General features: G+C 47.2%; 1 protein-coding gene across 3 annotated transcripts; it reads left to right on the top strand.

Annotated features, from left to right (window-relative positions):
* Window positions 1-24,957: 24,957 nt before the first annotated feature.
* On the top strand, window positions 24,958-69,814 carry LOC8041780 (synaptic vesicle membrane protein VAT-1 homolog-like). 3 transcript variants are annotated; one of them, XM_029991428.4, is made up of 10 exons: window positions 24,958-25,416; window positions 55,350-55,479; window positions 56,132-56,347; window positions 57,848-57,990; window positions 59,484-59,587; window positions 59,859-59,914; window positions 61,066-61,260; window positions 63,301-63,399; window positions 65,477-65,573; window positions 68,893-69,814. In XM_029991428.4, exons 1-10 carry the CDS (start codon window positions 25,196-25,198, stop codon window positions 68,901-68,903), a joined length of 1,272 nt encoding a protein of 423 aa, XP_029847288.1. In that variant the 5' UTR covers window positions 24,958-25,195; the 3' UTR covers window positions 68,904-69,814. The 3 variants fall into 3 exon arrangements, with proteins under 3 accessions (XP_029847288.1, XP_002415000.2, XP_029847289.1); XM_002414955.5 differs by having other exon boundaries at window positions 63,301-63,441; XM_029991429.4 differs by lacking the exon at window positions 24,958-25,416 and adding an exon at window positions 49,809-49,872 and having other exon boundaries at window positions 63,301-63,441.
* The last annotated feature ends 1,452 nt before the right edge of the window (window positions 69,815-71,266 follow it).

The raw sequence follows: 71,266 nt of genomic DNA, 5'->3' as shown, positions 1-71,266 counted from the left end.
TTTTCGGGAGCCGATCATGGAAATTCACCACGGGCACTCACTACTCATCTCCAACTCCTCAATGTACAAAACAACTCATCTTGGAGTACAGAACAACGAGCGGAACAAACATAACTGCAAAATAATCGCACGGCGAGCAGTTTCCCCGCACGCGCCATCGCACGCCCGCATGTCGTGTCGTCTGCTACCGGAGAGGAGAAAAAAAAAAACGCACGGTCTGGTGTAGCCACGTGACTTCCGCCCACTCGCTCTCTTCTCTCCACTTCTCCGACCTCCGTCGGGTTTTCGGTTTCGGTTTTGAGCAGTGTTGCGTCTTTTTTGGCTTTATTAAAAAAATACGCTACTCTGTTGCAAAATATTAATTGGGAAGTCCTCCGACACCGTAATGAAGCGCCTGGCAAAATATAAAAAAATATATTTTTGGGGGGGTGTCAGTGTCCCTTTAAATCAAACGTTTCGTCTCCCATGCAGGAAACATCGTCAGTGAAACCTACAAGCAGGAAGGGAGGGGGCCGCGGTTCGAGTTGCAAGCAAAACTTCTAAACCTAAAGATTACACCCCCCCAGCTAGTCCCAGTGCGGTGTTGGTTGTATAAAGTGAATTGTCTAGACTGTGACGCCATCCTACATTGGGGGAGGAACAGGCCGGGAAGCGCTTGCACTCGCCTTAAAGCAACACAAAAGGGGACGTGGCGAAGGCCACGCATGCGACAAGAGCGAAGACGGAACTCGTAGACCATTGTTGGAATACGGGTCACTGTTTCGACTTTGAGAATGCGTCCACTCTGGCGCGCGAACAAAGGTGGAATCCACGCAGGTTCGTGGAATCATGGTTCATCCGAAGTGACTCATCAGCTTGCAATACCAACCGCGGCCCCCTCCCCGATGTGTACGCGGACTTGCTTAAATAGGACTGTTGAAGTTTTTTCCCTCATTCCTGCTTGTAGGTTTCACTGACGATGTTTCCTGCATGGGAGACGAAACGTTTGATTAAATTGTTAAATCTTGTTGAGTAAAGTCGGAGCAGTGTTTTTTTATCATTATGATTCCCGGCTTTTTGGAATATTTTTACTACATCTTTCTAGTATGCGCCGCCTTTTCCACTGCTTGGTGGCGGGTATGTCGACGGCAGGCACGTAGACAAAAAAAAGGGGGGGGGGGGGGGGCGGACCTTCCTTCCCCGAAATCTTCCATTTTGCTGGAACCTCCTCTCCCCCCTCCCCCTCATACAGCATTTTGTCATGGGCGGGCCTCCCTGAAACAAAATCCGCGCTTCGTGCCTTGGTCGACGGGTCATTTTCTTGTTTCCGTACTTTCTAAAGGCATTTGTTTCTTTTCTTATCTAAATATTGAGAGAAAAAAAAAATCTACCTTTAAAAATAACTGAAACGGTTCTCGGCACTTATATTTTGTATTTCGACTAAAAAGAAGCTTTTGGCGGCTCTGACCAGTGGTATGTTCAGGACCTACGACATCACATATCGCACGCTTTCGGCACCGCGGGTCGCCCCGTAGGTGGAGGAGCTTTCCGCGTCGTCCGGGTGGACGTGTGGTAACCGCAAAAAAAAAAGGTAGACGCTTAAATATGACTGCAGGGCCTCTTTAAGCACCAAGTATTTCTATACTCGTTGCCACCTCGAAGAAAGAAAAAGGCATAATTTATACGATGCGCGAAGCAGTGCAAGAGATTTGGTTTACCTGAGAAGAAATTGCACCTTTCACGTTTCCAATGTGAACGTAATTTTATATAATGCGTCACTACCTTGGGGGGGGGGGGAGGGGGGGGGAGGGGGGGGGGGGGGGGGGCTTACGGCGTGACGGGTCACGATGGGACACCACCCCGGGTGCCGCTGACCCTATGACCGTACCACACAGATATTTCGATGCACCACATAAGGGGAGGAAATTAGTTACACTGCAAGGAGCCAAACCTCTTCAGTTTTCGGGGTGAAAACGAGTAGGGTCACATGACACATTCTCTCTGTGGTTCAGAGCTTTAACTGTTACAAAAACAACCTCTCCTTTCTCTAAAACACAAGTTGCATGGCCCAAACTGGAAACCAAAATAATATGGCTTTTGTCGTGACCCGAATGTGCAATGACTTGTTGCCCTGAATCAACCGTGACGAGATAAGCGGTAAGACCCCTTTTGACAACGGTCCGAGATTTGAAAGGTAATTATGGTGGCATTTTTTCCTGCGCTAATCATATTGTAAAGGCTGTATCTACAGTTGCCGTCCGAAAGAGGAGTCGGACGGCGCGTGTATCACTGGGGAGCTCGTTTAAGAAACCCCCCGCCTGCATCCACGCCGCTTCGCGGCAACAGTATGCGGCTGCTAATTAACAAAACTATTGACCCATTTGGCTCCGTCGTACACGCCGCTTCGCGGCGTCCAGCCGGCAAACCAAGCCCCGCTGAACCCCATGCACCTCCGGAAACGAAGTCGCATACCCCTACAACGTTCTTTTTTTTTTTTTTTTTTTTAGTGTGATTCGTGAGAAAGAAATGTAAATATCGCCAAATGCGACGACAAAACAAAAATGGTCGAAAAAAAAAAAAAAAAAAGTAAGCCTGCACTGGGGATTGAACCCGTGACCGCTCGCTTAGGGGCAGACATCTTTCAGTTTCGAAAATCCCGTTTTGAGAACTCGTTTTATACGAGACTTTCGGACGGCACTTGAACGCTCTGCAAGAGTGCCGTCAGACGGTACTCTAAACACTAGGTATTGTAAAAAGAAAAAAAAAACAATAATAATAATAAAAGTCTTACGCTTTTTTTTTTCTTTTTTTTTTCGGAGGGGGGGGGTGGGGGGGGGGGGGGGGTGACAAAAAAATCTTTCATTGGCACATAAGAAATTTGGAGTTTATCGGAATAAATCGGAATTGACCAAAATTTTACCGGCGGGTGTTTTTTCGGATTTATCCGGGAGAAACAGGAATTCTAAGCATAAATAGGGTTCCGTGTTTTCGGAGTTAATATTTTTTACGAAGATTCGGAGTCTATATTTGTTTGATTCCCAATGCTTCGAAACTCGGGAGTTTAATTTCGCACTGTTTCTTATTAAAAATAAATATATCAATAATAACCGGATGTAAGCATATGACACGATAAAAAAAAAAATAAAAAGCACATTTATCAATTCAAAATTTTTTAGTTAGAATCTGGGCTGGTTGTGCCATTGCCATTGGCAATACTAATTTGTCCCACGACAAAGTTCGCATACATGTGTTTGCTTCGATGAAGGTAGTCGCTAGGGCAGCTCGTAATCATCCCCTCCTGTTCCATTAATCTAGCCCTTGGCCGCGCGAGGGGGAGGGGAGTAATAGAGAAGTTTCAACTGCCGCTCTTCCCTATTTTGTAGGGAAGAGGGGCATTTTCCTCAAAACCTTTCTTTTATTTTTTTTTTTGCAGAGGGGAGGCAGGGGAGGGTGGGGGGGGGGGGGGGAGGGGGGCATTGGCACGTAAACATTCAGAGTTTATCGCGATAAATCCGAATTAACCAAATTTTACCGGCGGGTGGTTTTTGGGAGTTTTTCGGGAAAACACGGAACCCTTATCATAAAACCACCCCCCTTTCCCGGGGTTTCAGCTTCTCCGCAGTGTTTTTTTATGGTACCGATCGACCAAAATGGGTCCCGTGAGTACTCACGAGATTCTATCCGCAAAGTTTTCTTCGCCGATTTAAATCACATCGGGTTTACAATGATGATTTAAATCAAACCGTTCCCGGCAGAAATAATCCTTAAAATACTTTCTATTTACTTTATATCCATCATTTGATACCTTTCTATGTGCACTTGTTTTGTATTTAAATAAAAAATCATCTGACAAAAAATTTTTATAGCAGAGGTTGAACACTAACAACTCTCCATGAGCAAATCAGAGCATTGAGATTTCTTTCCGATGTTCCACTTTGCCAGTTACGTAATGCGCTACTGCAAGCAAATCAATAGCGCAAAGAAAAAAAACAGCAAAAGTAATGCCAGAACAAACATATCTGAACGTGAAAAAAAACAGCTTTTTTATTAACTAAAAATGAGCTGATTTTGTTCTAGTATGGCGGGTTTTACGCCAATAAAAAGTTTTTAATTAAACTGTTCTTTAAAAGTTTAAAAGTACAGTAATCAAACAGATTGTTCAATCAATCTGCCGTGTTTAAAAATCTAAAAAAAAAATGATGAACAATGACTTTTCTAGCTACAGTAATTTAAATCAAACGAACCTAATTTAAATAAAATTAATTTTATTTATTTGTTGTTGTTATTTCGTCATGGTTGTTTTTTACTCTTCATGCCTGCAGGACATATCTGCGCGTGGCACGGCCCGCTTAGGTTTGAGAAGGTCGGGGTGGCGTTAGTTGGGTCATGAAGCTCTCACGCTGGTGCCTGGTGGGCGTTGTGCTTGCCCTGCTGAAAACTGGAAGCTCATTCACAATCAGAAACATGATCAGGCTCAGTGTCGTTCAGTGTGAAGTGTAGCACTAGTAGCACCAACGTGCAGAACTTAGCGCTTGCTCCTTGATGCTCTTAGGAACACTGCAGAGAAGCTGCAATCTGGGAAGACAGGCAGATTATCGTAGCGAAGCTAACTTTGGGAGATAGTAACAATTATGAGCACCAACGTACAGGATAACACCTACTTGTACAGTTGCAATCTTGCTAATTTGTGCCATTAGAAATACTGCAAAGATGCTGAAACCCGGGAAAGGGGTTTCAGCATGTGAAGCCAACTCTAGGGAGATCTCAAGCAGTGTCCGACTTGGAAAAGTACTCGTATTATGGCACTTTGTGCTTAAAATGTGCACATTTAGATCAGTTTAATATGAAGTTACCGAGGAATGTGATTTAAATCGTTGGAGAAAAACACGGGTTTGCAAAACTTCTTTTTTTTTCAGTTCAATCTGGAAGTTCATTAAAAAGCACATATTAAGCTATGCTTATTCAGTACTTTGAACAAGCTGAGTGGCCAGCGTGAACAATGGCACTAGTAGATATCAAGCAAAAACGTCATATGCAATATCTTGTGCTTAGCGAATTGCAACTGTTATTTTTTTTGTTGCTGATTGGTGTTTATTGCAAGTTGATCAAGATAAACATAACGGCATATTCATTCATTTATTCATTCCTTCGTGTGTTCTCTCATTTGTAAATATTGAATTTGACAGAAAAATACACCTAACGTCTGGCTCACTCGACTTGGGATTTCTGGCAAAATTTCACATTGAAGTTCCATTGAATGACCAACACCCCGGGTGTTTGAGCGAAGACTCAAAAATTAAAAAAGATAGGGTGGTTGAGAAAAAAATCTATTTCGGGAAAAAACTGCCAGCCACGGCATACGACAGCATGGCAAAAACTAAACTAAAACTCTACTAATTAATTTTTAATTTGTGATAATAAACATACAACTCCAAAAATAAAGTTGCTAAGCAACACCGAAAACCAGTAAATCAACTCGTTTTTTAGACTATAAGGCACGTAGAAAATTTTAGGGCGTTCCGAAGCCGTGAGATGCTGTATGTGCTTTATATTTTTCTAAAAGGAGTTTGGTTTTCGATTTTCACGCATTAAAATGTGAAAACAAATTTTAGGTAACCATAGTTAATTAGTATGTTTTGCCACCGCTGACGTCCACCGTTGCTAGCAGTTCCTGTAAAACAAATATATATATATATATATATATATATATATATATATATATATGGGTGGTTTCATTTGAAATCGAACACGCTTGTCGGGGTGGGTCTTTTGATTTTTTTTTTAAATATATGTGATTGCCCCATTTCTGGAAAGAACAAAACCGCTTTCCAAAATTTTTTCTCAAAAATATTTCGCTTCACAAAAAATTATTGAGTGGAGCAGGGTGAAAATCTGTTTTTTACTCTGTGATTTTTCTACCCAGTTCTGTACGCTGGTATGAATATGAGAAGCATACAAAACTCACAGTAATTTTTTGTGCTCTTGTATGTTATTTGGACTATTTTTTAGTTTAAAGAAAAATACTTTTGCAGTTTTGTTTATTGAGGTAAAAAATGCCAAACATCGTCTCTTTGACGATCCGGTGGCATCTTCAGAGCCTTGTACCTCATGAGTTATTATATTTGTCACTTACTAAATACTATGCGGGTGTAGCCCTATACATGGGCTATCGACGGGAATAAGTTTTGTTTATTTTATCTTCACTGAATTTTTTATATAAAAAAATTTGAAATATCGTCGAAAATGAAATTAACCGATATTTTGAACTCACTTTATCAAAAAAGGCCATTTTTTATTTCGTTCAATTTTTTTTATTATTGCTGCCGATCACATAAAATTTCAATTGGCTTGATGTGATTTCCCCCTTTTTTGTTGTATCTTCTCTAGAAGTGATCGAACTCGCTCCCACGAGACAATGCGGTGACAACTTCAGAGCCTTGTAACTCATGAGTTGTTATATTTGTCGCTTACCAAACACCATGCGGGTGTAACCACATGGAATATCGACGGGCATAAGTTTAGTTTATTTCATTTTCACTTAAATTTTTTTTTTATAAAATTTGAAATATCGTCGAAAATGAAATTGACCGATATTTTGAACCCATTTCATCGAAAAAGGCCATTTAATATTTCGTTAATTTTTTTTTTTTTTTTTTTATTGCTGCCGATCATATGAAATTTCAATTTGCTTGATGCGATTTCCCCCTTTTTTTGTTTTATCTTCTGTAAAAATGATCGAAATCGCTCCCACGTTCTCAGAACAGCCAAACGCAGTTTCCGCAGGTCGCCTTCGCTGCAAAGACTACACTGCTTATTTGTGTGTTCAAATGCAGCGGGTAAATTCATTTTGATTGAGAACACTCGTTTTTGGCTACATTGTATTTTATTAATTTTTAATGATGGCAATTGACATTCCTTAGTCTAATATTTAACGGTGCAGCGGATGTTCCATTATCCGATGTTTAAAGCCAGGGCACAAAGGGCGAAGAAAACGGAGCGAGCTCTTCATGTAGCCAGACCGGGGTCATATATCTGTTTGTGCTATACACAGCTTGTAAGGCACGTACAGCACGCCCGGCCCTTCGCGCTATAGGCCCATCTTCGTTACACCCGGGAAGCAACCGGCACGGGCGCCAATTTATGATGTGTCTTGTCGCGTGCGATCAAATAACCATGTAATCGCCTGTTCTTTATTGTCAGCGTGTATATCAAAATATGTAATATCACATGACCCTCTTTAAGAAGGAAAAGCTGTTTGCAGAAAAAAAGTGAGGAAAACGGACTGAGTTTACTTGAAGCGAAGACAATTTTTTACAGAACACGAACACCAATTGGCATAAATAGTCACTTTTATTAATTAACGCTAATATATTTAGGATTCACTTGTAAAACAATATGTTGTTGTGCTTTAAATAGTCCAGTTTACTAGCAACGCAATATTGGAACTTTTTGACAACGGCATTGGCTTGCCTGTGGAGACGATCGAGTGTGGGGGCGTGCTGAACTTTGTACCGCAGTGGTCGGATGCACCCGAGAAGTTCAAGAGCGTGGTAAGTCGAGACGGCCAGAACGAAAACTGGAGCCAAAGCGAGAACCTGAGGCGGTGGCCCTTCTGTTTAAACGAGTGTGTGCAGTTAAAAATAAAAGTGTTGGGTTTTGTTCAAGACTGATCGATATCTCTGATGCCAAGAAGCAAGGATTCCCGCATGCACAGAAGGCAGCGAAAGCAGTCGATGTCTCTGTAGACTTTTAGTTTCTCCACTTTGTCGCACCGAGCTTAATACAAAGATTGTACAGGTATATGACCCCGGTCTGGCTACCTGAAGAGCTCGTTCCGTTTTCTCCGGTCTTTGTGCCCTGGCTTTTAACATCGGATAATGGAACATCCGCTGCACCGCTAAATATCAGACTAAGGAATGTCAAATGGCATCATTAAAAATTAATAAAATACAATGAGGCCAGGCACGAGTGTTCTCAATCGAAATGAATTTACCCGCTACATTTGAACACACAAATAAGCAGTATAGTCTTTGGAACGAAGCCGACCTGCGGAAACTGCGTTTGGCCGTTCAGAGAACGTGGGAGCGATTTCGATCACTTCTTGAGAAGATACAACAAAATAAGGGGGAAATCGCATCAAGTTAATTGAAAGTTCATATTATCTGCAGCAATAATAAAAAAAAAAATTGAATGAAATAATAAAAGGCCTTTTTGGACAAAGTGGGTTGAAAATATCAATTTCATTTTCGACGATATTTCAAATTTTATATAAAAAATTAAGTGAAAATAAAATAAACTAAACTTATGCCCGTCGATATTCCATGTATAGGCTTACACCCGCATAGTATTTGGTAAACGACAAATATAATAACTCATGAGTTACGAGGCTCTGAAGTTGTCACCGCATTGTCACGTAGGAGCGATTTCAATCACTTCTAGTGAAGATACAGCAAAAAAAGGGGAAAATCGCATCAAGCCAATTGAAATTTCATATGATCGGCAGCAATAATAAAAAAATTGAACGAAATAAAAAATGGCCTTTTTTGATAAAGTGAGTTTAAAATACCGGTTAATTTCATTTTCGACGATATTTCAAATTTTATATAAAAATTCAATGAAAATAAAATAAACAAAACTTATGCCCGTCGATAGCCGATGTAGAGGGCTACACCTGCATAGTATTTAATAAGTGACAAATATAATAACTCATGAGTTACAAGGCTCTGAAGATGTAACCGGATTGTCAAAGAGACAATGTTTGGCATTTTTTACCTCAATAAACAAAACTACAATAGTATTTTCATATGAACTAAAAAATAGTCCAAATAACGTACAAGAGCACAAAAAGTTACTGTGAGTTTTGTATGCTTCCTGTATTCATACCAGCGTACAGAACTGGGTAGAAAAATCACGGAGTAAAAAACAGACTTTTACCCTGCTCCACTCAATAATTTTTTGTGAAGCGAAATATTTTTTAAAAAATTTTGAAAAGCGGTTTTGTTCTTTCCCGAAATGGGGCAATTACATATATTTTTTTAAGAAAAATCGAAACACCCACCCCGACAAGCGTGTTCGATTTCAAATGAAACCACCCATATATATATATATATATACTTTTCATAGTCACCTTATTTTTATAAATTTTTGAAAGCCTTCGTTGAAAACTCTGTATGCACCTTATTCTTCCAGCAGGGTGAGTAAGTGGTAAGAGCGTAGTCTACTGGCGCGAAAATCTGAGACGAACTAGAGCAACGGAGCAATGGGTGGTGAGGAATCAATATTTAGCGCTGTGCATTTCGGAACCGACGGCTGCATTTCAAGGCGATTTGCTGAGTCGATATCTGGTAGCAAACGCCACGGGCGGGCACACTGCCGCGGGGTCCCCCTCCCTTTCATCACGTGACCCCCACCCCCTCCACGTGGCTTTGGCCGGGAGCGGGATTTCTTCGGAAAAGATCGACGTATGACTATTCGCGACTCCACCATTAAACAAACATGGCGGCTGGGTCCAGGCCGTCCAGGCAACAGGTGGTATTGGTCCAGGTCGCGTCGCCTCGGCCGGGCCGCATGAACGGGTGGCGCATTCAATTTAACAGATTTTCTTTTGATTAATGCCCAATTTTATAGGTATTTGAACTGAGACGGTTGAGTGTAGCCGGTGCGCATAAACTTGCCGAGCATAGTTTTGTTTTGCCGGTGTTTTTTGTTCTTTTCATGTTAAAGTTTCGTTTCGGAGACTTCGTTCAAAACCGAAACTATGGGCTCCGGAAAAACGGTAATAGACTCTAATTAGTTTTGATCATCTAAGGAAAGCGACGATGGCTACAAAATTTTTCCACCGAGAGTAATTTTTAGCTAACTCGCATGTCTCGACCATGCGACTTAAAGGGGCCCTGCAATCATATTTAAGCGTCTACCGTTTTTGTGGTTTCCACGTCTCTTGGGGTTCGGGCAAGCCAGCGGGCACGGACAGAGTAACTAAATATCAGTGCGTCATATTTTAACCGGACGACGCGGAAACCTCCTCCACCTACGAGGGCGACCCGCTTTACCGAAAGCGCTCGATATGTGACGTCTTAGGTCCTGGCCTTACTACTGGTTAGAGCAGCTGAAAGCTTTTTTTTTTTTTTTTTTTTTTAGTCGAGATACAAAATATAAGTGTCGCAAACCGCTTCAATTATGTATGAAAGTAGTTTTTGTTCAGTATTTTAGTTCAGAAAAGAAACAAATGCATTTTATAAGGTACGGAAACAAGAAATTACCCGTCGACATACCCGCCACCAAGCGGTGGAAAAAATGGCGCATACTAGAAAGGGCTAGTGGGATGAGGTGCCGACGAACGGCGAGCGTAGAAAGGTTTCGGGTGTACGCGGCGGCGTTGCGGTCGTATACCGGCTCGAGGATCCGACCGGTTCCGAGCGTTTCGAAGGCCTTCGGCGCGGGCCCTGCTGGCGCTATGGCAGCGCGAAGTAGCTCCCGTTCTGAACTGATCTTTACCCCGTGTTTGCTGTTGTTTGTGGCCAATGAAGTGTTATGCCGAAATAGTCTTTAATAGCGCAGCAAATGCAATGCGAGCCGCCCTGGCCGCCCTCTTTATACGGCCTATCCAACTCATGCTTTAGTGGCGCCCTCTCGAGCCGTCGACACGGAGTGCGACAGCCGTGAGCGCTCGATGAGCTCACTACCCCTCCTCTAGTTCACAGCCACTCAAGCCAGGACCTACGACGTCATGAAGCACGTTATTTTTTGCTTGTTTTTGTAATTCTAATTTGCCTATAACTTTTAAAATAAAGCGAAATTTGAGAAAAGAAAAGTTTCATTAAGTTACTACGTTCAGTGCTCTCAGCTTCGGTGCAAATTAAAAACCAGTCAGAAAGTAGTTGCAGGGCCCCTTTAACTCGCATGCCTCGACCACCAGAGACGCGGAGGGGCGCGGAGCGACCTGTGGTTCGGCTGGTTCCCGGTTTTCCCGCTTGGCGACGTCCGTTTTGCTGGAGTCGCGAATAGTCCAACAAGCATGTAGCTTCCACCCCGCTATCAGCCTAGGGGTGAACAGAGGCTAGCGTCGTACGGTGTTTGTAACGCGGTTGTTCGAACCTGGGTGTTTGGGGAATAAAACATTATCTTAGTTGTGAGTTTCTATTACTGCTAGGTTCAAGAACCGCACTTCATATTTTACAATGGCTCATAAGAATGTCCCTGTATTTTTTTTTCTTCCTTAGATCGGAAGTGAGGGAAGGCAATGAGGAGGTTGGAGGGGGGGGGGGGGGGGGGGGGGGAATTGCGAAATAAAGAGAAGGCTGGAAAGGCAGTGATGTTCAAATATTTCAGACGCGAACGGCACACTACACTTCCAAAAAACTATGGAAAAAAAAAAACGCATCAATCATCAGTCAAAAAAGGATTGCGCCAGTTTTTGGTTAGAAAAATATCTGACAAAATCGTCGTACAGAATACGTTTTGGGATCGGTAAATCTCGGGTTGCAATGCAAACGTTTGTGGTCCGAGACTTTTACCGCGACTCCCGACATTGCATGTATGGTCAGGTGATCGCTTACGCCAGCCAATGCCCTGCTGCGGCGGTGACAATTTTCTCGTAAAGCTTTTGCGTTTTGCGTTTTCACCAAGTTGACCCTCGCCAAAAATGCATTTTATGTTAAAAAATCATTCGTATCGCGGTTCTTTCTGCGGTATTGCTGAGCATCCCTCGTTCCCGAGTAAAGTTTCTGAGCGACCACGCGTAAATCTGACACTAAGTCGAGTAATAAAAAAAATGTAACCATTTTTTTGTTTTTTTTGTAGGAGACACGAACGTGTGGACGGGCGTCTCCGCACCTATAGGAGGGTTTCGACAATAGACAAGAGCTGCGTGCCATAGCGGCACGAGCAATTCTAAAAATGAAATCCAACATATAAATATGCCAGATTTGATTTTAACAACGCCTCACAAACGCAGTGCAGAGTTTACGCACACCGCAATCACTGCCATCACGCGTCCGTATTTTTTTTTTTTTTTTTTTTCGCACGTTAATTTTTTTGGGGTGTTTGTTCGATTTGACATTGGACTGCGTTTTTATGCGGATATTACCAACCTGTCTAAACTTTACTTTATAACAACAAATTGGAAGTTGTAGGGAACCGAAGTGGCTCACTGAGTGGCCAGCTCGCGATCCCATCAATGCTCGCTGCCCATCTTTATACACATACAAATCCCAACTGATGAGGACAGGTTGCTGCGAACAAAATGCATTTCGAAATTCCTTAGCCGTGACGTCACACCTATGAAACATGGGAGGGAGCCACCGTGCATCCCGAAATCACCTCACCGCCAACAATGTATTTTTCCTCGGTGATGGTAAAATACTTTACTGGTAAAACCGCGTCCTTTCTTTCTCCGACCTTTGCACTCTTTTCGTGCAGCACGGCGAACTTTATCAATTCAGCGAATGATGTTTACCACAGCAGAAGCTGAAGATAGGAGAGTCTTGTTTGAAGCAAACGATATCTTCGTGCATTGCTCGGGCGGTTGGGCTTAGCCTTGCGTTGCTGTTGCCCCTCAACTGCGTGCTTGAGGGGCAACAGCAACTTGTAATGCCCGCTCTAGGGGGACACGGCCATTAGAGCACGGATTATTGTTTAAAAAAATACTTTTCCGCCTTCCGGCGACATGACAGTCACACTTTCAGTCACATTTGCGATACATGTGCACGTAAAGCGAGGAGCATCGCACGCCCCGCGCAACCGAAACACTGGCGCGAAATTTAAAATGAGCTGTTGCCAGTGTTGTCAGGCACACTTTTCGGCGAAACAAAACCAACACAATAAAGACAAGTGCTCGCAGCGCAGTGGAAGGCAATCGGCGCTCCACGACGTTGCTAGATGTTCTCCGTCAACTCTAACTTAAAAGTCATCAACAGAGATGGGGACATTGGTTTCAAGTTTTTTTTATGGCTGCCACAGCACGGAGCGCGGCAAAAGAAGGAGGGAAGCGGCATTGGAAACGGCGGCACCTCCCCCCCCCCCCTGGTTTAATTAATGTGTTGGCCTGCTATTGCATTGCTTATTGTTAAAAATAAAAACAAACTATCACTATCCACAGAGATGCAATCCTACCGAAAATACCCAACACATGCGACAAGGCAAATAGGCGCAATGTAATCGATCCTTTTTCAGAACCCCATCAAGAAACAATGGCGACCGCCAACATCGACAATAAACACGAGAACGATTGATGCGTTCTTGATACGCCGAGCTCACGCCCAACGCCCACGGAGTGTCCACTCGATGCTCAGAGCACGTGCCCAAACAATGCTGGACTCGGACAATGGGATCACGGCGCGCACTTTTGAAACGATATCTTGGAAACGTCATTCATCTCCCAATCGGAAGTATTGCAATCGGAACGAAAATACTACGATAAGGAGACCTACGACATAGGTCTTTTGTAAACAAGTTTGAGAGCTGCCGTTGTTGTGGACTCATCCGGGCTTGCTGATTCCCTTTTGCCTGCCCTGAGCCATGTGATACTTTCCAATTGTAACTAATTAGCACCAAAAACATCAAACATATTTTTTTCGTTGTAGTTTTTTTTTCTAATGCAAAAATTTGAGAGCGTCATGTCGGAACTGGATCCTTGTGATTTCTTATCGGACTTGACCACCGCTCGAAGCGCTGCTCGTTGCTGCCACATCATGCTTGCATGTTGAGTCGAGGGTACGCCGGCACTCTTCGCAGGCACGCATAGTGCAAGATATGCTGGAAACATTCCCCCCGGAACTTTGCGTACGTAGCAAACAATCGCCATGATGGAAACCTCGAGTCGCGACCAACCGCGAGGTCACCGCTCCGTCCCGGATGTCGGGGCGTGCGAACTTGGTCCTCGCCGAAACGTCAACAGCACCCCGAAGAAATGCAAGAGCCCGCGAGACGGCAGCTGCTACACCGATCCCGTCCCTAGCCGAACCAGGCGCAGGGATGAGCAGGACTCCTTCACTCCCGGAAGACACCTGCCCGCCCACATGTCCCCTATCCGGCCGAGGCGTGCTTCCTGGGGGATCGACTGCTCCGTTCCCGGTTCGGGCCCGGGATTTAGGAAGCTCAGCTTCGTCGGCGAGTGCCCAGGGAGTGTGCGGAGCAATCCTGGTGGCAGCCCGCAGGCATACGTACGTATGTTCATGAGCACGACTTCAAGTGACGCACCCATTTGCCGCATTTGTCACGACGGGGACCAGGCTGGGCCGCTGTCTTCGTACTGTTCATGCTCAGGGACTGGCTTGACCCACGGTCTAGAAAGCTGGGTGAGCCCCCGAAACACGGACGTCTGGGAGTCGTGCCAGAACCGCTTTCCGCCCGTGCAGTCCAGGAGACCGCTGGCAGACTGGTTTAATGGGCAGCAGAGAAGAGCTTTGCTCTTTGACGTTGTCTGTTTCGTGCTGCTGAGCCCCATCGCCTTCTTTGGTTTGAAACTTAGCGTCCAAGGTGCTTCGAAACAGGCTACAACACGTCACTTCTGGCAAGCAGGAAGTCTAATATTGCTGTCTTTCTTTCTGGTTGGCGCATTCCTGGCTTGGGCGTACAGTACCGCCAAGTGCCACTACAAAAGCTTCAAGAATTGGCAGAATACTAACATGAAAGTGACCCTGGCAGTTCAAAGCAAATCAGTCATGGTTGACAGCTCGTCGTATGTCGCATAATTGCTATTGAAGCTTAGTTTCTTCTTTTTATTCGGTATCTGGTATATTGATTTAAGTTTTTTTAATTATTTTTTTTTTGTTTTTTTCGAACATGTCTAGTGAATTAGTGGGCATGTCCATTTTTGCTTTCCGCAATGGCGTGCATTACTTGTTTTTAGTATTCAATAAACTGACCAAATCTCACCATCCGGGATCGACAATTCATATAGGGTTGGCCGCGAACAAGGTCACCACCACACACGATGCATTGCTTCCTTATTTGAGTTTGGTTGGCGTCATCGAGTACTATCTTGACATCGTAGGGTGCGAATTTTACAGCGGAGCAGTTAAGGGGCTAGTTTCCCCAGTATCCGTGTCCGTGGGAAAACAAATCTCAACACAAAACTCTGGACATACCACCCTTTATTAACGACGGCGGCAACCAGGCTTTCCGGTTCTCGGTTGCCCCCGTCGCTCATAGATGGCGGCAACCTTTCCACTCTGACTTGCCGACTTGCGGCCGGCTATTACTTCATTCCCATCTTAGCTAGTACAGCTTCGCTGGTCTTCCTTCTTTACCAGAGTAAAAAGGCTGAAAGTTTGTGCTTTTTTTTTTTTCTCGTTTTATGTAATCAGAAATGTTTCGATAAGTGCTGATTTTCAACATATGTGGATAGCGGTACACGCATGAAATAAATATCCTTTGAGTCATGAGGCGAGCAGGCTTGCACAAATGCTAACTTTTATCATTGTGTGTGTGTGTGTGGGGGGGGGGGGGGGGGCAGCCATACTGTTATCGCTGAGGAAAGCGCTGAAGAATTCATATTGTTCGAAGATATGTTCAGACCTTTGAACTAAGTGAATTTCTCATGCTTTCCCTCTTTTGGCCAAGGCACAATTGCGCATCTATGTTCGCAAACTTGCTTTTTGACGGTTATACCTGCGGTCACTATCTGTATTCTCAGAGATGGCCTTATCACAAGAACTGGGAGTGCAGCTCTTAGCCAGCGCCGGTAGTGATTTCGTCAAGTGTGCTCAGCATTTTTGTTTTTTGTGCTAGCAAGACGAGTGTGAACGTTTTGGGGGGGGGGGGGGGGGGGGGGGGGGGTTGCGTGCCAAATCAGCGTTCGGCATCTGGCATGCCATGCGAAAGAAGGGGAATTTATTTGGATGTTTGAGCGCGCTGCAGGGAAATCTCGGTTGCGCACCACCCAAACGGCTAAGAAATATACTGTCCAAAAAGTATCGAGACTGCATTAATAAAACAAATAAATAATGCAGATATATGCAAAATGAGTTGAAATACGTCAAAATAACATCCTTTTGCGCCAACGCACCTTTGCCTGCGCTTTTTTCGCGCATGGTACGCCCACAAGAAGTCTGCAACCGGAATCTTCTTCGGGCACTGCCGGCACTGCGTCGAAGCAGCTTGCACTGGTGTTTCATCCGAGGGAAGAGAAAGATTTTTCCACCGTCCCCATAATGATGTCCTTACAAGCGGTGTTTTATCCGAGGGAAGAGAAAGAAGTCGGAGGCTGAGGCAGCGTTGCCACGTTGTGCTTCTTTCTTACGCGTGGCGACGCGTGGCTCGGCGCATTTTGGGCAAATCGGCACACACTTTCCTCGGATGCAAATTGTCTGGCACGATCGAAGATCGTAATGCCCCCTGGATTTCTGTAAATTCAACTTTTCCGCCATCATTCTAACACTCCCGCGTCGAGCAGAGTCCAATAGTTCTTTCAATGTAGCCACATTTTCCTCGTTTCGGCTTGTCGACCGACGTCTTGCTTTTTGTTGCTCCTCGACGTCCTCCCTTCCTCCTTTAAAGTTCTTGTGCCGCTCAAAAACTCGTTGATTTTTTTTTTTTTTACATGGAATATTTTTTTTGTCGGCTTCACGGATCGTGACAAGAGTCTCAGCAGCGGAGATGTTCAGTTTCATACAGAACTTGATCGCATGCCGCCGATTCAATCGTGCGCCGCGTCGGGACTCCCAGCGACACAACAGAACAACTGCTCACTCCGCCAATGGTCCTGCCTAAGGAGGCGGGAGACCACCCTGCACCCAATCCCCTACGCTAGCAAAACTCAGTCCAGATACTTTTTGGACAGATCATGCATAAGGTTGATCGCGTCTGGACTTTCAGAATGGGAATTCGTTTTTAAAGATCACAGATATTCAGTTCAGTCGTCTGGAACACCCGACGACAGGCACATAAAGGTGTGGGGGCCTTAGGTCGAGCCCTTCTACTCGCACTCGCGCTTCTGGTTGCCTCTTTCTATCTCGCGTGCATAAATAAATCTTCTGTGTCTACTATCTGGGTCATTCCATCTCAAACGCCGTCGACGATTTCTGATTTTTTAAAAGAAACTTCATGGCTTTGTACCCCAAGGCATAGAGTTATTATAGTGTACGCTAGAGGTTCAAGTGGCGCTAGTGTGCTGCTGCAGATTGAAGCAGACAGCAACCAGTCGGAAATTGACTTCCGGTAATGCAGTTCTATGGGAAAAAGCGAGTACATTTTCTCTCCGCGCTCGAATATAAGAGCAAATATCACGAATAATTCGTACGTACTAGGAAGCTTGGAACATTTCTCAGTCAGGCCGACGAAATAATTCGTCAGTTACGGCGTTTTTCTTTCAAATTCATCGGATTCAAAACGGTGCTAAAATGGCTTCGTACGTGTATTTATGTGCACTGTCGGACACTGTTAGCGCGAACACGGCATCGGCGCTTTCCACCATGGGGATATACGTGTCAAGCGAACGAAGGACATGTGGAAAACCAAGAGAGACGGCAAGAACTACGCAGTAACAATGAATAAGTAACACCTTGTGCATGCAGGCGATCAAAATAAATTGAAAGCCACCTAATATAGTCCGATTTGCAATAAATAAGAACTGCTTTATTCTTTCTGCCCATGAATATGTGCGAAGATGCATGTTCTGGGTTCAAATCATCAACCGCACGCTCCAAATCTTTGCAAATAGGAAGAAGTCAGAGAACAGGGGCCCGATAAGAACTGCCCGACATAGGAAATAATAAACAGGCACACCTTTCGTAGTCCACGTACTTTATTTCTTACATTCGAATGTTTTTTAACCGTCGTAAAGATGCACGACGGAGTCATTTTCATAGAGTGACAGGACGGGCATATTAGCAATATATAAGCGCCACCGCAATGCTAGCGAACCTTGAACACACTCTACATTCTTTTCGATCGTGAGTTTGCTTAGAATCGTCGCTTGTTTTTACATACCTGCCATGGAACATAGGTTTGGGCCTGAAATATAGCGAAGCTTAACATCGTTCAGTGGTAAAGAAAAATGCTGTAATTAAAGCAATTACACTTTTACAATATTAATAAGTGTACATACTATCCGGTACAACCGAAATAATAAAAGCCATTCGTGTTATTTTCCGGCGAAGAGGCAAATTTCATGCGCGTTTTCCCATAGGAATGCACAGGAGCACCGCAAAAGTAGACTGGTTGCTGTCTGCTTCAATTTGCCTCCCGGAAGTCACATAGACACTAGCGCCAGTTGAACCTCTAGCGTACATTATAATAACTCTATGCCCCAAGGTCCTTAAACTTCCTAAAAAAAGTCCTTTTTTTTTTTTTTGGCGTGAGCGTGGATTGCATTTTTAAAATAGACGTAACTTACGCCCATTTTAAAAGTGCAAACCACAATCAATAATTGAGTAAAAATCAATTTTCTTTTCAAAACGTTTTACAATTTGTTTTATAAAATTCAAACTGCGTTTAGCTTGCTATGTTGTGATGATAATTCAATTTTTATTAACATAGTTTTTTTTAATTAAACAAAATCCGCAAAAAATATCACTTTTCTCAATTTTTTTTTTAATTATTATTTTATGCGCCTGGCAATTCAGACGTTTCTTGTTGGAAGCCCTGTAGATGTATTACAAATGAAAAATATTTGAGGTTGTACAACAAAATACTTCACAGTCAAAAAAATGCTAAAGCTGTAAAAAAATTCAGTTTTGCTGTCTAAACAGCCGTCTATTCTACCCTGAGGTGGCCCAAGTAAAATTACGAAACATAGCGGCTTTATAAGAAGAGTTTATTGTCTTTCAGTTCTGAAAGTTTAATCAAAATGATTTTTGTCTAAATCGAGAAAAAAAATATTAAAGTTGAGCTCCCGCGTCGCAACCCGGACTGGTTTGTTAGCTCCTCTTCACCGTACAGCTCGCCACTGTCGACATCGTAGCCGGACGAAACGCACGATTGTTTTCTCTTGAGCGGATCGTTTATACCGCAGGTAGACGCAAAAAAGTCGTGCTGTCGTATAGGAATTCATGGGGAAAGGCTTGCTTCTGCTTCCGTGGCTTTCCAATCCGCAATTGCAACCGTCGTCTGCGAGGGAGTCCTCTTGTGATCTAGCACGGCTTGTCATATCTGCTCTTTTTTAACGCTGCGGGTTGCATATCCACCAGCAGGTCAGTTATTTCACACCGCAATGTGTCCCTCTTGTCAGTGTCAGGACACGCGTAAGCAGCAGCATAAAAGCCCCGCGAGTAGGCGATATGAAAACGACCTGAACTATATGGTGTTGAACAGATCGCAGCACCACCATGCATGTTCTTGGTCATGTGGCAGTCGAAGGCTCACGCCCCGTTGATTTTTTCTGATCATGTGGTTTTCATTGGCGAAATTTTTGAATTAAGACAACAAGCTTAACATCGATTTTAAAACTGCAAATTCCTATGTCTGTGAATAGAACGTAAATCCAGCACGTAACGTCGAAGGTGATACTGGCTACAAGTGATGAAAACTCCGTGTCCCTTTGACGGGGACCGTTGAGCTGAATCATGTAGTTAGTCGAGTTCGTTTTTCTTCAACCATTTCTTTTGGAACCCAGAAAATTGTAATACCTTGAATGTTATTTTTAGCTCAGGTGAACAGATGACAGGGCGTCATAATTTGATTCTGAAAGGGACTTTGAAGGCTGGCCCCTGCTGCCAAACGCTTCACTGTTTCCTTACTCCAGCACTCTTCCCGTGGGATGAAGAAAAAGAAATTCCACTCAGCGGGAATGCCGTAATCGTTGCAACTGAACAGAGCCGGTGAAACACTAGGACAAGAAAACACAAGACAACTATCATCTTAGTAGTTTAGAAAATTAAATGATAAGAATGCCATGTTTACACTCATCAGCATCCGCACGAACCGCAGAATTATTTGCCTGTGCCGTTTGACTTGCTTCATCCATCGTTATTGGGCAGGAGATCGAACTATACACTCCGTGCGGGAACTATAGGGGGCGCTTTGAAAAACGCGCGCAGCGCCGCTAGCGGAGGAGCTGGCGTTCGACTGTGAGGCGCGTTCAGCAGCCTGCGGCGCCTTTTCGCATGCCAAGCTGTGGCGGCGGAAGCGCGCACGGACGAAACTTTTGCTTTTTGAGCCGATAAGTTGAGGGTGACGTTGCATGAGTGCTGGGGTAGACCTAAGAAAGGCATCTAGCTGTCCTCCACTTCTTATATATTGAGTTTGAGTCGTTATTAAGGGAAATTTCTCTAGTTGCGGCCGAAAAAGGAGTTGGAGCAATTTTCCGAAAAACAAGACGGCCGCCATCTTGATTGGTCTGGGTGGGAAATTTATTTCGCTCGTCGCTGTAAACCTATGACTGCTGGAACGATGATATCTGGAGGCGAGTGAGATGTTCACTAAGTTTGTGCACGAAGAGTGCCAAGTTTCTTTAAGACAGCAGGTGTGAAAGTTAGGTTTCTAATGAATAAAGAAATAAAGCTGTACGGGATATCCAATATTCGACCCAAAATGTTGTGTTATAGCGGGCTGTGTAAAGCGCAGATTTGGGCACACAGGTGCTTGGTCTGGACAGTAACATGACACAGCACTTATTATACAAAAAAAAGGTGGCATAGGGAAACCAGGTGAAAATTGTTTGGGCGGCGTAACTCAATGGGAACCGGTTTTGACCATGAAAAGGCTGTCAAGAGAATACCACTGGTCGGGGGAGGTGGATACTTTAGAGGTAGGAAGGGACTAGGGTGGACTGTACTTCCAATTGAAACAAGTTTACGAAAGGTGGTTCCAAAGCCGAGAAAACAAAGTTGTCGACCAAAACACGGTTTTGCCGCCAAGGGCTTTTGCGGTCTGCTGTTGGGTAATAACCTGTTGTGCGAGGTGCTGATTTTGGGCGCACAGGTACTTTGACATGACCGTCACTTGGCACAACACTTATTATAACAAAAAGAGTTGGCATAGCGAAACCAGGTGGAAATTTAGTTTGGGCGGCGTAACTAAATGGGAACTGGCTTTGACCGTCAAAGGCTGTCAGATAATACCACTCATCGTGGGAGGTGCACACTTTACAGGTAGGAAGAGACCAGTGGACGGTAATTCCAGTTCGAACCACTTTGCGATAGGTGGCTCTAAAGCCGAGAAAAAAAATTGTTGTCTACAGAACTCGGGGTGTCAGCGTTTCCACATCCAAAAGGAGGCTGATCAAGAAAGAAAGCACACCACATAAACTTCCATACTCAAACGTCGATTCTCCAGTGATTCCGAGTTTCATTGTTGTTTTCTTTAGATTTATATTTGTCACTTTTTTTACCGTTCGAATCTTTCTTCATGAAGTACAGATTGCGTGCCATACTTGTCCGGAAATACCATCGACACGGACGATGGGGACGAAACTTCTTTGGAGGGCATTCCTCCAACGAAGCTGGCACTGCATACCCACGAGTGTGGGATGGCATTTCGGTTCGTCCCATCGGCGCTGACACATGTAGGCGTTACTGGTACGAAAACAAACGCAGAGCGCAAAGCGGCAGTGTAGAATATGTCAGCCCTGCCGACACAGTGGCAGACATGATCGGGAGACCAAATTTCTCGCGTCGTACGGCACGGCTCCATCGTTGTCGCTTTCCCACGAAACATCGGCGAGGTGAAAAAACTATGAAACTTCGTCCCAACGAGACACGACGCATAACTATTGAATGAAGCACTTAATGACGCAGCACAGGCAGCACTTCATGCTGTAAACCCAGCGCAACTGCACCACTCCGACTTCAATGCGTACCAACGCACGCGGCGTGGTTTCGGTTTCGTTTTCTCTGGGGTTCTCGCTGCCTACCTTCGGTACCGGCCGCGCGGCGGCGCGCCAGTCGCGTCGCACGGAGCTCTGACCCGTTTGTTTTCCCCACGCTCGGTGTTTACTCAACACAAGGCCTGTACACATGCCAACAGGCCTTATGGGCATGGCCATGTCATCTTCTACAATAGAGCGCGGGGCACAGTTTAATGTAAAAAATACTAACAATCGACGAAGCGACGTTAAGTGCCGGATCTATCTTCTGAGAATGCGAGCTTGACCCACTTCGGCTTTTGTGCTAAGCTGGGATCGTGCATGCTGCATTGTTCATGCAGGCCGTCGTGGAAACAAAAGAGCCCCTCCTCCCCCTCGCCGGAGAACACGAACTCCAGTCGAACGCTGACGCCGCGTTCGGTTATGTCGGCCGAGCGCTGCGTCATTGTGTTTGTTGTCCCCATCCGTGTAGTTGATAAGTTAACCGCTTGGGGCGTAACGGTCTGTCCTCCTCCCCACCGTACTTTGACGAAAAATGACAAATGGCCCAAGAAAAAGTTTGACGAACTTTTTTCTTGGGCAGATTTTCAATCGCACTATACTCGTTTTCACCTCAAGAAAAAAGCAAGTTTTGCGCATTGTTCATACGCGGCGCGAAGTAGTTCTTCCGAGATTTGGTTGTCAGGGGAAAAAGCGATGCTTTTAGCGTTCGAAACGCTTACGTCTTGGTAAGATAGCATATATGTAATCTAAAATTCACCTACATATATCATAATTATCAAGATAAAGAGGGAAATCAGTAACGCTCCGTGAGGAGCCGGACTTTTTTTACTACGGTTCTTGAGGTGAAAACAGGTATAGTCAATGATAATGTAATTCGAAACAAAACCCCTCGTTTTTCTGTTCTCTCTTACAGTCGGTCCTTTCATTTCAAAGCCGTTTCACCTTACGATATACCGCAGCGGACGCTACGCGGCACCGTAGCCAATCAAACGCCATGTTCGTGTCACGTGACCTTCAAGAGGGCCGCAGCGACGCGCGGTGCGCGGGTGATGTGATACGTGCACAACGCTGGATTGGCTGGGCTTGTTCGTAGCGTAAAATAGTTTCTTGTTGGGCGAGTTGGTGAACGTTTGGATACATGGTTTTGCACAAAAAAGACAGACACAAGAGAGAGAAACAAACACGAGCGCTCGTGTGTGTTTCTCTCTCTTGTGTCAGTCTTTTTTGCGCAAAACCATGTATCCAATTGTTCGTAGCGTCCACTGCAGCCCGTGGTAAGGCGAAACGGGGTACAGTAGGGATCTCGCTCCATCACGTTTCCTGAAGAGAAGTCTCTGTCGGGAGATGCCGACGCCGATTAGGCACAGGTTTCGGAGTGAGAGGAGCTGGCATCGGGTACAAATAAGGCCCCTTGGGTACAAAGGGCGCAACGAGAGTGCTATGCAGTGGCGGCACGTACAATTATCGCGCGATAACAGCCGTTGTTTTCATTGCAGCCGAAGAAAAGGACGAGTGGAAGCGCAATGCGCATGCATTGCGCTTCCACTCGCACGCAATGCGCATGCGCATTGCGTGCGAGTGGAAGCGCACGCAATGCCCATGCGCACGCAATGCGCATGCGCAGAACCCTTTGCGGAAATCACATTTCGGACCGGAAATCGCCTTACGTGCGAACAAAGCTTCTCACCTCTCGTGTCAGGTGGCGTGTTGCGCGGTGAAGAGGCGCTAAACAAGGAGGTTAGAAGTACTAGGAGGGGGCACGTTGCAATATTGGTGAAGCCTAGTCATAAAAAGTTTAAACGATTTTGTGCCCAGCGTGACCGCAGATCTCTCTGGCGATTGGTGCGCGTGACATGTCACGTGTGAGATGGATGGTTGATTGTAGAAGGGCTCCTTGGACTTGCGCGCGCCCCGTCCGGTAGGTTCTATCAGATCGAAGTCTAGACTGTGGTGTATTCTAGTACCCCATAGCAAGACGAAGGCTAGCTACGGTCACGTGGTGTGGTCACGTTAGCATGGTAAGTGAGGAGAGTAAGGAGGAAAATGAGAAAGAGGCGAGGCGTCAAGGGAGCATGGCTTGTGGAGGCTACGCGGCCGACGTCATGCCCTCTCCTATCCTTCTATTCTCCATGGCGCTATGGTGACGCTAAAGCAGGAGACACATATGAGCGATGGAAACAGGCGCCGCGCGGCAGTATCATAGCAACCGGTGCTGGCGTCCCTACGTCACTTCCGCCGCGTGCGCCTAGCGGCGAGCGGCGCACCTCTAGGCGCACCGCGCGACGACTCCCGACTCTCCTGAGGCAAATAAATTAAATGAAACGAAACTTTCTGACATGAAAGAAAATAAACTATTCTTATAAAGCCGTTATGTTTCGTATTTTTACTTGGACCAGCTCAGTGTTGAATAGACGGCTGATTAGGCAGCAAAACTGACTTTTTTCATTTCGACAAAAACCCCGAGACTGGGACGAAAAGGGGACGGACAAACACAAAGTCTCAAGACTTTGTGTTTGTCCGTCCCCTTTTGTCCCAGTCTCGGGGTCTTTGTCGAAATGTTTAACCACCACCAGCTCGTTTGCGCCCTTACCTTTTGTTGACTGTTTTCACAACTTCAGAATTTTTTTTTAATCTGTGACGTATTTTTTGTACAGCCTCAACATTATTTATTTGTAATACATCTACAGGGATTAAAAAAAAAACAAAAAACAAAAAAAACAAGTTTTATTTGCCAGGTGCAAAGCGATAATGAAATAAAAATTGACGAAAAGGGGCTAATTTTGTGCATTTTGTTGAATTTATAAAAAAAATATTTTAACAATAAAAATTGCATAATCATCCCAACAGAGCAAGCTCAAAGCAAAAAAAAAAAAAAAACGGATTTTTCTTTAATTACTGATTGATGCCTAGATTTACGCCCAGTTTAGAAGTGCACACTATGCTCACGCCAACTGGAAATCGCCGGATATAGGGAAAAATCCGCATACTGCTGTTCCGTAGTTGGCATGGAACGCGGTGTCATACTTTCATAGTGCGCCCGGGCGTCAGGTGTCATGAAGGCAGCACACTCCCCAACCGCAACCAGCTTCGCTCTTTTTGCACCACCGTTTGTTTGCACGGCGAAAAATTTGGGTTCCGGAAAGCGCGCGCGCTCAACTTCACCGAAAACTGCAGGAGCAACAGCAGCCGAGCGGCAGTCGCCGCTCGCACCCGCCAGCCGCCGCCACTGCCGCCCCGCGCTGCCCGCGCCCCGCACTACTTTCGACGCGCGCGCAAGCGTGCTTCCGCGCCGCCTTCGCACCGCCTGCGCCTGGCGCCGCTTCTCCCTCCTTGCCTGGCTAGCTGTCAAACGCTACCACCAGTTGAGTCAGGGCCAGCCGAGGTGTGCGCTTCGTCAGTAGTTAATCGACCAAGCATCGCCGCGTCGCTCCAGATTTCACTTTTGAACCCCTTCGGAAACTCGTCGCAATGTCCGAGGCAGAAGCCGGCACCAAGACCGAGGAACAGGCGAAGCCCGCGGCGGCGGCGGCTGCACCGGCTGCTGCGGAAGAGGCCGCGGCTGCTCCTCCAGTGAAAGAAATGCGGGCCGTCGTCCTCACGGGCTTCGGCGGTCTCAAGACGGTGAAGATTCTCAAAAAGCCCGAGCCAGCGGCCGCCGAGGGTGAGCTGCTCGTCAGAGTCAAGGCCTGGTGAGTCTCTCTCCTCCGGCGCCCCTTTCTTCGTTCGTTGGCGCCGCCGCCGCCGAATTTTCGGATGGGCGGTGTCTGGCTCTCAAGACTGAGCGCCACAGTCGAGCCGCGCAGCCACACGAGATGCCGTGACAGCGCACCCGTCACGCGACTCGTGTGCGCTGCCCCGAGTGCTTGTTTCCGGCTGCTGGGGACCATGTCTTTTATCTTTTAACCCCCGACGATTTGGGTTAGAGAGGGGCGGCCTGCACACGAAGGCTTCCCCAGGGGCGGCAAACCTGGGAGCAAGGATGCCTGCTGCGGGCTCAAACCGTGCCTTTGCGGGGGTGCGCCCCCCTCCCCCCGTACGAGGGGAGTTGCCCCGCTTCTGGGCATTCCGAGTGCCACTTTCCGCCATTCTCGCTTGTTGCTCCCAAAATTCGGCCAAGTGGGAGCTGGCAGGGGGTCAAAAGCCTCCGCCGGGAGCGCTCGTTTTCTGGAGTTGGCAAGTGGCTTTGAGAGTGGGGAATACGGGACAGAGGGGAAACAGCTGGTTGACGCCTTCCGCGTCGTGTGGGGGCTTTAATTGGGTTTTTGAACTCCTAGCTGTAGTTGCGATGATGTATGTGCGTAACGCCCCCACTGCTTTCCAAACTCCAGTACGCGCGGGTGTGGTGTGTTCTAGCATATGTTTAATCGTCCGAACACTGGTTGCTCGGTTTTCCGGACGAACTGTGTTCCTTAGAACTCGGCGCTCAAATGTCACGCTGCCCTTACGCAACGAGCAGCGTGGGGTTTGTGGATCTCATTTCGACCTTCTGCATTTGCAGCCGCGCTTTGCAGCTGTAAATTAGTGAGCTCGTAAACTCTCGGGAGGAGCGGAGCTCCTCCGAAGTGCGCCGAGTGTGACGCCATTTTCTTGGCCACGGGCCGAGTTTCTTGGGCTGAAAATCGAATTAGGGGAGCTTGTGTCCGCGTTGGGAGCCCAGGGTACTACACCTTGGCGCGTCGACAAGGTTTCGGGATTTGTCCCGACCCGACGATGAGTGGCTTCGTGAAGGTTTTTTTTTTTGCTACTTTTTTTTTTTTTTTTTTTTTTTTTTGTTCATTTGGAACTTTTGTAGTGACGCAATCGAGAGCTCGTTTGGTATTACCTTTCCGGAAAGTTTCTTTTCAGGACCGTGTCGGAGTCTTCTGAATCTTCGAGTCGTTTTAGTACGGAGAATCGAAAAACAGTTGTTCGAACTACATGGCGTTTATAAGACAAGTAGGGGCGTGCGAATTGCGTTCAGTTATTCACAGCCGTCAAAGTTCTAGGGAAGCTCACGACATGCCGGCTCTTTGCAGTGTTGACGCTGCGGTTTTCTAAGCAGTATTCGCACATCGCTAGGGACAAGCTGTTTTTCGCACCGCGTAGAGCAGACTTCGCCCGAATATGCCGAAAAGCTGTTTCGCCACAAGTCAGCACAGTCAAGATGTGTAGACTAGAAGTGCGAGGTCACGGCGCATTGACTGCGGCTGATCGACTTGACCGCGCCAGTAATTGCTCGCGCACGCACGCACACACACACAAAAAAAAAATTCATGTATTGGTCACGTCCATAGCGTCGGTCGGGAGGGACTAGCTAGGAAGGGTGGTTTTCGGACCTAGCGTGTTCGTTTAAAGTCTGTACTTAGATTAACTTCCAACGATAAATACGTTTAGTTTACTCCGCTTGGACCAAACCGATAGCGGTGCGTTGTCCAGGATGGATGGCTTATTTGCACGGCGCGAAAAATGCGGTTCGCCTCGCGAACTCCTTACCGCTTGTGCTTTTCACGCACATCTATTTTTAAACGAGTTGATCTTTCGGTGCATGCACTGCTGGAACTGATTTAAGCTTTTTGTGTTTTTTTTTGTTTGTTTGTTTTTGTTTTAGCGGCTTGGCGAGTCAAACCTGTTGCAGGTGCAGGAAAGTTTCGCGGCGCTGATAGCCGTTGTAGTGCGGAGCACGTGCCCCAGGTTGTCGATCCATATCGTTGAAATCCGAAATTGTGGTTTGTGGCACCGTTCACGATTTTGTTGCGGCGATAAATGCCGGAACGAGTAGTCGTTACGTCACGATGATGCAGCTGGTGCGTTTAACTGCCGCGTCAGGTTCGTAGAACTTTCGCAACTGGAACTGACAGGAGAAGTCGTTGGGGGAAACCGACGCGCCTTCCATGTTTTTTAGGGCTTCTGCATCGAATCTAATAGGGCGTGGTCATCTCTAGTACATCTCTGCGAAAGGAGGCGCATGTTGCGAATTAAAGGCCGACCTACAAAATCATTTTCCGCAAAGTAGGAAACTCCTCTCCCACTGCTGTCTTCGTGGCGGGGAAAGTCTTTTTGCTGCTGCATATTAAGGGTGGATAAGTCGGGATAAACTCCCGGCTTATCCAGCCCCAAGATGCAGAAGGAAACCCGCCGTCGAGGTAGCAGTTGGGGAGGGTGGCAAGGATTTTTCCTACCTTGCAGAAAAAACCTTTAGCTGTGAAGGCTATGAATAATGCAGCGCTATATCGACATCGAGTCCAGGCTTATCGTTACACTGAGGCCACATCATTTGGAGTTGTCTGCACAATTGGCATAATTGGTGTTCTTTTTTTTTTTTTTTTCTCCATGCGCTTCTACATTTATGCTCGTTACACTGTGGGCGCTGTGAATGGATTTCCACCAATTGACCATGGTAGTCTCGGTCGAACGCCGGCCCCCAGTTGGAGAGCGCCGTCCAGGTTGAAGGGCGATGAGGTGACGGATTGTCTCTGGTCTGGTGAGCCCACCTGGGCCTCGTGAACTGGAACGTTTTATCCGCGTTTGTGTCGGGAAGAGTAGACTCTTGGACGTGGCTGGGCTGAGCTGACAACTATGCGTCAGGACCGGCTCAAAACATGCTATCGCCGACCCTGGGCTGCTTGTGGCTCGTTGTGGGAGGGAAGAATGCAAGTAAAATCAGTTTTAAGTATAGGGGATGAAAACGGGAAATGGGAACATTGATAGGATAATTCACGGGGGAGCTCGTTGTTATTCGAGGCTAGGAGCATTGAGGACTAGGACATAAAAGTATGAGGAAATGGATATGCGGTGTGCCGTATGCCAAGGGGAAGACGAGACAATAGAGCATGTGTCGTTGAGGTGCACAGGACTTGCTCCCGCCCTCCCGGAGGGGGCGACGGATTTAGTTGGAGCGCTGGAGTTTTTAGACGAAAGTGGAATGGATGATAAGTGCACTTTAATAACGGAGGAGATTGGAAGACTCGTGGAAAATATATTGGAAGGAATTGAATGATGTACAACTGACTGAAGGAGCTAGGGATAGGCGGGTGATATTCCACACAGCCCGGTGATAGTTAGGAAATTGCAGGGGGTAAACAAATTGGCGAAGGAAAGAAATGGTACTTTTGGTCCACATTTTTGTAAGTTAGGTGGCGCAAGCTACCGCCCGATATAAAGGGTACAGCTGTTAAGTGTGTGTGTGTGTGTGGGGGGGGGGGGGGGGGGGCGGTTTCGGCCCGTATGGCGCCCGTCCCGAGCTAGTCGAACAAAGGGCGGCGCTTGAAGCAGCCGGCCTCTATTCTGTTCGCCGGTCCTGTATGCCCGGGGGTTCCTGTATGGAGATGCCTTTGGGATTTTTGCGCCGCCGTGTGCGTTTGGGGGGGGGGGGGGGGGGGGGGGGGATTTTTTGGTTTTGGACACGCGAACTCTATGGAGGCTCCTTTCATAATGCTACGGCCGGGAGGGGATGTCTGACTTGAAGCATGGTTTAAAAAGATCCGCGGGACTGATGTCGGCAGGTTCTGCAGCTGAATACGGCGCATAATGTCATGAAGTAGGTAGCGACGTCTGCTCTCTCTGGGTTACATTTGACGCCGCGAGTGCCCCTGCTCGTTCTTGCCAGTAGAGCGGCAGCAAGTGATTCGGAGGTGAACGCGTCAACGTCGAAATTCACGCAGAAACGAGCGCAGGATTAGCAAGCGCACAAAAAACCAGATCTTCGCTTGATTGGCGGATGGTGGCATTGGCTGCGGTCGTGCGAGTTTGGGCGTATAAACGAGTCTCGTTATGCAGGCTGTCATCATGGCGCCGCGTTTTAAACGCTTTATCAGGATTGTGTTCCGCCAATCCTGGCGCATATTTCAACGCAGCCTTTACGGTGTAGTGTGGTGGCTAGAAGGGGAAGTGGGGCGGGCGGGAGGGAGCGAAGGGCTCCACAGAGTTGCGATGAAAACGACTCCCCTGCAGACTGCTGCAACCCTCGCGGTGGCGAAGATTTTCATCGCAACACTCGCGCTGCCCGCCGCGCGCGCTTTCAAAGGTCGCATAGCTTCTTTATATGTTGACTCGGGTTTCAGGCTCGGCAACTACATGAATTGCACACGTTTCGCCCGTTAAATGGGTCTTGCGCCTGAATTCCGCGAGGAAATTTTTTGGGGACTGCTGAGGGCACTGCAGGCGAGTCAGCGGCTCCAAACATTGTGAGATACATTTGATTTTCCAACGTGCTGGATCGGGGTCACTGACGTGTTGGTCATCTGTGAGCGTTTCCGCCTGCTTTCCTCTTCGCCAAGCGAAAACACTGACCATGCGCGCTTGCGACCAATCTTCGGTGGCGTCCGCCATTAAATTAATTGCAAACTCACCCCATGGTTTGGTATAGACTTTTCTACGATCAAATTTTTCATCGCGTATCGCGCCCCTCTTTCTATCATTGCGTGCATACGGCGCCCGTCACACCTGCCCTTCCAGCCACCATAGAACCTTGTTCCACCAAAAGTCAACGCGCAGCCAACGACGATCCGGTGGGTATAATCAAGCAGCACCAAAAGCGCCCCATCGCACCGCCCGTCGTCTGTCTGGTATCGCGGGCTAAACCATTCGAGGACAGTGAGTGCGTCGTGACTTGGCGCTTTTGGTCTTTTGGGCCTGTTTGGACGGATTCTAGGCTGCGCTCAAGTGAAACCAAGTGTAAAGAGAAGCATACGCGTATTGCGTCTCCTTCATGCTTCCTTGGTCGCGTGTTTGTCTTCTTTGCGTATTGTACCGCCACGCCTGTGTGCTCGGTTCAGGCGGTCTTTCAAAGAGGAAATCACGTGAAATGAAGGGGTACTCGATCATGGAATGCCGACTTTAGATTCGGGGATCTTTCTCAATACTGCGACAGCCAGATTGTTCGAGGCTGCTGAAATCTTCGAAGTGTTTTGTTTATAAATGCTGAGAATACTGCCAAAGGGAGTATAACTCCTGTCTTTCCATTATTTCCATTCCCTTTCCATCGTTGCCTGCGATGGTCTAAAACTCTATACTCACGCGTGTTCACCTCAAGGACCGCGCTAAAAGGAATTTGGGTTCTTCGCGGCGCGTTAATTTCTCCCTTCATGTAGTGAATTACCACATACTTCTATGTAAATTTGAGACACCTTCATGAAAACTTGATCGTTCCAGACTCAACAAACGTGGTTTTCCGAATTAGCCAGTGCGCGGGTGAGCTGGTGGACGCTTACCATGACGATTTTAACCCGAGGCTATAGCGCAGGAGGAAATTTAGTAAAAGGAACAGACTACGTTTCTAACTCTGCTTATAAGTTCATTCAGCCTCCCTCTTGTGTACAAAACCACAACCTCCACGAACTACCGTTCTGTGGTGGTTGTGGTTCTGTATATAAGGAAGGTGGTTGAATAAACTTACCATCCGAGTTAGACACGTCGTTTGTCCCTGTTACTTTTTCTACAACTGTAAAAAAATGTCCTTCTGCGCCAGTCTCGGGTTAAAATCATAGTCGTATCTTTTCCTTCTTACAAGCATGTTGCGTAAGTACACTGTTTCGCGCAGCGTATGAACTTTCTGGGTAACAAAAAGTAAGCTTGACGCACGCTCGCTCAGTAATGACCGCGACACCCCTTCCGCTTGCTGTATTTCCTTCTGAGTAGCCATCTCGCTTCCGACATCCCGAGTTCTTTGGAAAATGACGCATCTGCCCGGTGCATTATCAAGTTTCAGAGGCAAAACCGCCGGAGCGCCCGGATTCTAGCTCAGTCGGGAAAAGGTGTACCGGTCTCATCAGGATCGCCCATTAAATTTTCTCTGGTCATCTGCGACTACTCCCACGAGGAAGGCACTCAACACAGTGCGTACGGTGCCCGATCACGGATCTGTTCTGCGATTTGAAGGAAATGGTTCCGCACTGGGGCCTCGTTTCTTTTTCTTTCTTTTTTTCGGGGAAGTGGCGGGAATGCTCTTTTCGTGTTCCTAGTCGATTTGCGTGTGGGGATGAGGAACCGTCACGCCATGCCCCAACATCTTCGGATGCCTTTGACGCGTTGTCGTTACGTTGCTGACAATAGAGGGAGTTCTCGTAGATGGCTTTCGCCGTCCCGCAACGCTCGCCGGGCAAACGGCGCGCAGGCGCAGTAGCGGCTTCTTCGTTGTGAAGGGCTAGCGGAGGGGAAACGCGGTGTACGAAAACTCCCCACAGTCCTGTCCGGCTGCGCAAAGGGCGCTCCGGAGCGGTACTAGTCAGAGGTACTAGTGGCGCCGCCTTCAGGCGCGAAACCACCCTCCATGGAAGTATCATGGCCTTTGAGATCCCAAAAGGAGGCCATGGAAGTACGGGTCCGGTTTCGATGGCGAAGGACACCTTAAAATTCTACTGCGGGCCGCATTGCGGTAATAGGGAATTGTAGTAGACCGTTTCCGCAGCCCGCTAAGCACCCGGATAGCGCTCCGTAATCCGCCACAAGACCTTGAACTATGCAGACAAGGCTGGTGGCACGCACGCGCAGCTGCGGCGTTTTCTTCGGGGATACCGTAGTGGAGGAGAAAAACTGTCTACTACACTTCCCTAATAGGGAGTTTTCGTAGATCGTTTCCGCTGTCCCGCAACGGCTCTCCGCAGCCAGTTACGCTAGCTGGAAATCCACAGTCAAGGCCATCGGCGCGCCGGCGCAGTAGCGGCTACTTCGTTGCGGAGGGCATAGCGGAGAGGGAAACGCGGTCTACGAAAACTCCCTAATGGGGAGTTTTCGTAGACCGCGTTTCCCTCTCCGCTGAGCCCTCCGCAACGAAGAAACGGCTAAATGCGCCTGCGCGCCCATGGGCTTGACTGTAGAGTTCCGGGTATCGTAGCGGGTTGCGGAGGGGGAAACGCGGTCTACGAAAACTCCCTATTGTGGTTTTCTGTCCGTTGAAAAACGGATTATTTTTTAGCGGACGAACCTCCGCAAAGAAAGGCGGCCTGTGTGCCAAGTCTCCGGGTGGAGGAGATAATCCTGGCGTAAGAACATTTGTAGACTGCGGGCGAAGTGCGTCGCGCAAGTGCAAGACAGCGTCGCCTGGGGACATCCGCCTCAACTTAAATGCTGTTTTTCTTCATGGTTTCGCTAGCTCTTGAAAGTCTGAGCTATTCGGACAAAGATGAGAATGCTATATTATTCAAATTGTCTTTTCGCGCACAGCTGCGCTGTCGCACACTGCTTGGATTCGGGCAAGTGCTCGTAGAAAATCGGAGTTGCCTGCTGCTGGAAGCATGCCGCGGCTGTTTTAATTCTTGCGAATGAAGTCGGTGACGAGGCAGGCACTGCCAGAATGCAAAACTAGGTCAAGCTGTATAGAAAAACCGAGGGGGGACGCAAATACGGCTGTTCCCAGACATTTAGAGCTGGTCGAACAAAAACTTGCTGCACGCCGCGACACCTCGTTGTGTTCGCGCACGTATACGCTGCCGTCGTAGCGGTAAAATCGTAATTCACTCTCGTGAGTCAATGACCTACTCGCACTGTTGAGTTAAAAGAGCGATCGTTAATCTACTCGCATTTGCGCCAGTATTGGCTTTTTTACCTTATGGGACGCCAGAATGATAATTTTAAACAGTTACGGTTTTTTTTTTTTTTTTTTCAGGATTGTTTTGTTTTGTTTGCTGATTAGGCGCAGTTGTACTTGATATATCTGGAACACCCTGCGCCAGAAAAGGATCGTCAACATTGCTTTCTTCTCTCTGCGAAAAATGTAATTTTGAATTTCAGCCATATATTTTCAGTTTACCTTTGTGAGGTGTTCTGTCCTGGTCCCCTAAATGTTGCTTTCATTTTGCACATGCCACATTGCCAACACGCTCCAATTCCTCGTCCCAAGAATGTTCTAGTGTCTAATTTTTAGAGTTGCTTGAAAAGTACTTACACTTTTTATGGACTGACTACATCATTTTAATAATATATAATAAAAACTAGAGTACAGCTTTTTTTTTTTTCATTTATGCGTTCAAGTTGGAACGCAATAGGGGCTACGATTATCTGCCTCAGTTTACCTCGTCTTTTGCCGGTACTCGCTCTCTTCTAAGCATCGGAGAAACAAAATTGGCGGGTAAGCAAAAGTGAGCTTGGTTCTCAACGTTAAAGTTGTTTAAAAAAATGGTAACTGCATATTCGGGTTTCTTTTGTCGACAGCCACGGGGAACCTTCGCAGCTGCTACATTAGGGACTTGTCGAAAGTACGTCAACTGCGGGCCCCCTACGGCCGCGAGCTCAGTCCGCCCTCAAAGTGACGGCTCCCCCAAGCAACGCAAAACTCTTGCATGCTCTTGCGTGTGATATACGAAAAATCCCTATTAACGTGGCAAGTAAGCGTAGCTGCACTACTGAATTGTGCGACTATTAGGAAACAAAAGTCCAAGTATACACCTAAGCACTTGTGGGCAGACTTGTACACGTTACTGAAAAATTGTAAGGAATTACATTTACAATTACTGAAGGCTAAATTGTAATTTATTACAATTGCCGTCCTATAAAAGTAACTGACCTTTACCCCAAAAAGTAATCAGTTACTTTCGTGGCGCTACTTTTAACATTATTGTCCTCAAGTAAGGAACAAAGGGAACAGGGTTATTCAAGTTCTTATTGTTGCCACCTGTTCCATTTAATGACCTTCAGTATTTTGAGCAACAGTTTGCTCTCGAAAGTCTAGTCGGACATTTTGCGTTATTTACTTTAATTACTTTAAAATTACTCTAGAAAATATGTAATTATTCCGTTACTAAAGTGCTGATAAATGTAAGGGATTACAAGTAATATCGTTACTTATAACTGATTACGTACAAGTCTGCTTGTGGGTTGTGAATGTGAAAGCATGCCGCCTGCGACGGATTGCTTCCACCTCGAGTTGTCGAAGGGCCTCGTCCTCTTGCCGCCTGCGACGCTTTGAATCACGATCCGCTTGCGTCTCGCGCTTTCAAAAGGCTTTGTTCTGTCTCCAGCGCGTTGCACCGCTGCTTGTTCCGCCCGCCGTGTTTTCGATCGACTTGACAGCGATGGTGGATTTCGCTGCCTGCCTCCTCGCCCCACTTGGCCCCACTTCTTGCGTCCCCTAGTCCAAATGCGCGGTTAGTAGTTTCATAAACACAATCGGTCATTATATTCAAGCACTGACCATCCTTTATTGATCTCAAGAAATATAATTTACAAATACGCTTTATTTCTTTTGGTTTTGAACAAAATTAGGTTTTTTTTATACTAATGAATCTGGCGATTGAGCGCAAGGGTTCGCAGCGCCTGTCCTAGATGGCGCCTGTCACGGCACAGACTTTTTACTGTGGTCATTTTTGAGACTAAACGTTCAAAGTATTCGGAAATCGCTTTTTTTTTTTACAAAAGAGGAATAAGTTTAAGCTCATATAATTTTTAAAAATCGTAGCAGATAAGCAAGTTTGAGCTTCTGATGACGTGTGCAGCGCCAAAAATACTTAGATTAGCGATAACACTTGTTAAAATGGCGGGTCACAGCATACCTTCCGTGCCTCATCCAGAGTGGGTTCGAAATTCGATAACACAAAATGGCGGAGGCAAGGTGCCACCTCCTGGTTGCCTTAATTCCAGCTGTGGTTGCTGGATTGTAGGAATATTGAAGACTGCCAAACTCTCTTAGTATAATAGGCTCTGCCAGCGCGGGGCCCTCAGCGCCATGGGGTGGCGTTTCTTGAAACTATGACGCGCGCCAGCCAATGGGACCCTATCCATCCAATCGCTGCCAGACTTCGCTCCATTGGGACAGGAGAATTCAGACTCCGTTTGGCTAACCACCTAGACAGAAGGCCTCCGCATGGTCTCCTTTCCCTCTGTGAAACGTCATCAGAGTCGGATCGCGCTAACTCGCCTTTGGGCCCGACGTTCGACGCACTGATTGGGCCCGAGCCCCAGCCGAACACTGACACAGCACTCATGCCCAATCTCACGCCTTGATCGATATGACTGTGATGACGCGTGACTCGGAAGCCTCCTGTTTAGGTGGAGTTGGTTTGGCGCTTGGCTTCAAAAGCTGATAACGCCGGTTCGCTCCATAGGACAGTTGATGCTTTCGCATTAATAATTAACCCTCTCCTCCACAGAGCTGACGATTCAGGTTTCTGGCGGTCTTTGTTAAATCGCCTCCCAGGAACCGAATAAAAATTTTTGGGAGACCTATATATGTCTTTATGTTTAATACGATGCTGTGGACTTCGAGTACATACTTTACGAAACGCGAAGCCAGCACGGCAGGCGCACCAGCCTCCCGCGTCGTCTGCTCCTGGTACTGCCAACAGGTCATGGGCGCGCCTCACCAGGGGAAGAAATGGCGCTGCGTATGCGCAGCGAAACTTGAGCCGCGCAGCCTGTCGTTTTGGCGCTCCGATCGCGAAATGCTTTGCTGGAACATAGATCTTGGATCATGAAGGCCAGAAGCGAGATACCTTCTGGAAGCTTCAGCGCGGACAGTATGTTTCGTCAAGAGGTCCAGCGTTTTGAACACTCTTTCAAGTTCTTCCGCCAGTTGCCACCGCCTTCATTCGTGGCTTCCAGGGTTGCAGTCTTCCGCCGCGAATGCACGTCCTCCGGTGTTGTGGCACGGCACCAGTTCTAACCACTTTTCGTACGCGTCTACGCGAAACGTTCCACGAACCCCGACAATTGGGCCACTTTGGCTGCGTCGGTCATCCGTCGCGGTGGCTCGATTTATTGGGAAAAGGCGGTCGTCAACCGGACGGCGCCCCATTGGGGTTCTGACCCATCTTGGGGCGCCCGACTTCGGCCTGGGGACCTCTTCCGGGCAAACAAGCCAGGGTCGACGACGCGTATCTGCCGCCGCCGCCGGTCGGATAAGCTCGCACGGACGTGTGGACGGGGTTTCGATCGTCTGGAGGGGGGCGAGGCGTCCGTCCGGTCCGGTACTGCGCGCTCAAGAGCGCAAGCACGATAAGCTCAGGGGTCGCCGTGATGCCTTCAGCGGCGCATTCCTCCGCGCTTCTGTGGATTGTCCGGTCGCCCGGAGCCACGTGCGCCGGCGTCGGACACTGCCAGGCGAATTTCCGCCGACTGTCGCGTGTCTCGCCCCCTTGCGCCGAGTGTGCGTCGAACCTTTATCGGTTCAATTGCAGTCTTTTCTATCACCGGACCGTTTCTTTGTGATGATCCTTGAGCTCCTATTATCCTTTCGCGAGTTTTTTTCCCTTCGTTGCAAGCGGAGCTCGCATATTTTTTAGCGAGGGCGCGAGGATTTAGCCTGGGATCAGTCTCCTTGTCGAGACATAGTTGTACGTTGGGTTCGTATGAACTGTCCCCAGTTATATTGTTAGACGAGATTTTTTTTTTTTTTTTTAGTAATGTTTTGTTTGAGGATTGACCCTTGTTTTTGTCTGGCGCCCGCCAAGTCTGATTGGAAAGAGCTTATTGCGGCATGTTTATTCTCCGGGGACTCTGGGGCTTTGTTCGGCCCCTTTATTTCAGGTTCCCAGTAATTGTTGCTCGTTCGGGTGTTTTCGGAATGCCTCAATTTGTCTGCTGCAAGGGTACGCGGGAATTGTCTCCACCCTTCAGAAATAAAACCTTTCCTTCATTTGTGATTGGTTTAAGCAGCGAGATTAAGTGCGCAATGTTTTTTTGTTTGTTTTTTTCGGCAGCTAGCGCTCGTTTTTGGCCTGAATGACCGAGATAGTCCAACGAGACTGAATGACATGTCTAATTAGGCCTGAATGTCCAGTGCACCTTTATCTGGACGGATCTTTCAACTGATTGAATACGGTAAAGGTCGTTATTTCGCGAGATGGAATTTTCCGATTACTTTGTAGTGGTATGGAATGCTTTTCGGGTGAATTTCATAATATATTTAATTGGTAAAAATTGGGTCCTCGTAATTACGTCGTTTACAGTTGGCCTGGCAGATGTCTCCGCATCCTCAGATCAAGCTTCTGCCTACAGTGATGGAGGCTTATACGGCCAGGGGGACATTATGTGGGTGACTATAATCTTTGCGATAAGTCGGCTAATTAAAATTCGTTAATTAACGTTTTAATTAGGGAAAATAGACCCATGGTTCCAATTGGAAACTTGCCGAGCGTCGTCGAAAACCACTAAATCAACTCCTTTTAGAACGACTTGAAGCTCGTGGGTAACTCGAGGGCGCACCAAAGTTGCTACTCGTGAAGCAGGCGCAAACCTAGCAGTGGCAAAACGCGGATGATCTGATCATCCGCGCCGACATCGTCTAAATTTCCGGACGATGTCGGCGATGTGTGGAGCTTAAATTTGCGATAAAAACGTGGCCAAATTGTTGGGTGGAGGCTACTGCAGTATGACAGTACCAGGGTCTTGTATTCGGGATGAGGTCACTTAATCGTCATGTCAGCCGCATGCCTCCGTGCCACCTCTCACCAGCGTGCGGGTGTCGAGCTTCACCGCTTTGCACAGGAGTGCCAGTGGGTGAGCGCCTGGGTTAGCGCGATAGGCTCAGGAATTATGCTTGGTACTATTCCATGTCTACTTTTTAATTTTTTTTAGGTTTATTTTTAATTTTAAAAATTTCCGCCGAGATAAAAAAATGCGGGTCTATTTTTGAATAAATGGTGGTCAAGGTTGTTCCCGTGTAGCTGTCGATCGAAAGAACGGCGAACTTCGACTTCACTCCAGTTCCAACGCCGCTAAGGAGCACCTCACTTGCATAAGTGTAGGTTTTCACAATATTTGGGGGTGGTTGTTTTGGCAGTCCTTAAAGGGATACTCCAACCTTTTTTTTTTTTTTTTTTTTTTTTTTTTGCGCTACCCAAATTGCATTTTCCGACTACCGGGACTTTAGCCTTCACGGTATGCTATTTATTTTCTCGAAATTCAAAATAGCAATTGAGAAAATGCCGAAGCCAACATTCGAATTTCCGCGCGCTCTCCAGTGGTGTGACGTCACAAATGGTACAGACTTTCAGGTCGCGCAGGTAGTCTTAAACAGAGCATGCCGAGTGTTTTTCGCATGCTTCTCATTGAATCAGCTTCCCATGGCAACGTCGACAGATTAGCCAATCGCCTTGCGAGGTTTTGGTCGTGTGTATGTTAGTATTTGTTTGTGTCCGGCTAGCAGGTAGGGAAGGCACTGGCGTATACTTTCCCAGGATCCAGTGACATTAGTCTGCTGCAACCGGTTGTATACCCAACGTTCCCGGTATTCCTTGCGGCGCCCTAGACGACGCTGCCTCTAATTCGTCATTCCGAGTTTCGTCATTTTAAATGCCTGCGAATCCGGACAATTGTTTCTCTTGGGCCTACGCCGTCGAATCTCTATTACGAAATGTGGAGCATTTATGATTTCGGTTTATCATTCTTTTTCTCGCATTACACACCAAACCCCATCAGAGCAATAAAAGAGGTTAGAAAAAAAAAAAAAAAAAAAAAAAAGCTGAAATCAGTTGGACGAGCTTCTAGTTTCTGACATTTCGGCGTCCCTGACCAATGAAGCTGGCCCAATAAGTAGTGCACGTGTAGCGGCACCCTCATACAGTGGAAAGTGCCGTGACAGCCCAGTCATTATGTGAAGGCGGAAGGATTGCTCGCTTGCAGTTGTGTCGAATGCACATGGCGCGAGCCTGCAGCTTCGACAAGTGCTTTTGCCGCGCGTACAGGCGCCTGCGGGACTCCCTCGCTGCTGCCCGAGAACGTTCAACAACTCGCTCGAAATAGAACGATGGAAACATTCCATTCGTCTTAATTTTCTAGCCTTTTTTTTTTTTGTCGGGATTTTTTTTTTTATGCCATATTTTCCTTGTTCTTCTCTCAACCCGTTCACACAGTTGCGACTTAGGACCGGGGACGCTAAACACGGGTTTTGAAGCCTTCCGTGACGGCTTACGCCCGGCACCGCAGCAGCGCATCCGCGGTCGCAAGCATTCACAAGAGGCTTAAAAACCGGTCGTGTCGAAGTCGGTCGTACTCAAACGCAAGTCTGTGAACGGGCCTTTAGTTACAAAACGGTCGCGATTGTTCCGGGAATGTGCACGTCGCCATCCGGAGGTGGGGGCGACGCGGTTTCCATTTTTGTGGGAACTACATCGGCGTCCAGCTGCTGTTTTGTGTAGTCTCGAATGATGCAACGTGTTCAAACGCTCTAATCCAGCTATCCCTTTTTTTTTCTTTGCATTTGGTTTTAAGTTGGTCGAAGGCAGGCTTCCTCGCGTCAGTCGGCGGCGCTTCGTTCTCGTCTCTCCTCTAGTCTCTGACCGGACGGGCTGCTACTCTCGACCCTTTTCCGCGCCGCTGGCCGTCGTTGGAGTCGATATCGTCTGCGGCAGGTACCTGTTTCGGCACTTAAACGTCCGTCTCGGAAGCGAAATGCGACCGGACCCCTTCGTAGAACGGCGGTGGTTCGTTGCACTCGGGTCGACTGGACGCGTTGCCCACGAGTTCGTTTTGTGGCCTGGAGGACGTCGGGCCGTTGATTTTCTGTTACATTCTGACGCCAAAAGAATTGCGATTCGAAGTCATTTCCTTCGCATGGCGTGCTGGAGTTGCCGCTCCTTTCTTTGTTTGCCTACTTGGCTTCACCTTCAGTTCGAGAGCAACAGCGAACCCTACGAGCCGATGTGACCAATGAAACGTAAAGAGTGATCTTTCTGTATACGTTTACTATAATCGGCTGAACCATTCCAGCGCAGTGAATGGCCCCGAGATTTGTGCTTTTAGTATGCGTGGTTGTCTGCACTCTACACTGCGCACGCTCTGAACGCGACCGACAGCTTAATAGACGATGGCAAGCGCAGGAAGGCAGTTATTTGAACGGTCGCCTTTGCCGAAACCCTGGGCGTTTTTGTGTGCGGCGTGGCAGCGGTTGCTTCTCGTCCGCGCTCCGCGACGCTTGTTTGCACTCGTGCCTGTGGTCCAGAAACTCGAATCCGGCGATGCTCTTGCACCGGAGGAGTGTGCTTGCCGGGTCCGCCTTATCTGTGCCGCCTGGACTCCAGCCCCGAGAGGGTCCCCAAATAGAGGTTGCGCCCTCCCGGCAAAACACTCCAGCCACGTTAGCAGATAGCGCACGCCCCCCATTCCTGGGGCGCGTGATGTTTCTGCACCGGGCGACGCTCGGCGGCGTCATTGGCTGCGTTTACACGCCAAGATAAATCGACTCTGCGGCTGGTCCACCGAAGAGCAGCAGCACGTCGGCGTAAGGGGGAGTCCACTCTCGCGTATCGGTGTGCAGTTGCGACTTGGGCCGAGCGAAGTTTTTCGAGTGTATTGTAGCTGTTCAGTTCGCGTTGGTAGAAATTAAATGAATTTGTAACGTATCTTTCTCGATCCCTCTGTCATGTTTTACCCTTTAGTACGGTTTTTAAACTTGCCGGACGTCGTCTTTATCTTTGAGCATCCTCATGTGTCAATTTGTCTCGAAGCATGGTGAGCGTCTTGGAGCGAACTAAGGTACGGCTGCCAGTCACCTAATCCGAATCAAGGCCATCCCCCCCGGCAGCTTTTTTTTTTATTTGACGCGACGAATGGTGGCGAGGCCTGCTAGGTCTACGACAGGTTCACCAAAACAGCGGAGGCCTTTTTTGAAAACCCGATGACGGTCTTGCGGCACCATTTGCCGCACAGTCTTGTCGGCTGCTGACGAGTTGCCTTCGCAGAGCCATGTATATCTGCTCGCGGCGAAGGGCCGTCGACGAGTCCGCGGTACGGGTACTACTCCCAGTTTTGTTCCTGACGCGTGCCGCGACGGCGTCCTATCTCGTCGGTCGAACGGAGGTGGGGGCGAGAAGCCAGCCGATTGTTTGCGATGTTAATTGAACCACAACGGCCGTACAGTGCGGACTGTTGTTGCCTTGTCCTCCAACTAATCTACCCGATAAGCGGACGTTCCTTTCCAGCGGGACCACCGCACGCATTGTTCCTGAATAGCCTTCGTTTTGTGTCGAGGCGCTTTGCGACGGAGGAGGCGGAGGGTGGCTTCTCCGTAGAAACCACCCTCCGAATTGTCTCATGCGGCGTAGCACACGATGCGTCTGGCCTCTGCGTTTCGTTTGCCACGTCCTCTGCCTCTAGCTTCGCGAGTCGACTGTACTGCTCGAGGGAGAAAACTTCCGAAGGCTGAACGTCGAGCTCGTTCACTTGACGACGTTCGGGCTTGACGGTGCGTGGCGATTACAAAGCTACAGTGTCTTAGCTACGGACGTCCCCATACGTAACCAGTTCAAGATCTTTGGGCGTTTTAGACAAGGTCTCGTGAGTTACTCCGTTTACGCGTAAGCTGACAGTGGGCTGGAAAGAGCTATGCGCTCGCCGAACCAGTCCTCTTTCCTCACCCGACTTCGCTGTCTGGATATGGGCGGGAGCGTGATCACGTGTCGAGAGATAAACGTATGGGTGCATACAGCGAGCCATTCCACCTCCGCCTCGTATGTGTATACCGCGAAGTCTCGCGGTGCCGCAGCTTCGCGAAGGAAAATAGCTGTGGTTTCCCACGGCGTAGCGAAATGAATCCCACTGAAGCTGACGGGCCTTGTTCCTCGGGAGCAAGGGTTGGCTCCTGCAGGCGTTTCGAGTCTCGAAGGTCTCGCGTTTCCGCCTGCTCGAGTTGGGCGGGAACGACGAGTATTCCATTTTCTTCAAACCTGCCTTTTTTCAGAATTTTTTGCGAGCAGGTTTTGTCGGCTGATTGTTCGAGTCTCTTCGTTTCTTTTCGCGGTAATGAGCACGTATAGGTATCGATCGATGTTAAACGATTTGTGAGCTTGAAACTACCGCTTGTGCTCAATTTCTCCGGCGTAATTAAGCTTGTTCGTTCCATTTTGTCGTTTGTTGGGTGCAGCTTTGTTTAATGAGTGTGGTTGCATCATTCACGTAATGCGCACTGTTCATTTGCGGGGGTAAACTGCGTTAACGATGTAATTTAATTTCGCTTTATATTGCTATAATCTAGCAGTGGTTGATGAAAATAAATTGCTAGCCACAGGAAAGTGGCTTATTGTACTTTCGGGAAGTGATGAATTTACTAAGCAATTTACTTTAAAAGCTACCCGACACATAATCAGTCTATGATTATGTGATAACATTTTTCTTGCATCGTTGATATGGGAGCTGCGTTTTCGAATTGTAATCACTTTTAATTGCGGCATTTCAAAGTAAGCGGTCTATTATTAGTGTTAATAATTAACGAACGAATCTAATACAGGCTCAAGCTCCTCATTCTGGAAATGGCCGACAGGGGTCGTGGCCTTAATTCAGTATACACGTTTCAATCACTTCGTTGTGGTTAACTCCAAGCTGACAACAGACGACGCTCTCGCTTTATGCGGTACTTCTGTGCTCCTGAGCTGTGGCTTTGACAGTTTCTCGGGTGTTCGTCCGCGGGAGGCGCCCGCGCCCTGGCGCAGTCTTGGCATGCTTCAAAAGTCCCGCGAATGGACGGAAGGCAGCGAGGCAGGCGCTCATAGTTTTCTCCCGTGGTGACTGGCAGAAGGAAGCCCCAGCATGACAAAATAAGGAAAAGTAATTCAGTTTATTATCTGCTCAAAAGTAAATTATTTCTACAAATGTAGTGAAAAGTAATGCATTACTGTTACTCGAGTTAAGTTAAAATAAAATAATTGAATTACTCTAATTGGGTTGCTATTTAATGCTCTTTCTTCAACTGACTTTAATGACGTATACAACGGGATTCGTTGTTGCACAAAATTGAGTCTATTGTTTCTCGCGTAAACAGTTCAGAATTTAACTATTGTGGGTAAAAAGTCGAAGAGCTTCCCCCCCCCCCCGGCCTATGATGTGCGGAAGGAAGGTTGTCTGCCTCTTTCGTAAGGTAATAGTAGGTTAAATTTAATATTAATTTTTTCTTGATTTTCTACGTCGACAGATTTTCTCCCCCTCCTAAGTGCTTCTTCGAGCGGGAGGTCAATTTCAGTGCTCCACGGTCCTGACGATAAGCGTTGGGCAGTAATGACTGATGACTTTTTTTTTCTAGCTCGTTTTACTTTTTTTTTTATGTTAAAAATAGGCGTATTTGTCTGTCGGCAAGCCTCCAGCTGAAGGTGAGAGCTAAACTTTCCACGGGAGGACACGGCGGTTCATTCGAGCCCCAACTAGAGCACCGCTTCCGCCATCTTGTGTAACAGTCTTGGCTTCCGGCGGGCGCCTTATTTATGGCCCGGTTTCGGGGCCACATCCCCTACCGAACAGTCCAGTCACAGTCGTGCTTTCTGGCGGGAGGCGAAGTTGAAACGCCGATGTGGTGGCAACATGCGAGAAGGTGTGCCGGATCCCGAGTGCCACTCGTTATTTCGGGGAAACGCCAGGGAAGCGTGTCGCGCGGCGGCCGTTTAGAGACCCGCGGCTGCCTGCGAGCGTTCTGTGCAGTGACGTCATCAATGGTCGGGCAGGCGTCTCGGCTTGTTATCTCGGGCGGCTGTCGAGTGGGCTGTGGCGTTGCAGCCCGCGACGCATCCATGGTCACTGAGCCGTCACGATCAACGCATGAGCCATCAAAGGTTTCAGCCAGTAGGGGCGTTCTGATTGTGCCTCGCAAAGGCGCATCTGTATTGTAAAGAGGATTCGGGCTAGAATTCGTCTTCTTCGGTCTGTTGACAGGCGCTTCTTTTTTGGCTGCGTGCCATTGTTTGCGAAGAAGCTATCGCGTACCGTGAGGTTCAGGTGAATTGATCACCATGCTCGTTCATCTTGGCACCTTTCTCTGGATGTTGCGAAGCCTCGTTTACGTCGCTCGACATCTCTGTGCTGCGGTGAAACGCCGTTGGCGTGTGATGTTGGCGTTCGGTGAGGCTTTTCTACGCTCTTTCTTTTTCTCGCTGCAGGAATCGAGGGTCTGAGCAATCCGGACAGTGTCGCGGTACACGGTTCTCAGTGCGCTGCCTTTGAGGGTCTCAAATACACCGCTGCAAACCGAGGAACGAGGAAGCTAGCTCGCCTTTGAGTCTAACGACTGGCACGAGGTTCAGGAACCAGCGTTCACACAATGTGAACGCTGGCTCCTGGGCACGGGCGCATAACATGGGCACATAACAATTCGGAGTTTACGGGATAAATCCGATTCGACAAATTTTAGCGGCGGGTGTTTTTCGGTGTTTTTCGGATTTATCCGAAAACACGGATCCCTACCTATGGACGAGTACAATTTACACCTTTAAGGGTGTAAAAGGGTACGTGTCTCCGAGATCCATGGCTACACCCTTTCAGAGACTTTATTTTGAGCAGTATACCCTTTTTAATTGGAAAATGCGCTCGCATGGAACACCCTTCACTTTTGAACGGTGTTAAAAGGGTGTTTGCTGCACCGGCAAACTTCAAGCAGCTCTTTTTTAGCGCTACGTCGAATGATTGCCCTTACTAATGCTTTCCTTGGACGTTGAACTTGGTTATAATCTGCTCTACGCGAGGTATTAACGTCGTGCGTGATTCATAGCGTGTGAACTGCGTGTGGCGGCTTGTAAATGGGTTGAATAAGCAATCCTTCCGAGATCTTCCAGAATGCTCCTCCCCGAGGCACGTAGGGAGGTCCTGTGGCGCTGGTCGCTCTGTCTGCAAACACATGTGTAAAGCTTCGAAGATGCTGACAATTCTGCCTGCAGCGTCTTTTGTACGAGCAGCGGGAGTGCTGCTTTAGGGTCCGTGGGGCAAACTGATTTATACCATCGCGATAGTAAAGTGTAGCCGTTCACAATGAACCGCCTACCTTTGAACACCGGACCCAGCTTTCCGCGCGTGGGCAGGGGCGGTATGGCCTGTTCGCGTGATGAAAGATGAACGTACTGCTGATCCAACGAGCTTCCAGCGTGCTGCCAGCTTCGTGGGTGAACGGGGCCGGTTTTGGTGTAGAACGCGTGTCCGTCGCTGCGCGAGACTGAGCTCGTAGCCGCTCTGGTACGCGCGAGCGACGCACTGCTCGGTCTGTGGGCGTCGTGTTGGTGGCACCTGTCCAGAGTCGGTCCAGCAGAGTGGTCCAAGAGCGGCCCCCTAGCCTCTGCTGTGGGCACCCGGGCGGATCTGTCGGGTTGTCGAGGGGAGGCGATGACACTCGCGGGCGCCCACCTGGCGCGGACAGCTCGGTTGTGCCCGACTCTTTGCTGCAACAGTCTCGATCTGTTTCTCCTTTCGGCAACCTTGTTTTCCTCCGAGGAGCGGGGCGCGCTCGTGGGCGCTGTGATTACTGTACCGTGATGAACGTCACAGACCAATGCCCTCGGGTATAGGAGTTGCTCTGTGTGGCCGTTTCTCTCAACAGCGGGCCCACCTCTCGCTGTCTGAACATTCACAACGTCCGATTTGGCTTTTGATTTGTTCAGCGATTCGTCGAGCTTTTGCGACGGGTGAAGACGAGTCGGTCGCACTACACTGAAGCGAACAGGATCTTTGTCACGTATACACGCATGGATGAATTTGTGCGTTTTTATATTTTATTTCAATTCGAACAGATTTTGTTTTAGAGGGTGGGGGCTACTCTAAAAATTGTCTGTGCGTCTACTTTCACTCACAACACTCGGAGAACCAATCAGCGCAACTTGCGGAGGCAGCTCAGCGAATGTTGATGCCGAAACAAATGTTTAGACCAAAAAAGTCTGAGTTTTGACATTAAGCAATGCAAAACGTCACGCTTGCATTGCAAACTTTTGTTCAGAGCTGTAAACGAAAGTCGAACTACTTTCAATCTATCCGAGTCGCAACCTTTCTTTCGATTTAGAACGCGTTCCCAGTTCTCTTAGTGTCGAAGTGCTCGGGCGGGAGCCGCGAGCCGCACTTTAACACGCGAAGAGCCGCAGCTTGGCAATCTCTAGTCTAGGGTATTCGTCTCCGAAGACGCTTCCCGGGACCCGGCCGAAGCACCAAACGACACATAAACAGAGCGCAGGATTCTCTCCCGACTAATCTAACAAAAAAATAAAAATAAAAACGACCACCTTCACATTAGTGAAGTCAAATATAATGTAAATGCAGTGTAAATTCAGTGTGAGCGCAAAACAATGACGACTAAGGAGAGGAACTAACAACACAGAAAGCTGTAAAAATGTCCTATCATGTTCGTTCCTTCCCTTTCCCTCGTTGTTGTCCGCTGTTACGCTTACATCATGTTCGTCATTTCCAAGTAAATTCATGCGGTTATAGAAGCGCACGTTTCTCGCTGTCAGATTCTGTGACGCTAGAAAGCTGGTACATTTTTATAGTACCGCCGCTTTTCTCCGGGGTTTGGAGGCGGAGCTTCTTCTACAGATACGTTGCGAATGCACTCATTTTCACCTTACATCCGGGCGCAGCGGGTGTTACTTGCCATCGGAGCCAATCGGAGGCCGTGTGGGTGTCACGTGACCTGAGAGAGGGGGCACAGCGACGCGCGAAAAGCGTATCACGGGCTACGTCCAGAGAGCGGGATTGGCTGGGATAGCTCGTCCGCTGCGCCCGGGCTTTCGTCGAGCCGGATTTTTACGTCGAGCCTTGAAGGGGCCCTGCAATGACTTTTTTTACTTATTTTTAATTTGCACCGAACCTGAGCGCACTGAACGTAGTAACTTAAACTTTTTTTTTTCTCGAATTTTGCTTTATTAAATACTGAACAAAAACTAGTTTTATAGATAATTGAAACGGTTCGCGGGCCACTTATATTTTGTATTGCGGCTAAAAAGCCTTGGGGCTCTGACCAGTAGTAAGCCCAGGACCAAAGACCTCGCATATCGCGCGCTTTCGGTACCGCGGGTCGCCCCCGTCGGTGGAGGTTTCCGCGTCGTCCGGTTAAAATTAGTTACTCTCTCCATGCCCACTGGCTTGCCCGAACCCCAAGAAACGTGGAAACCGCAAAAAAGGTTGACGTTTAAATGATTGCAGGGGCCCCTTTAAGGTTTTTTAATTGTAGTAGACAGTTTCCGCAGCCCGCTAAGCTCCCGGATAGCGCTCCGTAATCTGTCACAAGACATTGAACTATGCAGACAGGGCTGGCGGCGCGCATGCGCAGCTGCGGCGTTTTCTTCAGATACCGTAGCAGAGGGGAGAAACTGTCTACTACAATTTCCTACCGATTCTAACATTTACCGGTAACAGGTATTAACCGATTTTTTTTTTTTTTTTTTTTCTCTCCTCAGGAGGGATTTTGAACTTATCAATATCCCTCCTCGAGGTCATACTTGAGAAACTAATTTCTATATTTCGGTTAATATCGGTTACCGGCAAATAATGTACGGTTACGGTTTTCATAAATTTCAAATAATTGTTTCGTTCCGGTTGCTGAAAATTTCGTTTCTAAACGGTTTTCGGTTACGGTTTGAGTCCCTGGTTTGTGGGCTGCATGCCTCTGCAGCAACGGGTGCGTCCTCTTTCCCCTGGCAACAAAAGGAGGCACGTGCGTTGTCTCGTGTTGTCTGCCTCCGTTCTGCTCCACCTTTTTCCGTATTGTCTGGCCAGCTACAGTTGGTCACTCATCCGTGACGCCATGTTTGTGTCTGCCGAGGTCCCACGAGCTTTCCGTGGGACCCGCTCTGCCGCTCCAGACTTCGTCCGGGCATCGGATTGCCGCCGATGCGCACAGTCTCCGGTGTCGACGACTGTTTCGTCTGCAGAGAAGCCTCGTGCCTTCATCTTGCTGACATCCATGCAGATGAGATCAAGTGTCCCTCGAGGTGTATGGCGCCTGGAGCGCGTCTTCGACTGGTCTGTTTAGCAACCTATCCCGCCCATACATCAAAAGTGGTCCCAAAGTGGCAACAAATGACGTCACAGAAGCCGGAGTGTCATGCTGTTGCCTGTCGCGATCCTGGCGGTTGGCCGTAGAAATGCTGGCGAAAAGCACGAGCGAACGCGAGTGTCGCTGTGGTCACGGCGTCCCAGGCGTCCCAACTTCCGGTTGCTTTAACTTCCGTGGACTGTCACAGTGGAGAGTGACCTACAGCAGAACAGGCGTCTGCCATACACCGTAACTGTTAAGACGCCGCCCGGATCGCGACCGGCGACAGCATGACACTTCTATGACGTCATCGGGCGGAAATCGAGGGACCACTTTTTTGGAGGCGGTAAACACACCAGTCGGAGACGCGTTCCAGGCACCATACTCGAGGTTCGAGTGAAACGTGGCCGCACAACTTCGAGCAGCTTCCGAAGCAACTCCGCACTTTATGCCTTCCGAAGCGGGAGCGGCGCCGGTGCGGTCAAAGGGTGCGGTAGACAAACATTAGAGTCGCTGTGGCCATGAAAAGAATGTGGAAAATTTGCTGCCACATAATGTAGCTTACACGGTTACACCATCTCCCCTGCATCCTACCTCTTTCTTGATCTGGCCCTCTAGCCTCGTGAATGCTTCGAAACATTTATCTTTGCGACGCAGACGAATTGATGTGGTTTGTTCAACTCGTCCGGTGTTACTTCGAAAGTTCGCTAGATTGACACAGCTTTGTTGAAGCCTGGCACAACCCTCCAAACCAGTTTGACCAGGCAAGAGTCGGGAGAGTCTGCTTCTTATTTTTTTTTTTTTTTTCCTTCGATGTGGTGCCGTGTAAAAAGGCCCGGCGTGGCAGGTTCAGGATATTCAAGGGGATCGGTGGCCGAGTGGGCTAACGCGTCTCAGCTCGGAGCGTGGAGCGAAAGCTTGCGCTGCAGAACCTTCTGGGCTCGATCCCTACCTCCTGCCCGTTTCGACCTGAACGAGTTTCGTACCGGCACGCGTTCGTGTAATCACTACTCCGTGATGCACGTTAGAAACCCCAGGTTAGCGGTTGTACTGCACTGGCTGCATTTCTCAGCTCCAGCTAAAAGACCGGTCACCCGTTCAGGTGTACAGACATCAAGGCGGTATAAACATACAAGCAACCCACTTAGGAAAGAAAAAAATGTTCAGGATAGTGCTTGGCAGGTTGTGTCTGAACGTATCTCCGCCGGGACTCTGCAGCTCCGCGACCGCCGGTCGAGCATTTGATCCCGTGCTTCGCGTCCGCGTTTGGGGCGCAGAGTTTCGATTGCGGCTATTCCCCGGGCTGGCACCGAAAATGGTCTCGGCTGTTTGTGGGCTGGCGGCGTCGATTGTTCGCCCTTCCCGAGGGAGGCACGCTGGACTGCACACGCGAGACGGCCGACCTTCGCTCTATATTTAGGGAGCCCGATTGAAGTGAACGGCTGTGCGCGGGCCCAGTGTGGAACCGCGTTTGTTTTATCAACGGCATGGCCGGTCTGCCCACCCCAAACGGGAATGCGTGGACGTAAGCACCTCTGATTTGTCTCCGTTCTGCCCTCGTCTGTTTCGGCATTTTGTTTGCGAGCGTTAGAAAGAAAATTAGCCTTACATTTTGTGTTTAATTAAAAAAGCTTTTTTTTTTTTTTTAGCAACGTAATTTTTGGTCATGTGAACAACAAAACTTATTTGCGAAGTCTGGAAAGTATCAACGTCACAGGTAAATGGACAAAGCAGGACAAGAAATGTGTACTTCTTTTCAAGCACTTTTTTCGCACTCGAGGAATCATGGGAACGCTGTTCCTTCAGCTCCTTAGTGTTCGGTAATTTCGACCAATTCTAAGACAAGCGCCTTATAGAGCCCAAGGACCTGTCATATCACTTCAAATTTCCCGTTAGTATAAGCATTTTTTATACCGTGCATGCGATCCACCTTTCAGCCTGGGTGAGCTGGAGAAACCTTGCAGTATTATCATTCTCGTGATTGTTGTTTTAGCAGGAATCTCTTAAAAAAGCCGAGAATTCACAACAAAAACCAGGATTTAGCTCGGAGTCAGCCGGGCTTTATATTAGGGTGCCTTCATTAGCGTTTCTAACTTAATACCAGCGTCTTTGAAGCTGTACAAGAACGACAAGATTTCTGTAGCTCATCGAGGTTCAGGGTGAACAGCATGCACAGTATCGAAAATGCTGACATTGACGAGCATTTTTAAGTCCTTGGGCACTACACGACGCTTGTTTGGGGTGACTCCGAATTACACCCAAAACTGCGTAACCATGGAATTCGTCGAAATTACCGGTCACTAGGGAGCTGAAGGAACACCATTCCCATGATTCCTCGAGTGCGGGCCGGGCTGCTTGATGGTCGCAGTGGAACCACTCTATCGATGTCATCGGTAAGCGGTTCACGTGAGTGAACCGACATAGAAGAGTTTTGGTAGATCGTTTTCGCTACTCCGTTAAGCTCTCCGCAACGAAGACTCCGCGAGTGCGCATGCGCGGCGCTGGCCTTGACCGTAGTTTCGGTTCTCGTAACGGGTTGCGGAGAGCGTTGAGTACGATTCCGCTGGTAGTATTCATAACTACGTGTGGTGTCGAAATTTACTTTCCCACAGCTTTCTTTGCGAGTTGCACTTGGTTGCACTCGAGGTGCAAGTCTCGGGGCGTTGTTTTCGCAACAACTCCGGCTTTGCGCTCGCTCGGATCTGTTACTGACATGCGGCGGGTGTCTGGCAGGTCGTGGGAGGATTAGTCCTTAATCTGCCGCCCGTCATTGCGGCATTTTTGCTTTGCCTCGCTAACTTGAGCTCAGATTGAGATGGAATAGACTGAAGTTTTCCCAGCTAACTTTTTCTGTAGTTTACTCCGCCGATGAAGTTGAGGGGGTTCGGATGTAACCCTTGGCGCCTCTCGAGGCATTTGATGTCTGGCGTGGTCCCGTGGCAGGCTGTCTTTCATACTGCGCGACAGTTCACGCGAACGCACCATTAGCGCGGTTTTGCTCATCGAATGAGCACTTTGCAAGACGTGTGCAGTGTCGTGCTCTGCATGCCCTCGTTCCTACCCTCGTTCATCTCTCTTGCACGTCGCTCGCGTTACGTCGAGTCGTGTCTAGGGCGTCTGCTGGGCTGCAGGCAGATTTACAACGGCTGGCACCCGCGCAGCTGTCGAGCCGCCGCGGCGTTTGCCTGCCTGCCTGCTGCTGCGGCTCTGTCAGCCCGGCGCCCTGGACGCGAGACGGGCGCGTTCTGCCGCCCTAGTCGGAAGGATCTCGCCGCTTCGTTTGCTCCGGTTTACCGGCTGCCCTGTTGGCGCACCCGTATGACGTGAGGGATGGTGCGACGCCGCGACAAATATTGATGAGAGCCGAGTTTCGAATCTGGTTCAGAAGCTCTTCCTTCGGACGCCAACTACCTGGCATGGTTGTAAAAGTGACAACCAGGGAGAAGGGGAAAGAACAGAAATACCGGACCCGTCTTCCCGAAAAACTGCTGCAGTGACTGCCGCCTCAGTCTCACTAAAACCGTGCAGTACAGCCAAAGCTATAGGGGAGGGAGCGTATGCCAACTTGTTCAGGAGGAGGGAAAGCAGGAACGGAAGAAGACTGATCCCCCCCCCCCCCCCCCGTGTTCCTTTCCCTCCTCTTGAACAGGTCTGGGTACACTCTCTTGTGGCTTCGGCTGTACTGCACGGGTCCGGCTTTTCGGAAGCGCAATGGGGGACTGGTCGCGTGTTAACACCCCCCCCCCCACCCTCCCCCGGCCTGCATTCACGCCGCTTCGCGGCGACAGTCTGCGGATGACTCGTTAAAAAATTTTAACTCGCCTGGCCCACCCGTATGCACCGCTTAGCGGTGAAACCCCGCTGTCCCCCATTAACTCTCCGAAAAGCCAATCTGGTACTGCACGGGTTCTCTGGCTGCCGCCATTTTGCCACTCCAGTGACCCCTATCAGCAAGAAACTTAACCACCCACATTAGCTGTGGAAACCCGGTCACCTGCATTGTGCTTTCGGTGTTTGCTGGCTTTTCTTGCAAGTTTCTATACTTTCTTTGCGTGTTCAGGATGCTTACCCTTCATTTGCACTTCCAGTGTGAGAACCAGGGAATACCAAAGCTCGTAGCCTACTTAACCTTCGCAGGAAACAAACGAGAGGGAACGTCAAGCAGCCTGCGACGCGGGCCATTAGACATTCTTCGGGGATTATTTTTGTTGAAATAACCTCCGGAAAGCCCTCCCAGCATCGTTCTCAATCTTAGCAAAAAATGGCTGATAGGGTCCGCTCTGGGGTACTTCAACAGAATAGGCACGTTCATTCATATGCTGTGCTAACTAACCGCAACTCTTAAAAAAAAAATGCCCCGAAACAAGCTGGATTCCAATTGTCGTGAGGTGACTGTCGTAGACACTGTATATTGGATATGTTACTTGCGACCTTTCTCAAATCCTCTTTGGATAATGTGGCACTGTGGTGTACATACAATGTTGCTAAATTGACTAATTGAATATCGCATTGTAAGCGGGGAACACCAATGCATTTCGGCTATCCTGTGTGGTCATATATTTTTGACAGTTAAGACCTTTGTTGATTGACATGGGTGAGTGTATGGTGTTGTAAAGTCGGTATAGAATAAAACATTAAACTTGCATTTTTCCTGTTATGCACGAACTTGCCAAAAATAGCTTTCATTTGTTCGTTCTTGTTCCCAAGAACAGTGCAATGCTTTCTTAAAAACCTCTAAATTCTATTCACCACAGAACACAAAAAAAAATAAGACTGCAATTTAGCCGCCACCAGTGTCTGGAATTGCGTCCAAAGCAGGCTGCCGCAGCCCACTGACAAAAAAAAAATGACCGCATCTCCACGTGGTGAATAATGTTGATTGGGGCGAGGCTCTGGTGGTGTTGATGATACTGATTTTATTGTTCATAGATAGTGCTGATGGTGCTGATTTTTTTTATTGCTCATAGGTAGTGCTGAGCTCCGGGTTGCGTTTTGACTTCATTATTACTGCTTTATAGTCGGTGAAATACGGAGCCAGTGATTCTTCTAGCACAGTGGTCGGCAACCAGCGGCCCGCGGGCCGCATTCGGCCCGCGAGGTAGTATCATACGGCCCTCAGCCTCCCGGTAACCCCCCCTCCCCCCCTAAGCAGTCAGCTAAAAAAAAAAAAAAAAAAGTAAAGTTGACTAATTTGCTGTCCGACTGCGAGCAGACTTTTTCACGAATGAAGTGTATCAAATCCAACTTCCGCTCACGAATGACTGATGAAAACCCCCCTAATGTTTTGCGACTCGCAGTTAGCAGCTTGAATGTGGATGTTCGTAGTTTGGCGAGCGCAGTTCAACACCAAAAGTCTCACTGAGAGGAGTCTCTAGGGTTTCGTGGAAATGTCGTATCTCATGTTGTTTGTCGTGAAATAAAGAAACTGTTCATTTTCGATTTATGTAAGTCAATGTAAGTTTGTGCAAGTGCTTTTTTTTTTTTTTAATTTTAACTCCCCCCCCCCCCCCCCCCCCCCCCGCTGCTTGCCGTCCGGCCCGTTCCGCCTTGGCTTAGCGGCGACTCGGCCCGCTTCGCCAAAATGTTGCCGACCACTGTTCTAGCGGATCAGCTTCGACTAGAAATCTATTGGGGTCTCCCTGCACAGGTTCGAATCCTGTCGACTGCGCAAACATTTTTTCTTCATGTGAGCATGGACGCCGCTGGCCAGATGGACAAGGCTAGACCCTAAGGAGCTTCGCCCCTAAAAACCCACAGCCCAACGCAGTTGGGCAACCTGACATACTCTCAAAATCGGGGACGCCTGCTGTAAATAGCTTTGTTCAAGGTTGCCGCTGGAAAGGTTTAGATCTTTGATAAAATTGCCTTATGCATGTTGCTATCTGTCTGCTGGGGAAAAAATCGCCTTATGCATGTTGCCATCTGTCTGCTGGGCTGTGAAATGCATGCGCTGTAGCCAGGCATGTAGCCAGGGGGGGGGGGGGGGGGGCCCTCCCCCCCCCCCCCCCCCCCCTCCGAAATCTTCAATTTTGCTGGGGCCTCCTCTCCCCCCTCCTCCTCATACACCATTTTGTCGTAAATCCCCCATGCCCCCCCTTGGAACAAAAACCTGGCTACGTGCCTGGCTGTAGCTCTGCGCTACATCAAATCCTGAGCTTGCATCCACAGCTCTGGCATTTTTTGTCCTGGTGATAAGCCATGGAAAGGTTTATAGTGCCAGGATGGCAGTTTCCTCCCAGCTCACTTCCTCTGCTGCTGGCCCTGCCCCTCTGTGCCGATGCTGTCTCAAAGTACGCCCCAGTCGGGCTTTTATTTTTCCTGAAGAAACTTTTACCGTATATAAGATACAAGGGTCTCCTCTGAATAAATGTACCCAATTTAATTGCAAGCAGTTTTTGAAGCATTGCTATGCTTCAAAAGCTTTGTGTGCATTACTTTGCTACCTGATTGCTGATATTTTAATGGTCAGTTGTTAAGGTTCCAAAGATCTGGATGTACTGCCAGGAGCCAGCTTAGTTTGCCCGCTGAATAACCAAGTTGGTTCTGCTAAAGTTGGACTGGCCTCTTCAGTTGCTCCTAATTACTTAATCCTTTGGGATAGTGGTACTCTGGCTAATTTTGCAGTGGTTGTGCTGACATGTCGGGGGTCCTGCTTCTATGTACAACCTCCTTAACAATATAAAGACCCACTCGAAGCACTTGGCTGGAGGTTGTTGTGTACACTTCTTCAGAAGGCAAATTTTTTCATTCAGGCTGCATGGTGGTTTTCCTCCCCACAGCTGACATAGGCAATTGTCTGAAATGTACTATTGTGCCGCAGTCAACCATTCTTTGCCTTATGCTCAGGGCAGGTCTTATGCATTCCTTTCAATATGATGGAAGGTATGAATGCTTGTTAAATATTCTTGTTGCTCCTGCCTGTTGTACTAGGTACAATAGAACTATATAAAAAATGCATGCATCCCACTTTACATGTTTCAAATGTGGAATGTTCTCTTCCAGTGGTCTGAACTTCCTGGATCTGATGGTTCGTCAGGGAGCCATTGACAATCTCCCCAAGACTCCGTTCATCATGGGCTTCGAGTGTTCAGGAGAAGTTGAAGCTGTGGGTGAAGGAGTGACAGACTTCAAGGTAGTTACTTTCTGTTGCTATTGTCTTCAGTATTATCCTGTGAATCTGCAGGAAAAGTGGCCTAAAAGCATCACCATTCTGCACTTCACTAGCAAAGTATCAAATGGCAGTTGATCCACTTGCCTTCTAACCAAAAAGGAATATGCAATTTCCACCAGTTTCTACTGGCATAAACCTGCTTTGACGTGATGCAGCAGTGTAGGGAGTTCATTTTCTTCCCCTCAGTTTTATGCCCTAGACCAATCAGATGTACATTTCAGCATTGGCTTGCCCATGTCGGGAGTTCACAATGATAGCTTGTTTTGAACACATGCAGTGACCTACAAGTGTTCAATTACTAATTTAACAGCTAGCACCTGTTTTCAGTCAAAATTGCCTTATGCAACTGTGCTCATTTCATGCCATGGTTCTTTCTAGATAGTTCTCCATGCTGTACAAATTAGCTGTTAGCTGGCCACATTCAGTCGGTATTTCGCTCGGAGCTTCAATGGCCTTGATTTCTCAACTTTGAAAAATGTTCTTCCACTGCTTTAATCTATTTCAAGTGGTTAATAGGGAGTTCAGGGACCAGCCTCTTTGAGAGGGATAAACTGTACTGCCGAATGTCACCTATTAATTTATTAAGCTCAACAGGTTCTACGTACACTTTCAGGTCGGCGATCGTGTAGCTGCTTTTGCAGAGTACAAGGCCTGGGCTGAGCTGGTGACAGTTCCAGCTAAGCACGCATATGTGCTGCCTGCCTCGATGACTTTCGATGATGCTGCTGCTGTGCTCATGAACTATGTGGTGGCTTACTCGCTGCTGTTCGACATCGGCAACCTTCGGGAGAAACAGACTGTCCTTGTCCACTCCGTTGGTGGTGGTGTGGTGAGCATCTTCAGTTTTGTTTGAATCTTATTGCGGCTTCACACCGACTACTTGCGCCAATAACTGGATGAAAGACATTGTAAAACTTCAGCAATTCTTCGCAAATAGTTGACAGTAGCAGTAACCGGCTTGGATGGTTTGCTCTTATAATTGAATATTTGGCTGATAAAAGGCTGAAGCCATTTACTAGCTGAATAATTATCTGAATATCAGTGGCTCTCCTTTTGCATGTAACAGCAAGTGGATAAGTGGGGTTAGCATTTCGAGGGCCACTGACACTCCCAATTTTTTTGTTTTTTTAAACGCCTTACAATTGAAGTCTTATTGTGCCAAATTTGTCTTGAAAATGTTTTTATAATTAGTAATACAAATACAAATTCCCCACTTGCCACTGGCAGTGGCATACAGTCTTCCAAGACGCCTGGCATTTATTCCGGATTTCATTATCATGTAGCTTGAATGTCTTGTATGAGTGGTTATAGGCCTTTTCATCTCGGTATAGCTAACTGACCGGTGGACATAGGGCGCTGACACACGCGGCGCTGTAAGACTGCTTCAATTTGGTTGGTTTCAATTTCACTGGGCTCGTAGCTGTGTTGGTGTTATGTCGTTTTCGCTTAGTTTTGGAATATAAATGTATCTCTTGTGGTACAGAACCATTGATACTGTCGAAACCGGTTATAATGAACTCAAGGGGAATTGGAAATCACTTCGCTATATCTGCTATTTCGTTATAACAGACTTCGTTATAACCGGTCTCAACAGTAGTGTTAATGGGCCGTCATGAGAAGTATGACACATAGTTACGAGCCTAAATTATAGAAGTTTTTACGAACACCATCATGTGATCATGTTCTTGATTCGGCAGCGAAACAACTGAAATGCCACGTGATTACGAAGAATTGTCTGCTTCTTCAGAATCCCATGTCTCGGGTTCATCGGGACTGTCGCTACTTTCGTAGTCCATGGTGAACTCCAGGTTGGCAGTCATCTTAGTCGCTGTCAAACACCAGCTCAAGAATTTCCCCACTTGAGATTTCTTCTCAGAGACGCCATGTTTTCCATACAAAAACTCCTAAAAACTTCCTTTTCCCTCCAGAATATACAATAAAAAGTAGACATGTATGTCTATTTGAGTACTGAACACTCTTCAAACATTTAGTCACCATCTATCCACCTACTTATAAATGTTTTTTTCGAAGACCGGCGAATCTCAGCTTTTTCACACTTTGGACTTTCTTGCAGTGGCCGGTAGATCGCCGGCTTCGGAAGCGAATAGGTTAATAGAAAATGCTGCAAAGGAAGACTCGGGTTCTTTGGAAGTAACGAAAAACGTAGGCATGCAAAAATATTGTCACTTTCAGGTGTGGTTTCAAAGTACAGTAACTACCTTCTTTTATCGCCAAATCCTGGAACCACTTAGTTGGTCGCATCGCGCCCTTGTTGATTTTATTACGCCTATTGACACCACTAACCGGTTTCTCGTACATTGCTTGGCAGGGCCATGCAGTGGCGCAGCTGTGCAAGACTGTGCCAGAGGTGACCCTCATTGGAACTGCTTCGAAGAACAAGCATGATGCGCTCACCAACCTGGTTACCCACCTCCTGGACCACAGCTCGGACTATGCCCAGGAAGTGACCAAGTGAGTGCTGCGCTGAGCTTGGGAATGTTTAAGCAGCATGGGCGTGGTAGCGTGGTCGATCAAAAGTGGCAATGCAAGTACCGCAGCGCAGTGGCTCGTATGTGCTGCCAACAGATTCCTTTGTACTCGTTGCTGTGAAAAAAAGCATGTGAAGTTCTTGCAAAATTTGTTAGGGCTGTGGAATGACTTTTAGGAACGGAAAGAATATTCGGACGGGAAGTAAGGAAAAACATCAGACTGACTCTCGGTGGCTCAGTCGCACGTTTTTGTGAATCGGTTATCTTCGCGAGGCTGTCAGTGCAAATGCAAGCAGAGAACGTCGGGGGAGACACTGTCTGACACAATCGATGCTCCGTGCAGTGCAGAACATAGGACAATATTGCTGCGCGAGTTGAGTAATGTGCGACATCGGTGCGCTGACTATGCTTGTCAGCGGTGCGATCTGCCTTGCTTGTTGCGAGTGCAGATTCTCTTGCATTCAGGAGTGGGCTGGGAAGGGATTTTCATTGTTCCTTGGACCTCTGAGAAGTGCCCAGAGTGGGTTCTTGCTTTGGACATTTTTGCCACATCAGATGAAGACTTGGAAGTGCAAAACGAAGCTGACTATGTAAAATTTCAGTATCTTGTTTTGTAAATATGAACTAACTTGTAAAAGGCTTTATGATGTCTTTTAAAAATTGTGCTTGGCTTCTGGCTAGATATTCTTACTCTACACTTTATAGGGATCAAAATGATCGCTATTGTACCATGTTCCTTGTGAAAACATTAGTGTGCCTAGGTGTGTGCACAAATATTCCTTTCTGCCTCTTTACCTCATTTCTTGTGATAAATTGTTATTAAATGTTTTGTAAATCCATAGGACTGAAAGGCAGCTGTAGTGGCTTGGGTGTCCTGTTTCGTACTTCTGTGGCCTGCAGACTACTCTAGTAATTATTTTATTTGTTTACTGCACAATAGAGCCTTCGGCCCAAGATACCATCTGGGGATGTTGATTGGGCCGAAATGTGATGAGCTAGTTCGGTAAATAATACACACCAAGTGCTTTTCTTGTGTCGTCCTCTGCACATTTAATATTCCCAGATTCCCTTTTAATGGCCACTTTAAATGGTAACCTAGATGCTTCACTAGTCCCTTGTTGCTTTATTTTCCTGCTCTTATTCTGAAGCATTCATGACATGCTTTATGCCATTACTTCACTTGTACCTTGTGGGAGGCGTGCAAAAGCAGTGGAAGTTGATAAGTGCTCATGGGCTCCGTGGCTTGTGCTAGGGACGGCTGTCGACTCGATTTCGAAATGAGGCACACATTTGTAGGTCAGTGTAATTGTGAGGCTGTGCTGGGAATGGCTCCCCTAGCAATGCTGAGCATACGAGCATTCTGTTGCCGTAATTGAATGCCAAACACTAATCTTTGGCGGTGCAGTAAGCTCATTTTCTGCTGCTCTTCAATGTGGCTCTGCAGTCATTGATTTTTCTTATTTACTCCAAACACAGAATCTCCCCTGATGGAGTAGATCTCGTCTTGGATTGCCTTTGTGGTGAAGATTGCAAGAAGGGTTATGGTCTCCTGAAGCCCCTGGGAAGATACATTCTCTATGGTGGGTTCCCTCAAGTGACACGTGGCTTTTTTTGTTTTGTGTTCTTTTTACATTAAGTTCAAGTAGGAGGTACATCCTTATTTATACTTTTGACGTGCAAAAGACTGACAAATCCAACAAACCAGTGTACCAACTACCCTAGCTTCAATCATTTTGCACCTGTGTGCATGGCTCTGTGGTCTGTATGATAGTATGTGCTGTTAAAATAGTGAACTATACACTGTTCTTCATGCCAATTAATGTTCTTGTGATGTGCAATTTCTTATTCCAGGGACCTCTTGCATAGTTGCTGGAGAAACCAAGAGCTTCTTCAGCTTCGCCAAGTCTGTAAGTTCTCCAAGCTGGTATTAGTTCCTTACGAAACTTTCTATACTTAAATTCACATCGAGTGGTGAAAAATTTGTTATATAAAACTCCTGCGCAAGCATCCCTACTCAAGGAACACCCCCTTCACCGATTCAGGCGAACGAGATGGCAGCTTAGCCATCTGCCCTTACGTGCCTTATTTTTTTTTAATCAGCTGTCATTTTTTACAGTGGTAAAGCAATTCTTTGCCAATATTCCAGTTTGTGGAAACAAGTGCAGGGTTTTCTAATATTTTGTAGAACAAAAGTTTTTGCTTGCATAGCTGTCAGAAATTGTATCAGGAAATAAGTAGACAATATTCAGGCTGGAGCATCCTAGTGGCTGCCCCTCTCGGCATTCCTTCCAATTGCTCATTTTTCACTGTTTGGTTCATCTTCCGCTTATGGGAGCAGGTCTGTGGAAGCAACCCATCGGCCGTTATTGTCCATGCGTGGGAAGGGGGTGTGCAGAAATTGTCCCAAGTGCATATCACAAGAGTGTTAATAAAAAAAAAGGGAAGCGGCTGCTGCTTATGGCAGTCCTGTAGTATGGAAAATTCGGTTCAGGGAGTGCTTATCAACTCTTTCATTGGACGTAGGTGTGCTGTTAGTGGCTCAAATCTATTAGTGCAGTGTCAATCGTACCCTCGGGACTGAGGGGAAGCCATAACATACTGGCTCCTAAGTGTTAAAGCGTGATACTGTGCCAGTCACACCCCTAGCAAAACAAACTGCAGGACAACTTTTTACCTTTCTTAATGCTCTCTATGTCCACCTTTTTGCTGGGCTTTGATGGGCCTCACCTCATCAGCTATGAACTAACATTAGAGGTGCCAATACACTGGTGCTCCTCAGAAACAGGAGCATTATGCATAAATTTGTTGGCTGTACATCGCTCCTTGAACATACAATCTTAGCTTTCAGTTGATGTCAATAGATCTGCAGGCAATCTAGTTAATCCTCGGTTCACCACTGAAGGTTGAAGGTTTATGGACCTTCAAAGGGTGCATAAACCCTCCAAATTTGCTTTAGCATTTGCATGGTAACAATGATGGCACAATCCTCTTGCACTCACATTGGCCGATGCCTGCGACTGGAGGTACTGATTGATCCATTCTAAACGGTGCTGTGCAGTGGTGGCAGGTGGACAAAGTGAGCCCCATCAAGCTGTACGACGAGAGCAAGGTGATCGCTGGCTTCAACCTGCGTCACCTGCTCTACCAGCAAGGCATGCACGACTACGTCAAGGGGGTGGTTGTCAAGGTGTTCGACCTCTTCGAGAAGAAGAAAATTCAGCCAGTTGTGGATTCCAGCTGGGCTTTTGAGGATGTGAGTTTGTCGCCTTTTTCTTTCACTGTTTACTTTAGGCCTTCCTCCATTGCTGTGCTTACAATTCCTGTGTTCACAAGTGAATGTTCGTAGGCTACACTAGACAGCATGCATTAAGTGGGCTTCAACATTTCAAAGGACCCAGCTAGCTGTGACCATGTTTTGCTCACATTGCTCACAACTTTTGTGGCATTGGTCAAGTGGTAAAGCCAAAATTTTGGACAACCCAAAATTTTAAATTTTATCTTTCTAGTGTGAAAATTTGCAAGGTTCGAATTTGTCGTAACGTGAAAATTTGTTATGTGGAAAATTCACAGTACTGTTCATTTGATTATTTTGGGTGAGCATTTGCTTAGCATTGCAGTGTGGTTTCCTTCTGGTGCAGTCCTGGGGCACCCTGCCACACATTGCAACCATCTTTGCCACCAGATGTCAAACGTGGTAAATTCAAATGAGTCTACGCATAATTAGCTGAAACCCACATTGTTCAAGTTATTATAGTTATAGTTAGTTTCCAAATGACTTATACCCTGTAGCTTTGCACAGTACAGTTGAACCTCGATTCAACGAAGTCACTGCGACCCGCTAATTAATTCGTTAAATCGGGGTCTTTGTAAAATCGAGGAAGGGAGACTTTGCACGTAGGCTGCGCGGGGAATCCAAATTTTTCAAGTTGAGAAATTCGTAAGATCGGGTTTTTTTAAATCGAGTTTCAACTGTGTTGGGGAGGAGGACTGACCGTGATGCCCCAAGCGGTTATCTTTACAACTACACGGATGGGGACAACAAATACAATGACTCGGCGCTCGGTTGACATACCCGAACGCGGCGTCAGCGTTCGGCTGGAGTTCGTGTTCTCCGGTGAGGGGGAGGAGGGGCTCTTTTGTTTGCACTACGGCCTGCATGAACAATGCAGCATGCACGGTCCCAGCTCAGCACAAAAGCCGAAGTGGGTCAAGCTCGCATTCTCTGAGGATAGATCCGGCACTTAACGCCGCTTCGGTGATTGTTAGTATTTTTTACATTAAACAGTGTCCCGCGCTCTTTCGTAGATGACATGGACATGCCCATAAGGCCTGTCGGCATGTGCACAGGCCTTCTGTTCAGTAAACACCAAGCGTGGGGAAAACAAACGGGTCAGAGCGCCCCCTATAGTTCGATCTCCTGCCCAATAGTGAAAGTAGCTACAACAAGTAAAAACTGTTTTTGAGCTTGATGACACCGTTGCCGCTCTTGAATGGCTGCGGCCTACATACCAGTCCCGGTGCACGTGATGGCGTGCTTAGTCTCTACTAAGGTAGCTTTATCTGCTTATTGTTTTGCGATGGAAGCTAATTCTAGGGTTCTCAGCTCGGGTGACTAAAATGGATTGTCTCAATTGATGTTTGTCTATCCTAAGACTATGGTTGCAGATGAAAATAAGTGCCGCTAGCCAATGATGCATGCCTGCAATTTCATAAGCTTGCAGCTAAGGTTCGACATTTATTCTTTAAATTGAGTCATTTTGGTGCACGTGTGTGCACTACTCGTACAATATGTGCACAATCTCCATTCACTCCAAGACTGCTGCTCAGGGCTGTGCTTGACATATGCAAAAGTTCTCAAAGTCTTGTCCACCTGACAAGGCCAGACATTAACCCCCAAAATTAATTGGTGAACCCCACCCTGCCCAACAAATGACAATTCCCAAGATAAGCTGACCACAAGAATTGCCCAGCCCAAACACTAGTCAGCTTGCTGGCTTTGCCATACTCCAAGATATGGGCCTTTATCGGTTCAAATTGAATTTTGAAAGATAAATCTGGCTCACCTTTTGCTGTTTAGACCGAAAACATTGAACCCTACTAGTAACAATCTAGATGATGGGCAAGTGAAGTTTCTGTTGCCTCTGAGAACCCCGGTCATTCACTGGGCCGTGCAGATGCTCCTTTTTGGTTTGGCACAAAAATGCCAATGCCAGGTTTTGTTTAGTAGCACAGATCCACTCGAGTGTTTTTCCTTGATACTGAGTGCTCCAATCTGTGGTCTGTTTGCGTGCAGGTGGCAGAGGCCATGCAGAAAATGCATGACCACAAGAACATTGGTAAGCTGACCCTGAACCCCAGCCTGGAACCAAAGCCCAAACCCCAGCCTGAGAAGGTAGGCACACCTGATGCGCACCCACGCCGTTTTAGTTTCAAAGTGAGCACTCCACCGTTTCCTTGTTTTTTTCCCTTACACTAACCAGGTGCATGTTTCATTGCTTGCAATTAGATGCTTACATCTACTAGCTGGCTGTGCACTAACCCTATATTTTAGTGGACGTGCTTTGCTTTATAGCAGTGGCCCATAAGCCAGTTCTTTAAATGGTGCAGTACCAAGACAGTATCTTTCCAAGAGGTTGTATGCAACTTGAAACAGACTTCACAAATAATAAACTCCTTTCTCTCTTCGTGTGTTTCACCAGAATATCTAGATTGTGTCCTTTTTACTAAATGTGTTTTGAAATTTGTTTCAATTGGTGTTAAACATGTGCAAAATCTGAACTTGCTGTTCAGACCAAGTGAAGCAGCACTGATTGCCACTATTGCATTTATTTAACCTTGCAAGAAAAGCCTCACATTTTTGCATCCAAGCAGTATCCATGCGTTGTCATCTTTCACCGATTTTTTTTTTTTTAGAAATGTGTGCGAGTGAACGTTTTCGCACCCTCCCTCTTTTCCCACTGGTCGAGCAGAGAGAAAAGACGGTCCACAGTGGGGGGAAAGTGATTTTGGGGGGAGCTGTATCTAGGTCGGAGAGCCTCAGTGTGCCAACAGCTGCACCAGACGTTTAGTAGTATGCATGTACTCAAATACTCGCGTGGTGGAACGGATTGGAGATGCTTGCAAGCGCATTTTCTAGCCACTCAACCTCTAACCCAGTTGCACACCCAGGTGGCAGCGCCTATTTAGAATATGTCGCCAGAAGTATTCATGTGTCGAGCAGTGGGGTGGATCAGTTTGCTAAGCTAGTCTTGCATCAGTCACTTGGAAAGTTTTAGTTTTGACCTATTCGGGTTTGTGCGGGGACCGTCCTACAACTGGCTCATGCTCCAATGCTTTGGTATTGCTGTGCACTCTCTAGTGGCCATGCTCGCTACCTTTATACTAATCCCAAGTTCATGCAAAGCCTTAACTTGTGTACATGCTTTTGTAGATTGCTTACTCTTTTAAGGGGGGACACCACCAAGAAAAGTTTTGGCAAAAAAGTTAATTTTGAAAAAATGGCATATCTACATCCACCAATATCTAGAGTATTCTCCGAAAGTTTCATAAGTTGACACTGCATAGTTAATTTTTTATAATAAAAAAAAATTATTTTCAGTCCACCGATACTAAAGAGAAGGTAGGGGTTGGAGCACTTTGAATGAATTTTTCTACATTCCACTTTTGGCATAAATTTCACTTTAGCTGAAAACTAGCGTTTTCCTATTACACAAGAGAATAGACCGATCTCACTAGCCAGTTCGACTCTGCCACCGCTGCCGCAATGCATCGAGGGAGCTTTAGTCTTTCTGCACGTGAGACAACCTCGCTGGAGGTCTGCACGTGTGGAGCATGAGGCGGCACGAGCAGTCTTGTGCACTGCTGCCTGCCTCCTGCGAACTAAAGTTATGGCGGCGTCACGCATGCGCCGAACGCTTGATAAGATCGGTCTATTATTCTTAAGTGGTTTTCTGGGGTAGCTTTGTGAGGGACATGCCTGGCTGGTTAGTTTTTCTACTTTAACATTCTTTTATGCTAGAAAAACTACATTTGTAAACAATGCAGACATGAAAAAAAATTTTAATGTTCTTGTGGAGCTATGCTTGTGAAAAACAATGCAATATAGCAAAATAACTAGCTGGGTATGTGCTTAAGAGTATTTATGACTATATTGCACGTAAAAATCATTCTTATTTTATTTTAAAATGATAGTTTTCCTAAGCAAACACTGACTTCCATATTGTAATATGCATATTAAGTTTCAGAATTGACATAGGACAATGAAATTCGGCAGGAACGGTCTTGCTACTCATATAAACTTCCTCTGCAAATTTAATTGAAATCAAGCAAGCAGTACAGAAGTTGACTTTTCTGGGTAGTGTCCCCCCTTAAACCGAAGTAGTTTAGTTGCTATGGCTCTAAGGCTTGCTTTCTTGCTTCGTGTTGTGTGTTTGTACACAGCTAAAGTTTGGCCTCTGTGCCTTTTGCAGTCCAAGGGCAAGGACAAGGATGGAAAGGCCACAGTGCCTTCTGGTGAAAGCACCGATACCGAAAAGGATGCCAAAGAGGAACAGTCACCCCCTGCAAGTGGGTGCCATTAAATTCAATATCTTTGAACAATGCGGTGGCAGTGTTGAGCACTGGCCCTTCCCAGAAAGTTTTGGGCAGGCTTCAGATGCCCGCAGGTACTTTTGAAAGGTGGTTTGCCTGGAAAGGGAAATATATGCATTAGTGTTGTGGGAATATTAAAAATTTTAAATACTAGTACTTTCGAACAATACTCTTTGATGTTCGCTTCGAGACTAACCGTGATATTCATACATTTCCAAGTGTTTATTGCGGCAGATTAGACTCCGTTCGGCGCGCTTCTTGCTGAGCATGGGTACAGTGCGGAGAAGCAACAGTTGCGGGTGTTGCTTCTCCCCTCTGCACTGGTCCTCGGCAAGAAGCGCACTCCATGGGGTAACCTGCCGCTATCAACGCTAAAAACTATGAATATCGCAATTCCATTCTTAAAAGAAAAGCACCGTCAAAGCCGGATGGTGCATGCACGCCCCAACAATTTGTGTCCATTAAATCCTTGCATCAGGTATGGCTGGGGATCTTATAGGCTTCATTTTCTGTCTAATCTCTCGTCTAGGCGTATTCGCGCACTTGAGACTCCTTTAGGCTTAAAGCAGCAGCCTTCCTTACATGCATCCGAACGCTGCATTAGAAAGACACTGAAATAATTCATGATGTACCTCTTGGTTAAGTTCTCAACTTTGCTGCTAGGGTTGCGATGGTTGGATGTACTCCCCAGACCCGTATATAGTTAAGTCAATGGGAGGAGCAAGCAGAGCCAGGGTGTGCATGAGATGCAGATAGAAGGCGTGACGTGCCCTATTGGCCAACCAGAAGCCGAAAATAATCCCCTAGCGATGGTATACTCCGTTTCACTTTATGTTGTACCACAGCAAAGGCTAGAAGCGCGAGCTCATAGCGTTGGCAGCTGCCCTTGGTGCACGAGAGCTTGTGCCGCCGAGGTGTGCCATAGAGCAAGGAGCTCGCGCTTCTGGCCTTTCCTGCGGTACAACACAAGGTGAAACAGTATAGCGAAAAATAATTTTAACAAGTGCGTAAGAGTTAAATGGAGAGATTCTTCATGGTTGAAAATATAGTGCACGTGATGTTTCGATTATGATTGTGCAAAAGGATGCAATAATCGAATGTGCCGCTCACTCTTCTTGCTCGGTCCTCTGACCACTTGGACGGCATTTTTCCGGCCCTCGGCTCCTGGTGTATGCATCACGTCGATTGTTCTCCCAGAATTAGATTTTGCATGGCCGTGATCGAAAAAATTTGTGCACCATATTTTCAGTTGGTTGCTCTGATGCACCTGTTTTGTTTCTCGCAACCACTGCCAGGGCATTATTCGCGCTTCTGACTGGCCACATACGAATCTGTAAAGACTCCCTGGAGCACGCCCAGCTCGCTCTCGGCCAATGGTGCCTTCCCATTTGCCCCCTATACTTTCCAATGAATGGCCAAACTCAATATACAGCTCTGGTACTCCCCAAAGGGGTCTCGGACACCCCCCCGCCCCCCTCCGCCTTCCCCCACCCCCCCACATTCGAAATCCATGGGGAGGGGTCCGAGATTCCAGACTTTAACCACTGGTTATGCTACATAACGCTAATCAAGTGATGAAGTGACAAACTTTTTCAGCTGAAAATGAACTTCCAATGGATTAATATTGTACTTAATAAGGTTAGATCATTGCTTCCCTGGTCATGCCAATCTAGTCGTTAAACTACTTTTGAGCTCTAGCCGGCTCGGAGGCAATGTGCCGACCTAGTGATCCTCGGGTGGCGGGTTTGAATCGCGACAGACGCTTATTGCAGAGAAGGCGCCAGGTAACAATTTTCGGTTGCATGTGAAAAGATCCACAAATAGTCTAAATTAATCCTGTCCTCTGCTGGGGTGTGCCAGATGCCCTTCATTGGTTTGGCACATAAAACCCCTGAATTTGACTTTTTACTTTAGAGCTTATAGAGTTTGTTTCACGGCACTCGTGCCCACGCGTGCCCACTCGCAGCGTGGAGCGGGATCGTTTCAGCCAGCACTCCACGAGTGGTTGCACTCAGAGTTTGTTTCAGTGCTGATACCCCACACATGCATGCACTCGCTGCACCGAGAAAATCTGGAGTGCGCCAAAATGCAATGCCGTCATGCCTCGCTCCGGCGAGGAGCAGGAGCAGACGAGGGTTCGTTTGCTACGATGTGTCGCAGAACCGAAAGGACAAAAAAAAAGTAGATTTTAAAATCGCGGGCGACGGAATCGGACGCGAGCTTGAGTTGTGCACGTCTGCTATTCATGAAGGAAGCAATTGACAAACTATGCTTTATTTGCAGATTTTAAGTCTCTCTGTTGCCGTACAGACGCTGAAATATACCAGTGTGTAAAGAAATGCTCAGAACAAACACATTAGCGGCCCCCGAGATGTTTATTACCATCTGTGTGCAGGTGAAAAATTTAACGTTTGTCGACAAAACTCTCCCAGCAGAAACCTCTGACTGCCCAATAAGCATCAGAGAAAGCTAAACATGGTGACTTTACGCGAGGCTTGGGCATCATCATGTTAAACATTTACCTACGTCAGCTAACTTGCCCCGTCGTATTTTGTTCGAGAAAGCTCTCGTTCTCGACGCCCTCACTTAGGCTAATATCTGATCCACCTGTAATGATGATCGAAATCAAAAGTCCCACGAAAACTTTTGCTGGATATTCCAACAGACTAGTTTTATGCCGTACCCTTTCAGTGGTTTACGCATAATACCATCCTCAAACAGATCAAGCTTCTGCTCATACTGCATCATCAGTTTTCTTCAGTGTAAACGGTTATAAGAATTGAAAAATCGCAACCAGCTGCTTTGTAGACAGTTGGTTGCGGAAATTTCCGCCGTCTATAACTATCTCTACGGCAGCCGAGCTGCTTGAAGTCGTTGCATATATAAACTACAGCTTGCAGTGACCAACGTTTGTAGATGAACGTTGGTAGCAACTGCACTCTCGCATTTGCACCCATCACTCCGAACAGAAAGGCGCTAGTTTCGGTTTGAGGTTGGTACCTTTTTTACAACATAGATGGCGGCAGCTTCAGTCTTCTGCACTCGGTGCATTTGGCACGTTCGTTTGAGTCCAGTTCTCCGTACAACACCCTGAGAGTGCGATGCATTGTGGGAGAGAACTCGAACGGTGATTACTACATGATTTTTGTCCTTTTCTGCCACCGTTGATGTGATGTAACTCTCCCAATATGGGGCTTTTTGAAACATGGAGTCACACGCTCCATGTATCTATGTAGACTTCCAAAGAAGTTCTGGTTTCTTTTAGTATCTCTGATGTCCTCCCTGAATTTTACAGATGCGAGCTAAACATCTTCCTGTGCCAGGAGTCTGAAGGCCTGTTCCTGCAGCACTGTGCAAGGGCACAAGAGAGAAAAAAAACTGCATGGTGGTCAAAGGAAGCCTCTGTCTACTCCTCAATCTTGTCTGGAATTTGCTTTGGAGCTGTTGAGGTTAGGTCTCGCACATGCGCCCTAATCTTGAGTAATCACTCTCCCCAATCTATGCTCGGATGACATTCCCTCTTGTGCAGCTCTTGAACCTGTGTTTGTCGGGTGTTCTCCAGGCGATCTGTGTGAATCCAATTGTTGTCTTATGCTCCACGTTGTCAATGACAAACCTGAAACATGGATATTCTTCGTCTGTGGTTGAAAAGTATTTTTGAGATGTTCCTGTATTTTTTCGAATGAACTGGCCAGTTTTTGGTATTGGAGTAGGGCAGTTTGAGAAGTATACATCTTTCTAAAGACATATCGAGAAGGGGTAGTGTCAGTCTTCGGATTGGTAATGTAATGGAAGCTCCAATTTTGACACGTAAACGTGTGGGTAACAAGCATTACTTCTGCAGCCCTGCCAGTTGAACCTTGGTTGTTTGTTTTTTCCCCAGAAAATGCTCTTCTGAGGATCTGCCATTAATCTCCCTAGTGCTGTGCTGGTATTTGTTCCTAATTCCCTGTGACTGATGGAACAGTGGTGCCCTTTGCCCTCCTTCAGTATTCTGTGTCTGGTGTTTCCTCTTGATGCTGCTGCAAGTGCAGTTCCTTTAATTTCAGCTGTTTCCTGGACTGTGTTATGATGTTGGTTGGCACTTAATTGAAAGTTGGCTCTTGCAAGATAATTTACATGTGTATCGCTTTAAAGATGTGTATTTTTATGGCCGCTGTGCGTGCTGTTTCCACACTGCCTGTGATCTTGTTTGCATTAAAATTGTCTGTACACAAGCCTTGTTCCTTTTATGTCTGGGTTGGATGCCTTTTGGCTTTGCCCAGATCTATCGTTGCTGAATAGAACACCTTGTGCCTTCATCAGTGTGCCTTGCAGATAAAGTTGTATTCACAAATCCAGTATGTGGGTATAAGCGTCAAGTGTGATGTTGAATCTACTCTTTAAATCCCTTCAGACATGGTGAGATGTCTGAATTCTGTAATTCCTCACAGATCAATTTCTTGAAGTTCTAAACATAATAATTTCTGGGGGTTTGCCCCAAGTTTATAGCCACCACCTTTTGCCAAATATGTGCTGCCACCTAGAATTTGCAGCTTTTTAGAAGCCACAAAAACAAAAAAAAGGGCTCCAATTTTTGCAGATATCTGCTATTGAGTGCGCCTTCGATGACCCACGAGTTTTATCTTTTAGTTGTGTCTGAACCATAGAAAATGGCAGGTGACCACGGAGAAGAGATTGAGCGCGACTCAAACCGGCCAGTCCTATATTGGCAGTTTTCGGGTGGAAATGAAACTAATTTCAAGCTGCAAATTTTGTTTTGGGTAGTTGAGGTCTCGTGTGTCATGTACAAATAACCTTGGCAAGCATAAATACCCTGCAAGTGTACCTTTAAAGCCTGATAAACGTGGCACACCAGAAATCAGCACGAGTGTCTAAAAATATAAACCCCGAAGAACCCCCCCCCCCCCTAAATTTAAAGAAAAATAAACCCCGTCAAAACTCTAAACCCTAACACAACAGTGCTGTTTGGTCGATGTTTTTACTATAGTAGGGGGCATGCTCGTATACTAAACATCCCTGCATATTCTCTCCAGAGCCTAGAAAAGGGACACTTGTGCAAAACTTCTGCACCCTTGTATGAGCTACGAAGTGTTAGTGGTACATCTACTGTGGCAGGCATCATATTGGGTGTTCCATACACTTGCACGAAGCTGCACTTCCTCGATTTAGTTGTGGCATCCATTCCTCTGCGCTAGAGCACCTGCGAAGTATTTAGCTTCAGTACTGCCAGGCAAATTTGTGCGGTGTGTTCGTGGCTTGCAAAGCCATGTTCTATGTGCCTTGTGGTTGTAGCCTTGGCATGCACGTCTGCTAGATGAAAGCAAGAAACTCTACTGTTCAATCTGCAACAGAAGGCACCATCCATTGGCCCACCTGTATTGTCTGGACTGCAGCTCAAGTGGATGCTGAATTGACTGGCAGCAAATAGGTTTGTCATAGCTGAACCTGGTGTGGTATTTCAGGATTCTTGCAGCTTGGAATTGTGGTTTGGAAACTAGCAGTCTAAGGAAATTTACCCAGACCAGTGTCTGAAATAAAGTTGAGCTGCCAAGCTGCTCCATCATGGGCTCCAATTTGTTTCTGGAATGACTGCAGTGTGGCGTGGGGCAGTGTATCGGAGAAACATTCCTACCTGAGCGGGTCCAGACGGTTCCCGGACATTTCAT

This window comes from Ixodes scapularis, unplaced genomic scaffold (genome assembly GCF_016920785.2).
Source record: "Ixodes scapularis isolate PalLabHiFi unplaced genomic scaffold, ASM1692078v2 PGA_scaffold9__187_contigs__length_104089568, whole genome shotgun sequence".
Classification (NCBI taxonomy): Eukaryota; Metazoa; Arthropoda; class Arachnida; order Ixodida; family Ixodidae; genus Ixodes; species Ixodes scapularis.
This window is presented reverse-complemented; position numbering and strand designations above follow the sequence as displayed.

What these genes read in the sequence shown, in the direction of transcription:
- LOC8041780 (XM_002414955.5), top strand. Translation starts at nt 25,196, where the DNA reads ATGTCCGAGGCAGAAGCCGGCACCAAGACCGAGGAACAGGCGAAGCCC. An exon ending in ACTCCGTTGGTGGTGGTGTG is followed by an intron (nt 56,348 to 57,847) that starts GTGAGCATCTTC and finishes ATTGCTTGGCAG; the next exon opens with GGCCATGCAGTGGCGCAGCT. An exon ending in CCAGCTGGGCTTTTGAGGAT is followed by an intron (nt 61,261 to 63,300) that starts GTGAGTTTGTCG and finishes GTTTGCGTGCAG; the next exon opens with GTGGCAGAGGCCATGCAGAA.